This window comes from Bos indicus x Bos taurus, chromosome 1, assembly GCF_003369695.1.
Source record: "Bos indicus x Bos taurus breed Angus x Brahman F1 hybrid chromosome 1, Bos_hybrid_MaternalHap_v2.0, whole genome shotgun sequence".
NCBI classification, from domain to species: Eukaryota; Metazoa; Chordata; class Mammalia; order Artiodactyla; family Bovidae; genus Bos; species Bos indicus x Bos taurus.
In genome coordinates this window covers 115,562,704-115,626,187 of record NC_040076.1, presented here as the reverse complement: position 1 = coordinate 115,626,187, position 63,484 = coordinate 115,562,704, and the positions used below count along the sequence as shown (strand labels likewise).

The window sequence follows — 63,484 nt, the reverse complement described above, 5'->3', positions numbered from 1 at the left end:
AATGCAGAGTTTCAAAGAATAGCAAGGAGAGATAAGAAAGCCTTCCTCAGTGATCAGTGCAAAGAAATAGAGGAAAACAACAGAATGGGAAAGACTAGAGATCTCTTCAAGAGCATTAGAGATACCAAGGGAATATTTCAGCCAAGATGGGCTCAATAAAGGACAGAAATGGTATGGACCCAACAGAAGCAGATGATATTAAGAAGAGGTGGCAAGAATATACAGGAAAACTACACAAAAAACATCTTCACAAACAAGATAATCATGATGGTGTGATCACTCACCAGGAGCCAGACATTTTTGAATGTGAAATCAAGTGGGCCTTAGGAAGCATCACTACAAACAAGGCTAGTGGAGGTGACGGATTACAGTTGAGCTATTTCAAATCCTAAAAGATGATGCTGTGAAAGTGCTCCACTCAATATGCCAGCAAATTTGGAAAACTCATCAGTGGCCACAGGACTGGAAAAGGTCAGTTTTCATTCCAATCCCTAAGACAGGCAATGCCAAAGAATGTTCAGATTACCACACAATTGCACTTAACTCAGATTCTAGTAAAGTAATGCTCAAAATTCTCCAAACCAGGCTTCAACAATATGTGAACCGTGAACTTCCAGGTGTTCAAGCTTGTTTTACAAAAGGCAGAGGAACCAGAGATCAATTTGCCAATATCCGCTGGATCATCAAAAAAACAAGAGTTTCAGAAAAACATATATTTCTGCTTTATTGACTATGCCAAAGCCTTTGACTGTGTGGATCACAATAAACTGTAGAAAATTCTGCAAGAGATGGGAATACCAGACCACCTGACCTGCCTCCGGAGAAATCTATATGCAGGTCAGGAAGCAATAGTTAGAACTGGACATGGAAAACAGACTGGTTCCAAATAGGAAAAGGAGTACGTCAAGGCTGTATATTGTCACCCTGTTCATTTAATTTATATGCAGATTACATCATGAGAAATCCTGGGCTGGAAGAAGCACAAGCTGGAATCAAGATTGCTGGGAGAACTATTGATAACCTCAGATACGGAGATGCTGTTGCTAAGTTGCTTCAGTTGTGTCCAACTCTGTGCAACCCCATAGAAGGCAGCCCACCAGGCTCCCCTGTCTCTGGGATTCTCCAGGCAAGAACACTGGAGTGTGTTGCCATTTCCTTCTCCAATGCCTGAAAGTGAAAGTGAAGTTGTTCTGTCATGTCCGACTCCTAGCAACCCCATGGACTGCATCCTACCAGGCTCCTCTGTCCATGGGATTTTCCAGGCAAGAGTACTGGAGTGGGGTGCCATTGCCTTCTCCCAGATATGCAGATGACACCATTCTTATGGCAGAAAGTGAAGAAGAACTAAAGAGCCTCTTGATGAAAGTAAAAGAGGAGAGTGAAAAAGTTGGCTTAAAGCTCAACATTCAGAAAACTAAGATCATGGCATCCGGTCCCATCACTTCATGGCAAATAGATGGGGAAACAAAGGGAAGAATGACAGACTAATTTTGGGGGCTCCAAAATCACTGCAGATGGTGACTGCAGCCATCAAATTAAAAGACACTTACTCCTTGGAAGGAAAGTTATGACCAACCTAGACAGCATATTGAAAAGCAGAAACATTACTTTACCAAGAAAGGTCCATGTATTCAAAGCTATGATTTTCCCAGTAGTCATGTATGGATGCGAGATTTGGACTGTAAAGAAAGCTGAGTGCCAAAGAATTGATGTTTTTGAGCTCTGATGTTGGAGAAGACTCTTGACTGCAAGGAGATAAAACCAGTCCATCCTAAAGGAGATCAGTCCTGGTTGTTCTTTGGAAGGACTGATGCTGAAGCTGAAACTCCAATACTCTGGCCACCTGATGCGAAGAGCTGACTCATTTGAAAAGACCCTGATGCTGGGAAAGATTGAAGGTAGGAGGAGAAGGGGACGACAGAGGATGAGATGGTTGGATGGCATCATTGACTCAATGGACATGAGTTTGAGTAAACTCCGGGAGTTGTTGATGGATATGGAGGCCTGGCATGCTGCAGTCCCTGGGGTCACAAAGAGTCAGATATAACTGAGCGACTGAACTGAATTGAACAGAGGAACATACATATCAATAATTATGTCAAATGTAAGAGGATTAAATGCTCCAAGAAAATGGATAGACTGCCTGAATGGATATAAAAACAAGATATTTATACATATAGGCGATCCACTTCACACCTAGGGACACATATAGACTAAAAGTGAGGAGACATGGTAAAACATATTTCATGCCTTTGGAAATCAAAAGAAAGCTGGAGTAGCAATACTCATTTCAGACAAAATAGACTTTTAGATAAAGACTATTACAAGAGACAAGGAAGTATACTACATAATGATCAAGAGATCAATCCAAGCAGAAGACGTAACAATTGTAAATATACATACGTCTAACATGGGAACATCTCAATATGTAGGGAAAATGCTAACAGTCATTAAAGAAAAATCTACAATAACATAATAATATTGGAGACTTGAACACCTCACTTATATAAATGAACATGTCATCCAAACAGAAAATAAGGAAACCACAAAACTTAAATGACACATTGACCATATACTTAATTCATATTTGTAGACCATTCCATTCAAAAGCAGCAGAATACACTTTCTTCTCAAGTGCGGGCAGAACATTCTGTAGGATAGATCACATCTTGGGCCAAAAATAAAGCCTTAGTAAATTTAAGAAAACTGAAATCATTTCAAGCATCTTTTCTGACTGCATTCCTAGGAGATTAGAAATCAATTACAGGGAAAAAAACTATAAAAAACACAAACACATGGATGCTAAACAATATGTTTATAAGTAACCAATGAATCACTGAACAAGTCTAAGAGGACATTAAAAACATATCTAGAGATAAATGCCAACAAAAGCATGATGATCCAAAATCTATGTGACGCAGTAAAAGCAGTTCTAATAAGGAAGTTTATAGCGATCAATCTTACCTCAAGAAGCAAAAAATCCCAAATAAACAACATAATCTTACACCTAAAGCAATTAGAGAGAAACAAACAAAACCCAAAGTTAGTGGAAAGAAATAAATCACAAAGATCAGAGCAGAAACAAATGAAATCAGACAGAGAAAATAATAGCAAAAATCAATGAAATGGAAAGCTGGTTCTTTGAGAAGATAAATAAAATTGATAAATCTTTAGCCAGGCCCATCAAGAAAAGAAGAGAGGACTCAGATAAAAAAATTAGAAATAAAAAAGGAGGAGTTACAATAGACATCACAGAAATACAAATGATCATAAAGGACTACTACAATACCAAAACAATGGACAGCCTGGAAGAAACAGAAAAATTCTTAGAAAGGTACAACCTTTCAAGACTGAAATAGGAACAAATAAAAAATATGAATAGAGCAATCACAAGTAATGAAATTGAAACTGTGATTAAAAATCATCCAACAAATAAATGTCCAGGACTAGATGGCTTCACGGGCAAATTCTGTTAAACATTTAGAGAAGAGCTAACACCTATCCTACTCAAACTCTTCCAGAAAATTGCAGAGGAAGGTAAACTTCCAAACTCATTCTATGAGGCCACCATCACCCTAATACCAAAACCTGACAAAGATGCCACAAAAAAAGAAGACTACAGGCCAATATCACTGATGAACATAGATGCAAAAATCCTTAACAAAGTTCTAGCAATCAGAATTCAAGAACACATTAAAAAGATCATACACCATGACCAAGTGGGCTTTATCCCAGGGATGCAAGGATTCTTCAATATCCGCAAATCAATCAATGTAATACACCACATTAACAAATTGAAAAATAAAAACCATATGATTATCTCAATAGATGCAGAGAAAGCCTTTTACAAAATTCAGCATCCATTTATGATAAAAACTCTCCAGAAAGCAGGAATAGAAGAAACATACCTCAACATAATAAAAGCTATATATGACAAACCCACAGCAAACATTATCCTCAATGGTGAAAAATTGAAAGCATTTCCTCTAAAACCAGGAACAAGACAAGGGTGCCCACTTTCACCATTACTATTCAACATAGTTTTGGAAGTTTTGGCCACAGCAATCAGAGCAGAAAAAGAAATAAAAGGAATCCAAATTGGAAAAGAAGAAGTAAAACTCTCACTATTTGCAGATGACATGATCCTCTACATAGAAAACCCTAGAGACTCCACCAGAAAATTACTAGAACTAATCAATGATTATAGTAAAGTTGTAGGATATAAAATCAATACACAGAAATCCCTTGCATTCCTATACACTAATAATGAGAAAACAGAAAGAGAAATTAAGGAAACAATTCCATTCACCATTGCAACGGAAAGAATAAAATACTTAGGAATATATCTACCTAAAGAAACTAAAGACCTATATATAGAAAACTATAAAACACTGGTGAAAGAAATCAAAGAGGACACTAATAGATGGAGAAATATACCATGTTCATGGATTGGAAGACTCAATATAGTGAAAATGAGTATACTACCCAAAGCAATTTATAGATTCAATGCAATCTCTATCAAGCTACCAACGGTATTCTTCACAGAGCTAGAACAAATAATTTCACAATTTGTATGGAAATACAAAAAACCTCAAATAGCCAAAGCTATCTTGAGAAAGAAGAATAGAACTGGAGGAATCAACCTACCTGACTTCAGGCTCTACTACAAAGCCACAGTCATCAAGACAGTATGGTATTGGCACAAAGACAGAAATATAGATCAATGGAACAAAATAGAAAGCCCAGAGATAAATCCACACACATATGGACACCTTATCTTTGACAAAGGAGGCAAGAATATACAATGGAGAAAAGACAATCTCTTTAACAAGTGGTGCTGGGAAAACTGGTCAACCACTTGTAAAAGAATGAAACTGGAACACTTTCTAACACCATACACAAAAATAAACTCAAAATGGATCAAAGATCTAAACATAAGACCAGAAACTATAAAACTCCTAGAGGAAAACATAGGCAAAACACTCTCCGACATACATCACAGCAGGATCCTCTATGACCCACCTCCCAGAATATTGGAAATAAAAGCAAAAATAAACAAATGGGACCTAATTAACCTTAAAAGCTTCTGCACAACAAAGGAAACTATAAGCAAGGTGAAAAGACAGCCTTCAGAACGGGAGAAAATAGTAGCAAATGAAGCAACTGACAAACAACTAATCTCAAAAATATACAAGCAACTCCTGTAGCTCAATTCCAGAAAAATAAATGACCCAATCAAAAAATGGGCCAAAGAACTAAATAGACATTTCTTCAAAGAAGACATACAGATGGCTAACAAACACATGAAAAGATGCTCAACATCACTCATTATCAGAGAAATGCAAATCAAAACCACAATGAGGTATCATTTCACGCCAGTCAGAATGGCTGCGATCCAAAAGTCTACAAGCAATAAATGCTGGACAGGGTGTGGAGAAAAGGGAACCCTCTTACACTGTTGGTGGGAATGCAAACTAGTACAGCCACTATGGAGAACAGTGTGGAGATTCCTTAAAAAACTGGAAATAGAACTGCCTTATGATCCAGCAATCCCACTGCTGGGCATACACACTGAGGAAACCAGAAGGGAAAGAGACTCGTGTACCCCAATGTTCATCGCAGCACTGTTTATAATAGCCAGGACATGGAAGCAACCTAGATGTCCATCAGCAGATGAATGGATAAGAAAGCAGTGGTACATATACACAATGGAGTATTACTCAGCCATTAAAAAGAATACATTTGAATCAGTTCTAATGAGGTGGATGAAACTGGAGCCTACTATACAGAGTGAAGTAAGCCGGAAAGAAAAACACCAATAGAGTATACTAAGGCATATATATGGAATTTAGAAAGATGGTAACGTTAACCCTGTATACGAGACAGCAAAAGAGACACTGATGTATAGAACAGTCTTATGGACTCTGTGGGAGAGGGAGAGGATGGGAAGATCTGGGAGAACGACATTGAAACATGTATAATATCATGTATGAATCGAGTCACCAATCCAGGTTCAATGCACGATACTGGATGCTTGGGGCTGGTGCACTGGGACGACCCAGAGGGATGGAATGGGGAGGGAGGACGGAGGAGGGTTCAGGATGGGGAACACATGTATACCTGTGGCGGATTCATTCAATATTTGGCAAAACCAATACAATATTGTAAAGTTTAAAAAAAAATGTTATATAGACAAAAAAAAAAGATATTAAAGGAAATGTTCTCTAGGCAGAAGTCAGTCTCAGGTGAATGCACAGATATATAGACAGAGAAAATATATTTATATTGTATATAAATACAAATATATTTATATTTTAAATATAAATATATTTGTAAAAATATATTTATATTGTATATAAGCAATATTATAAAATGCAATTTTTATTGTGCATGTAAACAAGTTATGTTTTATCTATAATGTTTAATTTGCATAATGCTTTAATGTCATTTTGGGTTTGTCTTAATCCATCGTGGTTGCTGTAACAGAATACAATAAACCAAGTAGCTTAAACAACAAATACTTATTTCTCACATATGTGGAGGCAGGGAAGATCAAGGCATAAACAGATTTTCTGTCTGGAGAAGGACTGTTTCTTGGTTTATAGACAGTCAGTCATCTTCCTGATGTGTCCCTTCAAGGCAGAAGGGAAGGAGTTGTCTGAGGTCTGTTTGATAAGGGTACTATTCCATTGATGAGAGCTCTGCCCTCATGACCTAACCATCTTTCTAACAGAAATACCTTGGTCATTAGGTGCTCAACATATGTATTTTGGGGGAACACAAAAATTCAGTGGGTAGCAGTGTTTGTAGAAATATTTGTTTGTGCATATTAGTAAGAGGTTGAGATACATGCTCACTATGTAAATTCTATTTGGTGTTATTGGGAAGAAGGCAAAAGTTTATACTTCTTTCAGTTCAGTTCAGTTCAATTCAGTTGCTCAGTCGTGTCTGACTCTTTGCGACCCAATGAATCGCAGCACGCCAGGCCTCCCTGTCCATCACCATCTCCTGGAGTTCACACAAACTCATGTCCATTGAGTCGGTGATGCCATCCAGCCATCTCATCCTCTGTCATCCTCTTCTTCTCCTGCCCCCAATCCTTCCCAGCATCAGAGTCTTTTCCAATGAGTCAACTCTTCATGTGAAGTGGCCAAAGTATTGGAGTTTCAGCCTTAGCATCAGCCCTTCCAATGAACACCCAGGACTGATCTCCTTTAGAATGGAATGGTTGGATCTCCTTGCAGTCCAAGGGACCCTCAAGAGTCTTCTCCAACACCACAGTTCAAAAGCATCAATTCTTCAGTGCTCAGCTTTCTTCACAGTTCAACTCTCACATCCATACATGACCACAGGAAAAACCATAGCCTTGACTAGATGCACCTTTGTGGACAAAGTAATGTCTCTGCTTTTCAATATGCTATCTAGGTTGGACATAACTTTCCTTCCAAGGAGTAAGCGTCTTTTAATTTCATGGCTGCAATCACCATCTGCAGTGATTTGGAAGCCCCCAAAAATAAAGTCTAACACTGTTTCCACTGTTTCCCCATCTATTTCTCATGAAGTGATGGAACCAGGTGCCATGGTTTTCATTTTCTGAATGTTGAGCTTTAAGACAACTTTTTCACTCTCCTCTTTCACTTTCATCAAGAGGCTTTTGAGTTCCTCTTCACTTTCTACCATAAGGGTGGTGTCATCTGCATATCTGAGGTTATTGATATTTCTTCCAGCAATCTTGATTCCAGCTTGTGCTTCTTCCAGCCCAGCGTTTCTCATGATGTACTCTGCATAGAAGTTAAATAAGCAGGGTGACAATATACAGCTGTGACGTACTCCTTCTCCTATTTGGAACCAGTCTGTTGTTCCATGTCCAGTTCTAACTGTTGCTTCCTGACCTGCATATAGGTTTCTCAAGAGGAAGGTCAGGTGATCTGGTATTCCCATCTCTTTCAGAATTTTCCACAGTTTATTGTGATACACACAGTCAAAGGCTTTGGCATAGTCAATAAAACAGAAATAGATGTTTTTCTGGAACTCTCTTGCTTTTTCAATCATCCAGCAGATGTTGGCAATTTGATCTTTGGTTCCTCTGCCTTTTCTAAAACCAGCTTGAACATCAGGAAGTTCACGGTTCACATATTGCTGAAGCCTGGCCTGGAGAATTTTGAGCATTACTTTACTAGCGTGTGAGATAAGTGCAATTGTGCGGTACCTTAAGCATTCTTTGGCACTGCCTTTCTTTGGGATTGGATGGTGTAAAGAAAGGGAAATTGATCAACTCCATGTGTTAGGGATCACAAAAAACAACACAGAAGGGAATGAGCTGAAAATTAAAAGCACAAGGGAGTGAGATCAGAAAGCAATTGAGGGGGCTCTTTTGAGGAAGAGACATGTGACAAAATCTCCAGAAATCTTATATGATCTGCTGTTACAGGGCAGCATTTGAGGTTGACCTGGATTCTAGGGTATGAGGAAAGACATTATGGAGAGGCTTGGAAACATACAATGCCCTACTTAGGAACTTGGATTTTATGTTGTAAGAAATGAGAAAATGTCATCAATTTAAAGGTATTTGTGATTGTCTGACTTGAATGGAAATGAGATGTGGGAAGGGTAACCAAAACTCCACAGATATTAGTCGACTGATAGTGATACTGTGTGGTGAAAAATGGTGGGGAAACTAAAATAAGCACATTTTACCCTGAAATGTATACCCTCACAAACCAAAAGCTGTGCCAGCAGATTTAGGGAAGACTAGAACATAGACACAAGCTGGAATCAAGATTGCTGGGAGAAATATCAATAACCTCAGATATGCAGATGACACCACCCTTTTATGGAAGAAAGTGAAGAGGAACTAAAAAGCCTCTTGATGAAAGTGAAAGTGGAGAGTGAAAAAGTTGGCTTAAAGCTCAACATTCAGAAAATGAAGATCATGGCATCTGGTCCCATCACTTCATGGGAAATAGATGGGGAAACAGTGGAAACAGTGTCAGACTTGATTTTTTTGGGCTCCAAGATCACTGCAGGTGGGGACTGTAGCCATGAAATTAAAAGACGCTTACTCCTTGGAAGGAAAGTTATGACCAACCTAGATAGCATATTCAAAAGCACAGACATTACTTTGCCAACAAAGGTTCATCTAGTCGAGGCTATGGTTTTTCCTGTGGTCATGTATGGATGTGAGAGTTGGACTGTGAAGAAGGCTGAGCACCAAAGAATTGATGCTTTTGAATTGTGGTGTTTGAGAAGACTCTTGAGAGTCCCTTGGACTGCAAGGATATCCAACCAGTCCATTCTGAAGGAGATCAGCCCTGGGATATCTTTGGAAGGAATGATGCTAACGCTGAAACTCTAGTACTTTGACCACGTCATGTGAAGAGTTGACTCATTGGAAAAGATTCTGATGCTGGGAGGGATTGGGGGCAGGAGGAGAAGGGGACAACAGAGGATGAGATGGCTGGATGGCATCACTGACTCGATGGATTTGAGTTTGGGTCAACTCCGGAAGTTGGTGATGGACAGGGAGGCCTGGCGTGCTGCGATTCACGGGGTCACAAAGAGTTAGACACGACTGAGCGACTGAACTGAACTGAGAACATAGGTGAATATAAACAAACATTTTAATAATTAAGCTTATGATAAGTTTTGGAATTAAACTGATATATCCTTATATCAGACCCCTGACTAAACTGAATTTTATCATAAAATTACTTCCCTTAAGTAACAATTCCTGTTTGATGAGTTCTTGTGTGTTTATTGATCTGTGACTGTTCATCTATTTAGTTTGTCCTGACATATTGGACAGGAAAATCTTGTTTCTTGCATCACTAAAGAACTAAGGATCATTCCAGGTGATCTGCTTTACAGACAAGTCTCCCTCAGGCTCTCAGGTGGCAAGAAGCATGAATGCAATATTCACACTTGATGTTTCCTGCCATCCTAGGCTGATTTCTCAGTATAATTTTAGATACTTACCACTAAACCTTATGGACAAAATCACTATGTAATCCTTTAAAAACAGGATTTTTCTTTGATACCTGTACTGAACCTGGTGGTACTCAGTCTAATAAAAAGTTTCAGCTCGGTGGATAATGAAACTTGAACGAGACCCTACACTTTTATCTTTTGTCCCAAAGTCTGGTCCATTACAACAAGCAGGATTTGTTAACAGGATTAGTAGTCCATGCTAATAATGTGAGACTGGATTCTGACAGACTACCAGGCAACTTTTTTTTAAACGTCCTCTTATAAAATGTTGCAACCAGCCAATCACAGAATTACACTTCATGGTTGTCTCATAACTATCATTTAGACTCTGATTTGCATCTTAAATACGTTGGGCTGATGATGCAATCACAGGGTGAGGAAATACTGTGAGAGTTTTTAACTGCATGCAAATAAGAAATGAATTAGGTATCTGTGTCAGAGTCTGTCTATTGCAAAACAGGTTTCTACTGGTGCTATAATATTTAAAAGAAAATTAGCCTCTTGTTCTTAAGATGATCACATTACCTGAAAACGTTCTCAGTCTACATTTGTTCTGCTACTTATGATTCAGTATTCATGGAAAAAAATTTAATCTTGGCACTGTGAAGAGACTGGAAAAAGGAATATTATTGATAGCTTATGGTGAACGATGTTGGATTTGCAATCTCTGAAAAAGAAGATTTAGCTTCAGGACTAGAGAACAGACTTGAACACTCAGCGGTCTCGTGTGGCAGAAGCTTTATCACAGTGAGAAGGGATGGAGAAAGCTTCTAACACAGACATCAGAAGAGGACAGACAATGCCCCATTCACTAGTCTTTAGCAAGAGAGCTATACACTTTTTAAATTTAGTTATTACAATAAATCATAAGAATGGCTCAAGATTGTAAAAATTTTACCAGACCCACTCCCAAATTTACATTTTAAGATAACAGGATTCAGTTCAGTTCAGTTCAGTTAGCTCATTCGTGTCCAACTCTTTGTGACCCCAAGGACTGCAGCACGCCAGACCTCCTTGTCCATCACCAACTCCCGGAGTTTACTCACTCATGTCTATTGAGTCAGTGATGCCATCCAACCATCTCATCCTCTGTCGTCCCCTTCTCCTCTCACCTTTAATCTTTCCCAGCATCAGGGTCTTTTCAAATGAGTCAACTCTTAGCATCTGGTGGCCAAAGTATTGGAGTTTCAGTTTCAGCATCAGACCTTCCAGTGAACATTCAGTACTGATTTCCTTTAGGATGACTGGTTGGATCTCCTTGCAGTCCAAGAGACTCTCAAGAGTCTTCTCCAACACCACAGTTCAAAAGCATCAATTCTTTGGTACTCAATTTCTTTATAGTCCAACTCTCACATCCATACATGACCACTGGAAAAACCATAGCCTTGACTAGATGGACTTTTGTTGGCAAAGTAATGTCTCTGCTTTTTAATATGCTGTCAGGTTGATCATAACTTTTCTTCTAAGGAGTAAGCATCTTCTTATTTTATGACTGCAGTCACCATCTGCAGTGATTTTGGAGCCCAAAAAAATAGTCTGCCACTGTTCTACTATTTCCCCATCTATTTGCCATGAAGTGATGGGACTGGATGCCATGATCTTCGTTTTCTGAATGTTGAGCTTTAAGCCAACTTTTTCACTCTCCTCTTTTACTTTCATCAAGAGGCTCTTTAATTCTTCACTTTCTCCCATAAAGGTGGTGTCATCTGCATATCTAAGGTTATTGATATTTCTCCCGGCAATCTTGATTCCAGCTTGTGTTTCTTCCAGTCCAGCCTTTCTCATGATGTACTCTGCATATAAGTTAAATAAACAGGGTGACAATATACAGCCTTGACGTACTCCTTTTCCTATTTGGAACCAGTTTGTTGTTCCATGTCCAGTTCTAACTGTTGCTTCCTGATCTGCATACAGATTTCTCAAGAGGCAGGTCAGGTGGTCTGGTATTCCCATCTCTTTCAGAATTTTCCACAGTTAATTGTGATCCACACAGTCAAAGGCTTTGGCACAGTCAATAAAGTAGAAGTTTTTCTGGAACTCTCTTGCTTTTAGATGATCCAGCAGATGTTGGCAATTTGATCTCTGATTCCTTTGTCTTTTCTAAATCCAGCTTGAACATTTGGAAGTTCATGGTCACGTACTGTTGAAGTCTGGCTTGGAGAATTTTAAGCATTACTTTGCTAGCATGTGAGATGCGTTGACTCATTGGAAAAACCCTGATGCTGGGAGGGATTCGGGGCATGAGGAGAAGGGGACGACAGAGGATGAGATGGCTGGATGGCATCACCAACTCAATGCACATGAGTTTGGGTGACTCCGGGAGTTGGTGATGGACAGGGAGGCCTGGCATGCTGCGATTCATGGGGTCGCAAATAGTTGGACATGACTGAGCAGCTGAACTGAACTGAGATGAGTGTAACTGTGCAGTTTTGAACATTCTCTGGCATTGCCTTTCTTTGGGTTTGGAATGAAAATTTACCTTTTCCAGTCCTGTGGCCACTGCTGAGTTTTCCAAGTTTGCTGACATATTGAGTGCAGCACTTTCACAGTATCATCTTTCAGGATTTGAAATAGCTTAACTGGAATTCCATCACTTCCCTTAGCTTTGTTCATAGTGATGCTTCCTTCCTAAGGCCCATTTGACTTCGCATTCCAGGATGTCTGACTCTAGGTGGGTTGTGAAGATTATCTGGGTTGTGAAGATTTTTTTTGTATAGTTCTGTGTATTCTTGCTTTTACTTTGAAGTTTTGTTCATATGCTCAGAACACCTTACAAAAGTTTGAAATTTGATTATGATTTGAGACTTCTCTGAATTTCTAGGATTTGTGGTAAGTACATCGCAAATGTCACCGTTTTGCCAAAGTATTGTGACCAGGTGCTGACAAACTGGAGTTGGGGTTAACTGGGAAGAGAGGAGTGTGTGTGTGTGTGCCTACTGGAGGGAGAGCTGATGGCTTGTGTGCCAAGCATGACAAAATGAACATGTCCATCTAAGTCCATACACTGACTTCCAAGAACCTCTCTCAAAATGTAGTTGCTTTTCATTACATTCTGTCTTAAATGTCAAGGTTATTGGACCATTTCATAATGTATTGGACCATTTCATAATCAAAGAATTTGGAGATTTGGAGGAACCATATTATTCAGTGTTGTGGTTTTAGAGAGTCAATACATCTATCCCTTTCTTTATCCCCTGAAATATTAACCAGTTGAAATATTAACACAAAATTCAAATATATTGAAGTTAATACATAACCATTATTTCTAAAGAAAGCTTTGGAGAATGTGCATTGAGGTATACACGTCACTCAAGTTAAGACTAACCCATATGAAACTTGCTACCTTGATGAGTAGAGCAGAAGAAAACACAACAAGCCATGGAAGGTTTTGGGGAGGATCATTGTGTACAGACAGCAGATGGCATGAGAAAATTAGAGGGGGTTGAAGTTTAACCCAGCTTCTCTCTCACAGAACACCAATTAACAAAATCATCTTTTGACTCCTGGAAGACATTACTGCAGAGTGTGTCATGGTGATTCAGGTCCCTCTGCATAGAAACAGGAAAAGGAAATAAATGTTTCTATGTGACACTGACAAGTCACATTTCTTTCCAAGGTCATACTTATAATCATTTCTCTTGCTTTTTAATTACAGGGAGTACTTTGACACTTATTTCTTTATTTCAGAGCATAAGACTTTTGACTTCTGAACAGATGGACGGCAAGCAAGCTTGGTTGTGGGAGTGGAGTGAGAGAATGATTTTTTTTTTTTTTTTGTCACTGTGATTTTTGCCTTTATCCAGTAGAGATGTGATTTCCAAATCAAATCAGTTATGCCTCAAATAGATTTTTTTTAATTAATGTATTTTATTCATCCCCATTGCAACATAGATCTTCAAGAGGATCTAGTATGTCATTACTTTTCTGTGATTGTGAGAATTTCTGAGTGACATCCCAGGGTGAGCATTTTTAGAAAAGACTATTGCTCTAGACACATAAAATTTAGGTTATATAAGGTTTTAATTATGCCCCAAGTAATCCAGCTAGATAGGAAGAAATTAATAAACTATTACACACTGGGGATAGTATGCTGTATTAAGACTAATAATAAAATGTTTTAACTTACAGTAATTCTTGTTTGGAAGTAATAGAGGAGGCAAAATTTGGGAATAGCTGAGAATTTTAAGCCACTCTTTGGAAAAGTGATTTTGCATTCTGTATTTTGCAAGGGCATACCAGAATATCTTAGGACAGGTCCGTATTTTCTTACTCATGCTGGAAATAGTCTGGATATCCGGATATCCAGATATCATAGTCTGGATATCTGAAGCCAACATTCCCAGGAGGAATTCTTCCCCCTCTTCCCTTTTCCCCTTTTTATAGTAACAAAATTATCCTTAGAGACTTCCAATCCAACAGTTCTGAGATGACATAGTGGTATCATTGTGACATTTGTAGTTGGTGGCAGTGGTTTTTCAGTTGGAAGCTATGAAAGTTTAGAGAGAAAACAGATTAAAAATGGGTCATCTAAGCAGTGATTTCTGTCCTTGTTGTTATGGTTACATATAGAACAAGGAAGAACTTCTATTTTCAGGGATACTTCTAACTTATAATATTAGGATATTCTTTCTACCTCCATAGCTTTTGGAGTAATCTAAATCATTGATTTTAAATCTGTTTTAATACAGTGATATTTTTGTGCTTTGCTTATATTGTCTATCAGATCCTTATGATTTTTGTTGTTTTTAGCTCTAAAAGCTTAAATGTACTGTATTTAAACTAGAAACCAACATCTTTTGGTACATACCTATGTTTAAATTATACTTTGTTTAGGATTTTCTAAATATAAATTATAATAAACATATAAGAATTATCTCACCAATATTTAATGTTAAGTACAAATACTTACTAATTTTAGCATTCTGAAGAATGAAAAGAAAAAGTTAGCCCTGAGAACAGGTTAACAGAAGTACTCTCCTGTTTTTACTGGTCCACACATGTTGGGGGAAAATCCATTTGTATCCATTAAAGGGATGGTAAGATAGTTTACCTTGCAAATGAATTGATCAATACCAGAAACAAGCAAGCTCTCTAGCATATCTAAATACTATTTATATTTCAAAAAAATTATTTAGAATCAATTCCTGTGCATTATTCATAATGAGGTATGTGCATTGCCAGTCTGTATAATTTTTATCTAATTGCTTTGAAAAAATTGAACATTTGCCTAGAGTATGCTCTTAGATCTACTGCCTTCAAAAATTCATATGCTTTTTTATTTTTAATGCTTAGATTGCTAGTTACATTGAGAATATGACATGAGCTATAGGGCATTTCCAATCCAAAATATACTTGCACTAAATTCATGTTTATGTTCTCGAGAGTTTTAATACTCTCCATACTTCTCCTGGGCAATGCCATCCATGGACCTCAGATACAAGGTTGAAAACTTTAACATCAATTTTGAGTCATTCATATAAGAAGTTAGTAGAGAACTCAGTTTTGGTATTTGGAAGATTAAACAAGAGAACATGGTGTTAAATTGCATCCATTTGGTGTTTGAAAGCTACATTCACAGATAGAGCCATAAACCATACTTTAAAAAATTGTTTAAATAAAATTGTTTTGTTTTAAAGCTATAGATTAGCCAGCCCCTCAACACCACTTTCCTGCTCCATTTCAAGACAGCATTACTGCAGTCAAGTTTTTTCTTCAGGATAAAATTCTTACAAAATATGGAGTGGATCCTATCCAAATTGGTATTTTAGGAGACAGTTCTGGGGGCACCTTAGCAGTGGCAGTGACTCAACAGGTACACCCTTGTCTTTTATTGGGAAGTGGAGTTCAAAGCTCATTTTTTTCCCCCATGCAGACACCCTGTTCCTCCAGCAGTATTCACTGAAAAGACTATCCTTTCTCATTAGATTACAGTGATGCTTGAGTCTAAAATAAAGACCATAACATGACTATTTCTGACTTTTCTCTTCTGTTCCATTGATCTATATATTTTACCCTTATGCTAATACCATGCTGACTTCAGCTTTGTTCTTATCTTCACAATTGTTTCTTGTGTTCCATGTCTTTTCCATCAAAATAATAGGATATTTTGTCAACTTCTAAGAAAGAACCACTAATAGGATTTTGATTGGTATTGCATTAAACCTAAAAATTTAGGGGAGGAATGATATCTTACCATTATTGAGACTTTCAAGTAATGCATAAGGTCCTCTTCAACTTCCTAAATAATATATTATTTTTTCAATGCTGAAGTCTTGCAAATCTTTTCTTGAATTCATCCCTGACTTATTTTGGAACTTAATCTAAAATAAAATTTTTCAAATGTTCATTGAGAGTGTACAAGAATACATTTCATTTTTACTTTGACCTTCCCAATCATATCCTTGAAAGTTTCACTCATATATTCTTCTTCTTTTTTTTTTACATTTCCTAGGATTTTCTCAGAGAAGGCAATGGCACCCCACTCCAGTACTCTTGCCTGGAAAATCCCATGGATGGAGGAGCCTGGTGGGCTGAAGTCCATGGGGTCGCTAAGAGTCAGACACAACTGAGTGACTTCATTTTCACTTTTCAGTTTCATGCATTGAAAGAGGAAATGGCAACACACTCCAGTATTCTTGCCTGGAGGGAGAATCCCAGGGACCGGGGAGCATGGTGGGCTGCCGTCTATGGGGTCACACAGAGTCGGACACTCCTGAAGCGACTTAGCAGCAGCAGCAGCAGGATTTTTTACAAAAACAATCATAACTTCTGTAACCAGAGACAGAAACTCTCTGGAGAGAGTTTTAATTCCTCTTTTCCAGTCTTTATGCTTTGCTTTTCCCTCTTATTAGTGTACTGGCTAGGGCTTCCAGGAATATTGATTACAATTATCTTGCTCTGGATCTTAGGAGAACATTGTTCAATGCTTCACTAAAAAAAAACTGAAGAGTTTTCATAGCTGGCTTTTGTTACATTGAAAGTCCCTTCTATTCCCAGTTTGCTGATAGTTTTTTGCATAAATGGTTACTGAATTTGCCAAATGTTTATAATGCAACTATTGAAATCACAGTGTGACTTTTCTTCTTTATTCTTTCAACATGTTGGATTATGTCAGTTGACTTTCAGATTTTTTTTTATCTTTCTTTTTTTTTTTTGTTCCATTCTGTTTTTTGTTTAATTTTTATTTATTTATTTTAAATTTTATTTTATTTTTAAACTTTACAATATTGTGTTAGTCATCTTTCAATTTTATTTATTTATTTTTTTTACTTTACAATATTGTATTGGTTTTGCCATACATCAACATGCATCCACCACGGGTGTACACGTGTTCCCCATCATGACCCCCCCTCCCACCTCCCTCCCCTTACCATCCCTCTGGGTCATCCCAGTGCACCAGTGCACCAGCCCCAAGCTTCCTGTACCCTGCATCGAACCTGGACTGGCAATTCGTTTCTTATATGATATTATACATGTTTTAATGTCATTCTCCTAAATCATCCTAAATTATGCTTGCATTCCAAGCACGAGCCTCACAGGTTATGGTGAATTAAAATGTTCATGTATTGTTGGTTTTCACTTGCTAGAATTAAAAATCTGTGGGTTTTGAGGAATTTATTTCTACTTATTAAAAATTCTGTGTCAGGTTTTGATATAAGTGTTATATTAGCCCCATTAAATCATTGGGGAAGAAATCCAACTCCTTTAAAAGAAAAAGTTTTTCTTCTTCAGTTTGAAAATAAAATACTCAGGGTTGGAAGGAAGATTATATATACATACATATGTTTATATTTTATATACACATAGACACATGCAAATATATGTACACACATGTTTATATTTTATATATACACAGACACATGCAAATATATATATATATATGTACATATCCATAAACATAAGCCTATATGTGTAAGCCAATATGTAACATCACATACACACACCGCAAACCCCTAGATGTGGAGCCAGATTGGTAAGGATGATAGCAAAGCTTCTTCTTTGGCTGTGCACCCCACGCTTCCTTTCAACCAAAGATGCTTCACTTTAATCCCCTTCATGTATACAGTTCTATATAAATTGCCTTACGGGGAAAAAAGACAATTTCATTGCCCAAAAGAAAGTTTGCAAACCATTAAACCTGTTGATTCTTGAGATCTCTTCCAATCTGAACTGATTTGTATTTGAAAAAAGGATCTTGCTGAGGTGGAGTGTGAAGTGTGGTAGAGAATGAAAGTTGAGGACTGTATCTTCTTTGAGATTATTATTCCAATTGCTATACCAAGTCATATAGCAATTTGACCTTGAATCTTACCTAAAACTAGTTTTATGGCTGTAGAGATTTTGAAAACTGTCCAGCAATTACCCAATAATCATCAGGCAACATCTTGCCACACTTACAATTTCTGCTTCTACATTATAATATTTGCTTGGTTTTGTAAGTGAAGGGAGCTTTAGAAATGACAATTAGATGTACTCCTGGAGACTTACAAAGATGTGAAGACCTGCCTTATAGCTTTCTGGCAGGGCAATCCTAAATACTAACAAAGCCACTTTCGAGGCAATGCTCACTAATGCAATTCTCAGTAAAGTTTGTAGTGCAGTGAATTAAAATTTGAAATTATTGTAGTCTTATTAATTAATTATTCAAGAAGATAGTATCTCTTTAACTTTCTATCTGTCCAAAGAGATTGCTACAGCTGAAAATAGTGCATCAGAACTCAGTATGGTTAAATAACATAAAAAGATCATTTCCTTTACCCTTTCCTGTTTATTTTTATGACTATACTTCAAGTTACTCATCTTCATGGTTTGCTAAGCTTTCTATAAGAGATATTTTAATCAAAAAGTTTTACTTGTTCTAGGATTATTCTTGATCTGGGTCATCAGAATGAACTCCTACTTTGTAATATATTATAAATCTTTTTTTTTTTTTCAAAATGTCATGATCCTGTGTTTAATAATACGTTACATATTTATGGCCTGAAAAACTCAGTTTCAATAAGAATACACCACTGAGAGATCAATATTGTTGTATACCCTGAGAAGACCTCAAGAAGGAATATTAGATTTGTCTTTCTTATAGGTATACAAAAAGATGACTCATTGTTTCATATAAAATTACAATATAAAAAGATGTTTGCCTGGGTTAGGAGGGCAAATAGAGTCTTACATAACTTTATTTTGTGGAACTTTTCCATTTTGCAATTATATTACCATAATTAAAAGACAATGACTACTACTATAATTTCAAGATTTTTTTTTTTACATAATGTGTTCTAAAATCATTAATGTTGCTGGCCTGTCACAATGATCTGGATGGTCAATATAGTCAAGGAAACTCTTCTGAACATAGTCACTTATTCTTTAAGAGGAACAAATATTTTTAAATGTAATCACAGCATTTAAATCCAATTAAATAGCCATTTAATCCATTTTTAATCTATGCATTATTTTTTATTTATTTAGGATCATAAATATCTTTTTAATTTTAGAAAATAATATAAATTAATTTGATATTTTGAGGTAATCATTAAGTTCCCTCTGATCAACTTTTAAAAACTATGTACTTCAATATAGGTAATTTTAAAAGGAAACTGTGATATAAGATATCTGTATTTATTAAAGTTTATAGTTTGTCTTTTCTAAATATACTATTCCTACTAATTTGGATCATTTGTCATAAGGTGGTAATCTGACTTATAATAATATTTTTATGGCAACATATGATCTTATATATTTGACACATCTTTAAAAATATTTTTAAGATTTTCTTTACAAAAAAGTCTTAATAGTAAATATTAATCAGAAACTGTAATTAATGAGGACACTCTATTGACTGACTTGTAGCAACCTTGTTACCGCCATTTTTGTTCGAACATGTAGTTCGAACATCTCAGTGTTGCACAGATTACCTGAAATCCATTGAAAGCAGAAACATTTGTCCTCTTCCATGAATACTGTATCACCATTGCTCTGGGAGCTACTATTCATCTGTGCTAATCAAATCCAGATGAATTGCATAAGCCACTGGATGGTATCTGTCATCAATTGTTAACCTTGAACTGAGTAACTCTCTACTCAAGACAGACAGATTCCTCAATTCTTCTCTTTTGGGTGAATTAGCAGAATCTCCTTCTCTCCCTAAATTCATCAAGTGGAACATATGTCCAGGGAAAGCAACTTTTCTTGGGATATCCATCCTGGTCTCAGGAAAAACTTTATCTTAATAAGAGTGACAGATTAAATAAAAGATTGGCTAACTTCCTCAGGTCTATAAAACCAAAACACCTATATCAATACAGCAAGTTAAGTTTGACATTTAAAAGGCTTGGAAATTATTATCTTTTAACATTTGAAAGCTGTTTAACTGTGACGGCAAAATTGCCTTACTCTAAAGTAACAGATGGGACTTCCCAGGAGGCGCTACTGGTAAAGAACCCACCTGCCATTGCAGGAGACGTTGGTTTGAACCCTGCATTGGAAAGATCCCCTGGAGAAGGGCATGGCAACCCACTCCAGTATTCTTGCCTGGAGAATCGCATGGACAAAGGAGCCTGGTGAGCAACAGTCCATAGGGTCAACTTGGCAGGTAAGAAAATTGTTTTGCTCCATACTGACACCAGATATTTAACCATCATAATTTTCTTTGTCTCAAATTTGGATTGTTTTCTTCCTCATCCGTGGAAACAATATTCACAATTATGATAGAATTGATTTGTCACTAACATGTGTTTGCCTCGTAAGAGTTGAATCAACTATAGCTGTTTCAATGCCACAGAATTTTAGATTCCCATTCTTGTATGATTATGTTGAGGGTGATTTTAATGAGGATTCAGTTCAGTTCAGTCACTCAATCATGTCCAACTCTTTGCGATCCCATAAACCACAGCATGTCAGGCCTCCCTGTCCATCACCAACTGCTGAAGTCTACCCAAACCCATGTCCATTGAGTTGGTGATGCCATCCAACCATCTCATCCTTTATCGTACCCTTCTCCTGCCCTCAATCTTTCCCAGCATCAGGGTCTTTTCAAATGAGTCAGCTCTTTGCACCAGGTGGCCAAAGTATTGGAATTTCAGCTTCAGCATCAGTCCTTCCAGTGAACACCCAGTACTGATCTCCTTTAGGATGGACTGGTTGGATCTCCTTGCAGTACAAGAGACTCTCAAGAGTCTTCTCCAGCACCACAGTTCAAAAGCATCAATTCTTTGGTGCTCAGCTTTCTTTATAGTCCAACTCTCACATCCATATATGACTACTGGAAAAACCATAGTCTTGACTAGATGGACTTTTGTGGACAAAGTAGTGTCTCTGCTTTTTAATATGTTATCTAAGTTGGGCATAACTTTCCTTCCAAGGAGTAAGCGTCTTTTAATTTCATGGCTGCAATCACCATCTGCAGTGATTTGGAAGCCCCCCAAAATAAAGTCTAACACTGTTTCCACTGTTTCCCCATCTATTTGCCATGAAGTGGTAGGACCAGATGCCATGATCTTAGTTTTCTGAATGTTGAACTTTAAGCCAACCTTTTCACTCTCCTCTTTCACTTTCATCAAGAGGCTCTTTAGTTCTTCTTCACTTTCTGCCATAAGGGTGGTGTCATCTGCATATCTGAGGTTATTGATATTTCTCCTGGAAATCTTGATTTCAGCTTGTGCTTCCTCCAGCCCAGCATTTCTCATGATGTACTCTGCATAGAAGTTAAATAAGCAGGGTGACAGTATACAGCCTTGATGTACTCCTTTTCCTATTTGGAACCAGTCTGTTGTTCCATGTCCAGTTCTAATTGTTGCTTCTTGACCTGCATACAGATTTCTCAAGAAGCAGGTCAGGTGGTCTGGTATTCCCATCTCTTTCAGAATTTTCCACAGTTTATTGTGATCCACACAGTCAAAGGCTTTGGCATAGTCAATAAAGCAGAAATAGGTGTTTTTCTGCAACTCTCTTGCCTTTTCGATGATCCAGCAGATGCTGGCAATTTGATCTCTGGTTCCTCTGCCTTTTCTAAAACCAGCTAGAACATCTGGAAGTTCATGGTTTACATATTATTTTCCTTAAATAGCCAGTTTTTTTTTAACATGGAAGTTTAAGGGTAAGAGATTTTTATTAGCCAGATAAAGAATAAAATAATAATATGTAAAGAATTTCTATCTCTCTGTCTCTTTCCTTGGTCTCTCTCTCTCATCCAAGACACCTCCTACTTTAAATTTGTTTTTGACTCACATGTTTATCTTTGTTTATTGCCTATCAATTAAAATATATTTTCCTAAATAAATAATGGGCTGCTGCTGCTGCCAAGTCGCGTCAGTCATGTCCAACTCTGTGCGACCCCATAGACGGAAGCCCACCAGGCTCCCCTGTCTCTGGGATCCTCCAGGCAAGAACACTGGAGTGGGTTGCCATTTCCTTCTCCAATGCATGAAAGTGAAAGGTGAAAGTGAAGTCGCTCAGTCGTGTCCAACTCTTAGCGGCCCCATGGACTGTAGCCTAGCAGGCTCCTCCGTCCATGGGATTTTGCATGCAAGAGTACTGGAGTGGGGTGCCATCGCCTTCTCTGAAATAATGGGCAGTGGCTACCAGATATGTACTTCTTTTAAATCTTGTCTTATCCCTGACACCAACAGAGAAATCAACCAACCAACCATCAGACACAATTCCTCTGTTATGTTTACATGTTTCCCGTTACTTTTACCATGTCTGCTGGATTATTTGCTTCCCACCTCCCACATCTCCAGGGATCTTTTTCTAAAAATTGTTTTCTTTCTTTCCAGTATCTTCAAAATCTCTAACTTTGTTCTTTTACTTTAGTATATAATCAATCATATCTAAGCTTTCTCATCTTAAACCTGAAAACAAAAAGCCAAAGCTAATGAGCTTTTTGTAACCACTTATCCAACATTCCATCCTATCTGTAACCTTTATTTTATATCCAACTTCACTTGAAATCTAATTATACTCTTTTTCTACATATTCATATACCGTCCTCAGATCATCTCTTTGTGTTTTTTCCTGGCCATTCCTTTTAACTTGCTGTGGCTAAGTTTGTCAATCATCTTTGTTTTCTAAATCTAAGGGCATTTTTTTGTTGTTCTTTTTATATAACTTCTTCTTATCATTTAAAACCCTTGCCAGCTTGCCGGCTTTTTAGAAAACTCTTCCAATGAGGTCTATGATAGCACTCTCTCTTTTTCTCCTCTTACTTCTCCTCCATTCAGTTTTACATGAAACAAACTCCTCTTTAAATCTAGTATTTCCAGGTCTCAACACTCAGTCGTTATTTTATCCCCTTCTCTGTCTGGTCTCCTGGCTTCATCTATGCCTTCCACTGAGATCACTGTTATGAACTCAGAACCCACATACACAAATAGATTTCTCCACCTGGATGTGCCATAAGTTCCAGAAAGTCCTCCAGCCAAGCCTCCTCTATGTTACCTCTGTATTTCCTGAAGGAGTTTATATAAATTTATAGTATCTAGCTGCTGTTGTTCAGTTGCTAAGTCATGTCTGACTCTCTTGCAACCCTATGAACTGTAGCTTGACAGGCTCCTCTGTCCATAGAATTCTCCAGGCAAGAATACTGGAGTGGATTGTCATTTCTCTCTCCAGGGGATCTTCAGAACCAGGGATCAAACCTGCATCTCTACAGTTACAGTATAAGGTTTGTCTTATGATTTGTTGCTTGTGTATATACCCAATTAGACTCTAAGTGTTTTGAAAACTGGGATAATAATCTTTTAAAAAATCTTTATATTTCCAAAGTCTGGCAACATACCTGTCTTCTCTCTCCACTCTTCAGATATCCTAGGGTTTGAACTCCTCCTCTCTTCAACTTTTTGTACCTGATTAGCTACTTTATTTGAGCTGTCCCATTGTGTAATAGAAAACAATCTCACAAGTAGTCCTTAATGTCTTAGTAGAAAAAAAATTAGAGCTCTTGTCACAGAGTACCTGGTAGAGCTCGCAGTGTTATACTGCAACATCCCACAAGCTATCTGTTTTACATATGGTGATGTTTATGCTTCAATGCTAAGCTCTCAATTCACCTCACTATCTCTTAATTGCCGAAGAGAGTGTGGGTGGATTCTCTTTGTCTCTCCCTGCACAGGTTGTCATTGTTTGTTCCTTTCCTTGGCTTTTGATCCAAACAAATGAAAGAAGTCCATACATGTTATATCAGAGGAAATGAGGAAAGTATAGTGAGTGATGAGGTTAGAAAGACTGGTGGGGCAAATCATGAAAGGCCCTTGTGAGATATGTTTCCTTGATTCCAGGGGACAATGAAGTTATTGAAAAGATTCAATCACATTCTTATTTAAAAATGACTGTTGTTGGGACATCCCAGCAGTCCAGTGGTTAACACTTCACCTTCTAATGCAGGTTCCAAAAACCAAGAACATAAAACAGACCAGTATTGTAATAAATTCAATAAAGACTTTAAAAATGGTCCACATCAAAAAAAATAAATAAATAAAAAATTCTGTTAAAAAATGGAGAGTAAATTGGAAAGTGGGAAAGGAAGGAATAGGGAAAGAATTTCAGTACTTTGAGCAGCAAAAAGAGTGCCGTGGATTAAGATAGTGGCAGTGGGGATGGAGAAAAGTGGATGAATTAGTGAAATAAAAAGAAGTGGAATTGACAGATCTGGGGAACTATAGTATTGGATTTGGGGAATAATGAATAAAGATGAGGCAAGGAGGTAGATTTGAGAAGTTTAAGATATAAACAAGAGGAAATTCAATATAAAACAGTAACCAGAATGTCTTGCTTGGAATAAATACACATTGCTGCTGCTGCTACTGGTAATTCGCTTCAGTCGTATCTGACTCTGTGCGACCCCATAGAAGGCAGCCCACCAGGCTCCCCCATCCTTGGGATTCTCCAGGCAAGAACACTGGAGTGGGTTGCCGTTTCCTTCTCCAATGCATGAAAGTGAAAAGTGAAAAGTGAAAGTGAAGTTGCTCAGTCATGTCCGACTCTTAGTGACCCCATGGACTGCAGCCCACCAGTCTCCTCCATCATGGGATTTTCCAGGCAAGAGTACTGGAGTGGGGTGCCATTGCCTTCTCCAAATACACATTAAATACTAGTAATCATGACTTCTCAAAGAGTAGATAGCTTTAATCCAAAGTGAACTTCTGGGAGCTTGGTGTGTGTTTAAAAGTGGAGGTGGGGCTGGTCAAAAATGTGTATTCTAGAGAAATAAGGGAAATAACAATAGGAGAGAACTGGGTAACAAACCAGATTAAGCAAGTGATTGAAATGGTAAAAAGAAGCAGTGTATGACGACACTGATCCATCATATAATAATACTTACATGGGTTTGGGGGAGCATATGTTTTTCAGAAGCCTTCTGTGGTTTGAGCTATGGTTTATATAGGAGTTATTAAGATGTTTGTCCAGTTCAGATAGTACCTCTGTATCTTCAATCAAAAATGGAGCTAAGCCGTCATTTCCTATGGTTTGCCTGTTGAAAGATCAACAAATATTTTCTGAAGCATTCCAAAGATAAGCTGTTGGGTTCCTTCAACATTTATTTCAATGACAATAAGAAATATAATCAGTATTTATTGTTTTCTGTATGCCAGAAACTGTACTATAAATGCTTTATCTCGCCCTGGCAAAAGCCATATGCTGCACTTACTATTATTACATCAATTTCAAAGATCAAGAAACTGAGGGTTTACAAGGTTAAATAACTTGTCCAGGACTCAAACTCAGATATGAACATCTTAACCATGGAGTAGCACTGATTTCAAGCTCCTCTTTCCCAACTGACTGGGTATTGCACCTGGGCATGGGTCACTGTGAATCTGGCACTTTTACATCATATGCTAGGTTGCAATGTCCTACTTTTAGAACATAATGGGAGGCAGGATTTTTGAGGGGGTAATAAGAAACAGGAAAGGATGGGATGAATCCATAAAGAGGAGAGTAAGTTGGATTCTTTAAAGGGCCCTGTCTTAGTCTGTTTGAGCTTCTGTATATAATACCAGTGTCTAGGTGGCTTATAAATAACAGAACCTTATTTCTCACAGTTCTGGAAGTTGAACTGGGGCCCTTTCCCAGCTCACAGGCTTTTCATTGCATCCTCACACGATGGAAGGGGAGAGCTAGCCATTTAAGACCTCTTTTATAAGGGTATTAATACCATTCACCAGGATTTCACCTCATGACCAAATCAATTCTCAAATGTGTTCTTACTAAGACCCTCACCTTGGTCATTAGATTTTTAATATATGAATAATGGAAGCACATTTAGATAACATTTAGACTATAGCAGGCCTGGTATGGGGTTTCTCCAGCTTCCAGTGTGCTTGTAACATGTGTCCTAGAATGAGACCAAAAGGCCTCTCATATTGGAATTCCTTCATGGTCATCCATAGTACATCCAGATACTCACTGACTATCTGTGTTTTGTAAAGTTGGGTGTGGTATTGGGGGGTGGAGTTAGGTCAGTGGAGAGGAAATTAGTTGGTGGGGTGGGGAGAGGAGGGAGATCACATTATCATAAAGCTAGGTATTCAAGGTTGAAATATAACAGATTTGCTGAGCTGTGTGAGTACAAAGACATTGCTAGCAATGTAGGAACACCATAAATAAGTTAACATTTTGCACACATCTATTCTCTATGAGGATGAGATGGCTGAATGGCATTACCAACTCAAGGACATGAGTTTGAGCAAGGTCCGGAAGCTGGTGATGGACAGGGAAGCCTGGCATGCTGCGGTCCATGGGGTTGCAAAGAGTCGGGCACCACTGAGCGACTGAATTGAACTGATTTTTCTATGAATGACAGGCAGTGGGTAAGCTTCTGCAGATGTGTAGGGCTTTGGATAGATAACACACTCCCAAATCAGGAGTCTAAGTTTGGAAGGGACCCTGGTGAACCAGTGAGTATAATGAGGGATTCAGTGCAAGGACTGAAGTATAGTCCACTGGCAGGAGGAAACTACCACTCTCCAGGAGGGTATCATGCTCTAGATATTCGATCTCAGGACATTTGGCAGGTAGAAGAGGACTTAATAATGCTTCAGGCAGCCTGGGGTAGGCTTTATATCAGGCATAGGTGTTCGTGACACAGACAACTGCTATGAGTGGGCTTCAAAGAAGCTGAGTTGGTGGACTGATACAGGCCTCTCTGGGCACGGTAGAAAGTCATGGAACATCATCTCTTCTCTGACTCTGTGACCAAACAATCCTCAGCCATGACTCCCAACTCCTGGGGATTGGTTGTGAACAAAAAAATTGATGTAGGAGTGTACATGTAACTCCAAGCTTTTAACCATAATATAGATGCCTTTCATGAACTGGTCCCAAATTTTGCTCTCAAATATGGAGATCAAGGAGATCAATCTTTACCATGATGTTAATAAACTACTCTCACAATGACAATAATATTAGTGGCAAGGCCTATAACTTGAAAAATTAGAGATTCAAATTAGGTAATTTAATAAATAAGGTACAGAGTGAATAATTTATATAGGAGAATTTTTCTTTAAGTAGCCTGAATTTAGGATTAATGGTGTTTAAATATATAAGGTTTAATAGCATCATATCCCTTGTGTTCTTATTGAAAAAGATAAAGAATGGGCTTTGTTGAACATCTTCCATAATCATTTAATTACTGAGTTACCCAACGGTCTTTATTTTACTGAAAAAGTAATACAAAGTGAAATGGACAATTTAAATACAGTTACTGATGTCCAATTCTCAAGAATATTTCTATGAGCTGGGTATGTTTTTCAACTTTCTTGACTTTGTACTTTCATTCTTATTTCTCCAAAGAATGACATCCTGAAATGAATGTCTTACTTATTTTTTTTGCATTCAGGTACATATGAGTTGACCACAAAATGAGGAATACATATCCATTTATATGATATTCATGTCCATTTTTTAGTGTGTTCCATTCAGGGCTTTTTCAGCATTAATATTTATGTTTCAAGATTAATGGTTATTTGTACCTTTGCATTCTGATTAACTGGTTGTCTTTGAGTCGAGATGACTTTAGAAGAAAATAACTAAGCTATAGATCAATAATTCAGAGTTATTTTGGCGACCTATTTGTTATATGCCTGTTACTTCTTTTTATATCCTGTGACTTCTGGTCCCAAGAATAGTGTCCTCTTAACAAAATTATAAAAAGAAGAGCAATATTTATTCACTCATTTTCTATTATTTTTTCAAACTGTATTGAGCATTTTACTATCTTAGACCCAATGGGAAATAAAATAATAACAAGTATTGAGCCAGTATGTCAAGGCTGTATATTGTCACACTGCTTATTTAACTTCTATGCAGAGTACATCATGAGAAATGCTGGGCTGGAGGAAGCACAAGCTGGAATCAAGATTGCCAGGAGAAATATCAATAACCTCAGATATGCAGATGACACCACCCTTATGGCAGAAAGTGAAGAAGAACTAAAGAGCCTGTTGATGAAAGTGAAAGAGGAGAGTGAAAAAGTTGGCTTAAAGCTCAACATTCAGAAAACTAAGATCATGGCACCCGGTCCCATCACTTCATGGCAAATAGATGGGGAAACAGTGGCTGACCTAATTTTTATGGGCTTCAAAATCACTGTAGATGGTGATTGCAGCCATGAAATTAAAAGACGCTTACTCCCTGGAAGGAAAGTTATGACCAAACTAGTTCAGTTCAGTTCAGTCATTCAGTCATTTCCGACTCCTTGTGACCCCATGAACCACAGCATGCCAGGCCTCCCTGTCCATCACCAACTGCCGTGGTCTACCCAAACCCATGTCCATTGAGTCAGTGATGCCATCCAACCATCTCATCCTTGTTGTCCTCTTCTCCTCCTGCCCTCAACCTTTCCCAGCATCAGAGTCTTTTCAAATGAGTCAGCTCTTTGTATCAGCTGGCCAAAGTATTGGAGTTTCAGCTTCAGCATCAGTCCTTCCAATGAACACCCAGGACTGATCTCCTTTAGGATGGACTGATTGGATCTCCTTGCAGTCCAAGGAACTCTCAAGAGTCTTCTCCAACACCACAGTTCAAAAGCATCAATTCTTCAGTGCTCAGCTTTCTTTATAGTCCAACTCTCACATCCATACATGACCACAGGAAAAACCATAGCCTTGACTAGATGCACCTTTGTGGACAAAGTAATGTCTCTGCTTTATAATATGCTTCTAGGTTGGTCATAACTTTCCTTCCAAGGAGTAAGTGTCTTTTAATTTTATGGCTGCAATCACCATCTGCAGTGATTGTGGAGCCCCCAAAAATAAAGTCAGCCACTGTTTACACTGTTTCCCCATCTATCACATATATATGGTTATAAGTATATAGAAAATGTGTAGAAAATATCTGAAAAGTTTACAGCAGACTGATAACACAGATATTGAGAATATGGCAGAATTTCCAAATGTGAAGGATCTAATTAGAAGGTGCTCTCCCAATATCTTGAAAATATTGTAAAGTTAAAAAAGAAAAGAAAAGAAAATGGTTGACTTTGAAAGGAGCTTTGAAGGACAGGAGAGAGATGGGAAAAAGGTTTAAATGGCAAGAGGGGGCACAATAGGGATGTAGGGGTGGCAAACAGTGGCACATGCATAGGAAAGTGATTTATTTCATGCAACAGTACAGAAAGGAAGGTTAGAGCTAGATAAGAGAGTTGGTAGATTCCTTTTTGCCTCATCCCTGGGCATGTGGTCCCTGTCTCTTAAGTGTGGGACACTGAGGGTGAGTTGTAGATAGTGGACCTTTGCTCATTAGATCATCTACCTGAGGGTACTTGGGAGAGCTTTGGATCTAGAGGAGTTTCTGTCAGGGGGCTTTATCTTGGCTCATTTTTATTATATACTTGTGAAATGTCTAGCACCCTGAGCATGCATTGTGGAGGTGCATTTCCCTTTCTGATGGTCCTCTTGAATTTCACTGTATTCCCTCCACTAGGTTCAGCTAGCCACTGTGGTGAGAGGTTGACCAAGAGATATGTCCTTCATTCCTGAGCTTTTACCTGGAGCAGTAGCAGGTTTTTTCATTTGTCCAGATGCCACTGTCTCAGATGCGACACTTCGGCTGAGACAGTTGTTCCTTGGACATTATCCTGAGGTTCTCTATGATAGTCTTTAGGGTCACAAATGAGACCTCAGGATACCCACTACCTCGGGAAAGGAAAATCCTTGTCAATTATTCCACATCTTTCCCTTGCATGTAAAACTGTGTGAATATCATCAAGATGTTTTTCATAATTTTATTCCTTTGTTTCACAAACACATTACTATTTTTTCACAAGCTAAGTTACCTATCGACTGGCTTACCTGTTCATTTTTTGTCTTGGTACTTCTACATTTGTATATTTCTTAAAAATGTATGGCATGATGTTGGGAACTTTTTTTATTAGCCAAATAACATTATGTTAAATTTTAAGAATATTTTATAATATTTTAATTTTTAACATTTATTTTAAATATATAAACATTTATCTTTAATTTTTAAATGAAATAAGATTATTTTAATAGTTACATTGATTTCTTCTATTCACTTAGGTTACTTTCAGCCAAGAATTTTTACAAACTTATATATACTGTCAATTTTCCATAGGAATATCTTACTTAGGTAATTTCTATTGGTGATTTTTGACAAAAACACCATAAATGTATGTACCTTCCTTTCTCCTCTCTATCTCTCCTTCTCATTCTTTATTTCCCCCATTTCCCTCTGTGTTGAACTCACTTATGTACTAACTCAACTGATCCTAAGACGTCAATTTGCTAACACAAATCTAAGCAATAGTTTGTGCTGTTACTGTGGTAATGGAGCCAGGTTGCTGATACTTTTGTCAGCATCTCAGACTGAGGAGCTCACTGAGGCTGCAGCTCCAGTTTCCCCCATTTCTCTTGGGTATAGACCAATAGTGCCTCACCTTCTGCCATATGACTTTAGAAAAATTTATATTGAGAGTAATTGGCATATAACAGTATATCAGTTACATGTGTACAATATAAAAATTATATACATATGTATATATAAAACAAAAAGATGACCACAATAAATCTAGTTAATATCCATCACCACACATATTTAGAACTTTCTTCTTGTGATGAGGCTTTTCGAGACTTACTATCTTATCAATGTTTAAATAGACAACATAGTATTATTAGCTATAGTCACCATGTTATACATTACATACGAGACATTTATTTTATAACTGGAAGTTTGTATCTCTATCAGTCTCACCCACAACATGAAAATTTTTAAAACTTTACTGTTGAAATAAGTTTGACACTTTTTTTCATATCACTGAAAGACATAAGTATTGTGAAAATAATTTTAACATCCATCAATTTACATAGACTTGTTTATCTCAAGATTGCATAAATTATTAAAATTAAATTTCCTCCTCCTGGTGTTTCAGAAGTCTTTGCATTACAAGATACTATCTTTTTTTTTTCAGGTGCAAAATGATCTTGAAATAAAACATAAAATCAAGATACAAGCTTTGCTTTACCCTTTCTTACAGTTCATTGATTCTTATTTACCATCTCACTGAGAAAGTGAACATGGTTTAGTTCTGACAAGAGACATACCCATAAAACTTGTGAGTGTGTATTTAACCAAGGATGAAGCATTTCCCCAGGCAATGAGAAGAAACCAACATATGCCTCTGGAATCAAGACATTTGTTCAAGTTTGTTAACTGGAGTACTCTCTTACCCAAGAAGTAGGAGGGCCATATTTATACTAAACCAATTCTTGGAAAATCTAGTTATTCATCACCAGCACTTATGTATATCAGATTATCACCCTTGTTGGCCAATGAGTCCCAGTTACAGAATTTGCCATCAACCTATATTCTGACCTATGAATATGATGTCCTGAGAGATGATGGACTTATATATGTTTCAAGACTTCAAAATGTTGGAGTTCAAGTTGCTCATGACCATATTCAGGATGCAATCCATGGAGCTTTATCATTTATGACATCACTGTATTTAAATCTAGGTCTCAGAATAAGGGATAATGTATGTTAGTTGGCTGGATAAGAATTTATAAATACATTTATATAAAACATGTGTGGTCTTCACTTATTGGGTTGTAATTTTTGATATTTTATAACTGTAGTGCAAAGAATAATATCATTTGTGTTGTCTAATTCTAGATTTGAATCTTACAACATTACCTGTATGTCCTTGAATAGATTATCAATTTTTCTGACTGACAGAACTTGCATATAAAAAAAGTATATAATCACATCCATTTTCCCTTTGTGTGTGTGTGTGTGTGTGTGTGTGACTCAGTAATGTGTGAGTGTTAGTCGCTCAGTAGTGTTCAACTCTTTGCAAGCCAGTGGACTGTTTTACATCCTTGGACAGCCCACCAAACTCCTCTGTCCATGTAATTCTGCAGGCAAGAATATTGGAGTGGGTTGCCATTCACTTCTCCAATTTTCCCTTCACTTATACTTTATTGTAAGTATGTTGGTTCTAAAGGGACAAGTGCTTATTAAATTTTAGAAATAAGATGGTTACTAGCAAGTTAGAGAAGACAGTTTCCAGACAGGCACAAAAATTGCAGTAGCAATTGGGAAGAGGAAAAAAAATTGCAAGGTAATTGTATCAGTTTCCTGTGGCTATTGTACAAAATTATTGTAAGTTTGGTGGATTAAAACAATAGAAATTTACTCTCTCAAGGTTCTAGACAGCTAAAGTCCAAAATTAGTATCATATGACCAAAATCCAGGTTATGACAAGAGCCATACTACCTTTGAGGCTCTATCAGGCCTCCTTGACTCTTTCATCTATGGCTGCCAGTGTTCCTTGCTGAAGTCAAGTCACTTTAATCTCAAAGGTCAGCATCTTCAAACTTCTCTCTTCTCCATCTTTATATGGCCTTCTCCTCAGCCCTCCTCTCAGAAAAATACATGTTTTTGCATTTAGAGTCCACCCCAATAACCCAGAATAATCTTCCTAGCTCAAGATCCTTAGTTACATTTACAAATACTCTGTTTTGTTTTTTTTCCCCCCCATACCTGGAAACATTCGTAGGGATTAGGATTTGCATATTTTTTAGGAAGCCTTTTTTTCCCGACATTTTCAGCCAATTTGTAGTTTTCAAACGGCAACAGATCAACATTATAATTTATTATAACAATCAAGTCTAAATATGCACTCACCAATATAGCCCATCTGAAAGTGAAGTGAAAAAGGTTTTTCAAAAAAACCCAAAAACCCATCAAATGTATCATCTCAAAATAGCCAAATAATAAATCATATCTGCAAGCATTTTGTTGAGTGGAATCATAAAACAGAATACTTATTGTTGTAAAAACAAATCTATAGTACAATGATATGAAATATGAATCTTGGGTATTATGCTTAATCAGTTGAATCAAGAAGTTGAAAATGTAGTAAGAAATTGTGTGTGTGTTGTTGGAGAGTGGCAAGAAAATCTAAACCCAGCTGACCCAAGAAGAACTGAGATATCTAACTTCTTCAGTTGAGAACAGACATTGTGGCAAACCTACATATTTCAGATGGCAAATTAAATATGACAGTCCACAAACCACACACATTTTTCAAATCTGAAAGAAATTAACTATAAGCAAAGAGCCATTTTTCTTCAGCTCAATTTCAGCACTTAAAGGATGAGAAATAACCCCATGACTGTCACAAATGAAAACAAAAGTCATTGGAATCAGTTATTTTTCTGCATTGTCATTTATACACTCTACATAGAAACTTGACAATATAACAACTTATACTTTCACAGTTTTGATTTAATTTCCTTTAAACTCTTTTAATATATATTTTAAAAGTTTTTGTAAAAGTATTTCTTTTTTAGTAATAATGAATCTCCTTCCCATTGTCATCATGTAGAATATTGGCTACTAGTTCTTATTAGAAAAAAAAAAAAACCCTCTTGGAAATCTCTTCATTATGAAAGCATATTCTGCAACAATAACTGATGTGTAAGCAAACCATAAAAACTGCAGCTTGCCAGAAAAAAATACTTTGTTGGTTGTTCCACAGTCGGAATATTTTTTACAGTAATTCCTGACAGAAGATTCTTTCAATCTTATGAGTGTTAGTGTGAGTCTCACTAGCATATAGCTTTACATCCTTGGACAGGAAGGGTAGCCCACAGCTAGAGAAAAGCTCATGGAGTTTAGGTTTTGATTCCTGAAAAACCTTATACTCCACTGAGCAGGAAATCACTTTTTTTATTCCTTTCCTTCCTTTTTTTTTTTCCTACTTAAAACCGTGGATAGATGTATGCTAAGGTAGCCCAGTCAATCCTCATTTATTTACTTTGTGAATTTGGTCTCAGAACATTTCTGGAAGAGACCTTTGAAAAAAGCCTGGATAGACTTCCACTGCAATCTCTAACAGTGGGCATCTGGCTTCCTCTTAAGTTTGGAAACATCTAAGGAGAAGACTTTTGAGAGTCCCTTGGACTGCAAGGAGATCCAACCAGTCCATTCTGAAGGAGATCAGCCCTAGGATTTCTTTGGAAGGAATGATGCTAAAGCTGAAACTCCAGTACTTTGGCCACCTCATGCGAAGAGTTGACTCACTGGAAAAGACTCTGATGCTGGGAGGGATTGGGGGCAGGAGGAGAAGGGGACGACCAAGGATGAGATGGCTGGATGGCATCACCGACTCGATGGACTGAGTCTGGGTGAACTCCGGGAGTTGGTGATGGACAGGGAGGCCTGGTGTGCTGCGATTCATAGGGTCGCAAAGAGTCGGACACGACTGAGTGATTGAACTGAGCTGAACTGAAGCAAAAGTAATCTTTTGTAATTGCTTTATTGGCAGTATAAGGGAAGACCTGATTGGATCCCATACCACAATATCTAAAATTTCCAAGCTTTTTATTCTTTTCTCTAGCTATGTTTTCCCAAGCCTCTGTCCTAGTCTCTGGTAGTTCCTTGCTTTGAGGCAGCACAAATCCAATCATCACATGCTAGTCTCCCTGTATACATTTGTCTATTCAAATTTTCTTCTTTTCATAAGAATACAAATCATATAGGATGGGGGCCCACCCTAATAAACTCACTTTAACTTGACAATATCCCCATGGTGGGCTCTGGACTCCAGAGGCCCAGGTGGTTGGGCCTGGTCTTAGCCCTGCCTCCACAGCACTGTGCTGCCTGCGCAGGACCTTCGTGGGTCTCTTTGAGCAGCGCGGCACCATCCAGAGTGCATGCCACAACTCCCACGTGATGAGGTCATCATGGTTCCCCTGGCCTGTGCCACTGCTGGGGAGCCTGGTGAGGCGTCGTTTTTTTCAGCCTACTACGGTAATTATAAGGCCAGAGCATTTTGCTACATTCCAGTCTATTTATGAATGCGTGCATGTGTGCTAAGGTGCTTTAGACGTGTCCGAATCTATGCGACCCCCGACTGCAGCCTGCTCCTCTATCCATGGGGTTTCTCCAGGTAATAATACTGGAATGGGTTGTGGGTTGCCATTTCCTCCTCCAGGAAATCTTCCCGGACCCAGGTATTGTCCCCCACCCCCACATCCACACCCCAACCCTCACCGCTAGTGCCACCTGGGAAGCCCATTTATGAATGAGAAGCATTCAAATCAACTGCTGTCAGTGTGATATTATCTTCAGCTTTTATGTGAACTCAATGAGGAAATCCTATGGACAGAGGAGCCTGACGGGCTGCAGTTCATGGGGTCACAAAAGACTTGGACATAACTTAGAGACTAAATAACAACAAAAATGAGGAAATTTACTTGCATGGTATGACAGTCCTTTTTGCTTTGTTTGCCTCTTGGGGAATCATCCTGTTCACTAATCTTCCTGCAGCTGGTAGTTCATAAAGCAGTCTTCCGACTCAAGTCCTGAACTATTGCCTCACTTCAAAAACGTATTGGTGGATGTTTGTTGTCCTTCCTGTTATCACAAGGTATGGCATGTGGGGCAGGGTCAAATGTATATGATTTTATATTCTACCAACTTTGGGCTGTTTATCATTCCACCCTTTTCCATTAATGTGAACGAGTATGTGCTCAGTCATGTCCGACTGTTTATGACCCCCATGGACTTTATCCCTCCAGAATCCTCTGTCCATAGAATTCTTCAGGCAAGAATACTGGAGTGGGTTGCCGTTTCCTTCTCCAGGGGATCTTCCTGACCCAGGGATAGAATCCGGGTCTCCTGCATTGGCAAGCTACCACTGAGCCACTTGGGAAGCATTAATGTGAATTCTTGGACATTATGTCTTTCATAAAATATGTGTGCAAAATATTTCCACAGAGGCTAAGAGGAATGTTTAAGAAAAGTGCTGGTGTCATAGTAATTCTGTAAATTTATATATATTTGGATGTGTGCGTGGAGCCGGCGGGAGGCACTCCGCCCGTGGCAAAGGTCATGAGGAAGTAGGCTCGACATACGCAAAGGCGGGATTGAGCCTCAGGAGTCCCCCTGGAAATCCTTGAGCATTTACCCCCATAACCAGAGCCTGCCTACTTTACTACTTTATGCTCTCACCTACACCTCTGACTTTACGAGGGGCTGTCCCTCACCACCTCTTTCAGAGAAGGAGTTAACTTAGAGCTCCAGTTAATAAAAACTCCTGGGCGTGACAAGAGTGTTTTAACCTACAAACTCCTCTGAAGGTTCTCTAGTCTGCCTGACAGGCTTGTCCGGCCGCATGTGATTGCTCATAGCCTCCCAACCGTGACAGGCACGAGATGCTTTAAACCTTCTAAAACAGGTTCTTTAGAGAAGTTAGAAAACTATTAGTATAAGTATAGTGGGCTGATTAGAAATTGTATTGGTGAAGGGTTTTTCATTTGTTGAGCCAATGTTCGCTGCTAAGTCTCCACATCCCCTGCCCTTACACGCATTAATGAACATATAGAAGAAATAAGTATTAACCTTTGATATAAATCATGTTAGACCTTAGGCTAAGTAAATTCTTTCCTTAACTAAAACCCACTACACCCTCACCCTATAGGAATGTAACTTTATTTGGGTGGAGTCTTTTTTAAGAATAATCACCCCTGGAGAAATAAGTGTCCTGGTTTACTGATCGCTGTCACAAGGAGAGGGTCATAAATTGTCAGCAGGCCCCCTGGCCAGAAGATGATGTCACACCCCTAAGACCTCTGTATACATTTGTATGAAGCACCTGACTTTAATAAAAGTCAGGACTGCTGTCCCCACGTGACTTTTGTATAACACCTCAGTGTAAAAAACAGACCCTGGAAAATAAAGAATTGGGATCAGTTCCTTGAAAGACTGATCTCCCCATGTCTCTCTCTCAAACTCTGGCTGAGTCTCCATCTGGAGCGCAGAGCCCGCCATGCTTACTAATTATGCCTGGGCTTCTAAGATCCGACCGGGGAGGCCTCAGTGTCCCCTCTCCTTCAGGAGAATGGAAGGATGCCTGCGGCCTACGTAAGTGGTGCAAGCTTCTTGTCTTGAAGTTTTATTGGTTTACCGCATAAACCAAGCTACTTAGCCTCTTTTCTCCACTGAATTTTCCTGCTAAGCTATCCTCATTCTATTACTCTTTATATCTCTAATTAATATTTAAAAAAGTCGCTGACGCCATCCCAGCTTCGAATACCCTGGATCAGCCGGGGCTGGACCTTGGCAGATGTGTGTGTGTATAACATTTTGGTTCCTTAAAAAGCTAAAAATAGAGCTACTGTATGATCCCACAATCCCACTCTTGGGCATATATCTGGAGAAAACCATGGTTCAATAGGATACATGTGCCTATTGTCACAGTACTATTTACAATAGCCAGGACATGGAAGTAACCTAGGTGGCCATTGACAAAGGAATAGGTAAAGAAGTGGTACATGTTTACAATGAAATATCACTTAGCCTTTAAAAAGGATGAAATAATACCACTTGAAGCAACAGGGATGGATTTGGAGACTATCATACTAAGTGAAGTAAGTTAGAAAAAGACAAATGTCACATGATATTGCTTACATGAGGAATGTTTAAAAAAATTATACAAATGAACTTATTTGTATCAAAACATTTAAAATATATAACCAACCAAATAGAAACACTTAAAATAGATACCCTACTATAAAAAAAAAATAGTAATTTTTGATGACTGACTCAATGGACGTGAGTTTGAGTGAACTCCAGGAGATGGTGATGGACAGGGAGCCCTGGTGTGCTGTGATTCATGGGGTTGCAAAGAGTCAGACATGACTGAGCCACTAAACTGAACTGAACTGGTGACAAATAATGGGACTTCTCTGGTGGCTCAGATGGTACAGAATCTACCTGCAATTCAGGAGACCTGTGTTTGATCCTTGGGTTGGGAAGAGCCCCTGGAAAAGGGAATGGCTATCCACACCAGTATTTTTGCCTAGAGATTTCCATGGGCAGAGGAGCCTGGCAGGCTACAGTCCATGATGTCACAGAGAGTCAGATAAGACTGAAGACTAACATATACACCCTCTTACACACACATGACAAATAACTACCACCTTGGTACATAGTATAAGAAAAATAACAACTTTCTAACAATTTTAGTAATGAAAAGAACATGGGAAATATTAATTATAAGTGACTACTATATGCCTAAAAGGGCAAAATATTTACAACATTGAAGGTGTGGGCAAAATAGGTACAAAAGAAAATGGACCCTCCCTCAATTTGTAAAGATGAAGAAATATAGGAAATTCATAATACAGAATTAGAGAAGATACAATGACTAGATGGATTTATAGTAGCATGGATTTTATCTAGTTAGTTAATTTCAGTAGTTTTGAAATTATTCCAAGTGATATAAAGACAATAAAAATCTCCTAGTTCATTTTAAGAAGCAAGAGAATGATACATCAAAAGAATGATATCATTTGACCAAGTAGATTTTCTTTTAGGCATGCCATAATGACTCAATACTAGCATATGTATCAACACAACTTATTCTATAAAAAAATTAAGACAGGAACCAAATAAGATAATCAGATTTTAAGAAGGCATCATAAAAGTTAATAACTGGTCCTTAATTTATATAAATCTAAGGAAAATAATAAATGAAAATTTGTTAATCAAATAAAGGCTTAATTACCAACTGTAGCAGAAATGATGATCACAATTAATAAATCACTGAAACACTTTCAGTTGAAATTATAAATAAGAAGTAATGCCTATTATCACTAATGAGTTTAAATCTTCGATAAAATAACTCCTGAGGTCATACTGAAATTTTCAATTCAAAGCCTGGGCTTTGGGACATTTATCAATGCTTTCCTTTACATCTCTATCTCCTTTTCTTCACACTGAGATTCCTAGTTCTTGTGTACACTGGAAATGACATAGTTATAATATAGTATAATTGTTCATCTGCTTTATCCCACATTCCTTAGAAATCATTTCCAGAATAATATACTGCCACTAAAGTATGGTTATTGAAAATATTTAAATCTTTTTGTGTGTATTCTCCTTTTTTGCTCCCCATTTTTTAAAGTAAACTTTTTACTATGAAATAATTTTAGATTTTCAGAAAATTTGCAAAGATAGCACAGAGAAAGCCTATATACCTCTCCCCCATGTTCTCGTTGTTGATTTTATAAAACCATGATACATTTTTAAAAACTAAGAAACCAACATTAGTATTTTACTATTAACTAAACTTCAGATTTTATTCAGCTTTCACTGTTTTTTCCAATAATGTCCTTTTTCCATTCCAAGATCTAATCCAGGATACCATATTGTGTTTAATTGTCATGGTTCCTTGGTCTCCTCTGGTCTTTCATAGTGTTCAAAACCTCAGGAACGTCTTGTAATCTGGAACCTGCCCCTTAAATGGAGGGCAGGGAGAGATCAAAGAAATAGGCTCACCACTCCAGATTGGTAGGTAGCAGGTTTAATAAGCAAGGAAACTTAATTTTTGAGCCTTGTTTTGGGCTTCAAGACAAGTAGATTTCTGCATCTGTCAGCCAGAATCTTAAAAGGCTTTAAGACTATATCCTTGTGGAAGCTTCTGGGAACACAGAAGGCAACTGGAAAGAGTATTCCAAGGACAGTGATGGGATGAGAAGCCTCCTGGTCAATAGTCAGGACCCAGCTTGCAGGTGAAACCAGTTGTTGCATCTTCTTGATAACCTCCTCCAACAGATAGTTTTTTAGTCTTTGTTTTTCATGACCTTGACAGTTTTGAGGAGTCCTAGTTAAGTATTTTATAGAATGTCCTTCAATTTGAATTTACCTTTTGTTCTCATAATCAGTCTGCATGAAGGGCTTGGGAAAGAAATACTACAGGTGAAATGTCCTCACGCATCAGGGGATACAGTACTATCAACATAACTCATAAGTGATGATGTTAATTTTATTCATTTAGTCAAAGTAGTTTTTTCAAATGTCTCCATGGTAAAGTTATGTTTTCCTCCATTTTTCCATACTCAATTCTTAAAAAGCAAATCATTAAGTTCAGCCACACTCAAGAAGTAGGAAGAATTAAACTCTGCCTCCTGCAGGGTAAGATCTACATCATTTATTTGGAATTCTTCTGTGGGGAAAATTCGTATCTTCTTTCACATTTGTTTATTTAATCATTTACTTGTGACAGTAGGGGCTCATAAGTATTTGTTTTGTATTTGGGGTTATAGGCTGCTGCTGCTACTACCTAGTCGCTTCAGTCATGTCCCACTCTGTGTGACCCCAAAGACGGCAGCCCACCAGGCTCCCCCGTCCCTGGGATTCTCCAGGCAGGAACACTGGAGTGGGTTGCCATTTCCTTCTCCACTGAAAGTGAAAAGTGAAAGTAAAGTCGCTCAGTCGTGTCCGACTGGCAGCGACCCCACGGACTGCAGCCTACCAGGCTCTTCCGTCCATGGGATTTTCCAGGGAAGAGTACTGGAGTGGGGTGCCATTGCCTTCTCCGATACTTCTCCAGACATATCTCTCCTGCACTGACAGATGAGTTCTTTACCCAGAAGTCCAATAGATAATTGTAGAAGCTAAGATACCACTTGTGTCATAGGTAATGTAGGTAATATAGGTACATAGGTAATATAGGACATCTGTCCTATATTTATTAGGATATCTCTCTGACATTACCTATGACACAAGTGGTATCTTAGCTTCTACAATTATCTATTGGACTTCTGGGTAAAGAACTCATCTGTCAGTGCAGGAGAGATATGTCTGGAGAAGTATCGGAGAAGGCAATGGCACCCCACTCCAGTACTCTTCCCTGGAAAATCCCATGGACGGAGGAGCCTGGTGGGCTGCCGTCTCTGGGGTTGCACAGAGTTGGACACAACTGAAGCGACTAGGCAGCAGCAGCAGCAGCTGGAGAAGTATATGGATGGTATTAAATCATCTCATGACTTGTTTCCTCTTTGTCATATTTGCTCATTTTTCATCATTTTTCTTGTACTTTTGGATTAATTCAGTATTTATAATTTAATCATTTTCTTCATTATCGAGTTTTAAAATACATGTCTTGGTTTTATTATTTCGTAGTAGCAATGTTCATCTTTATGTTATCATGTATAATTTCAAATAATATACTTACTACATGTAAATGTCAAAAATTTACAACAGTATACTGCCTTTTCTTTCAACCCATTTTTTGGTTACTGTTACCATATATTTCATTCTATATGTGTTATCAACCCAACATTGTATTAATATTTTTGTTTTAAATAGTTTATCTTTTGAAGCATTTTTAAAATGAAGAAGATACATCTTTTCTATTGACCCTAATGATTATTTTTGGAACTTTTCATTCTTATCTATGGCCTTTTTTATGTAATTTTTTTTTTTCTTTTAATGTCTGGTTCATTTGAAGAACTTCCTTTTTCATCATTGTTTTTCAGTAATGTCACTGTGACATGACTTGCTGTAGTTTATATTTTTATTAATCTGGGGGGATTTGGTGAGCTTATTGGGTCCTTGAGTTTATAGCTTTCTTCAGATTTGGAAAATTTGACTTTTTTAACTTCAAATAAATTATCTTTCCCCCTCCAATAATTTATCCTCTACCTCTTTCTAGAACTCCAATTACACATATTAAGTTGCTTTAGAGTTTCCCAGAGGTCACTGAGATTTCATTTGTCCATTCCTCTGCCCCTGTGTACTTCATTTTGAATACTTTCTATTGCTATTCAAGTTCACTTATCTTTATACCGTTTGAAATCTGTTTTGATAAATACTCTAACTTTGTCCTTCTTTAAATTGTCTTGGCTATTCTATGTTCTTTGTATTTAAAAAGAAATTAGAATCTATTTGCCAACCCTCCCCCAAATTTTTTGAGATTTTTAAAATCAGATTTCATCGAGTCTGTGGATTAATTTTAGGAGAATTAATAAGTAAAAAATAGTGCATTTTCAAATCCATGAATGTATATCTCTCAATTGATTTAAATATTTTCTAATTTATTTTGACAGTGTTTTGTAGTTTCCAGTGTTATGGACTAGAGACAGAAATTACTAGGCAGTCAGTATAGAACTCTGAGACCACTGTCTTGTTCTCAATAAACATCTCACTCCATTAGCCTAAAGCTATACCCTGTGTTCCAAGCTCCTGGAATGTGTCCTTGGTCTGATAAATAGTCATTACTTAGATCCAGGATGTGTGTGCTCAGTCACTCAGTCTTGTCCAACTCTTTGTAGCTCCATGGACTGTAGCCTAAGATCATGGCATCTGGTCCCATCCCTTCATGGCAAGTAGATGGGAAACAGCAGAAACAGTGGCAGACTTTATTTTGAGGGGGCTCCAAAATCACTGCAAATGTGACCACAGCCATGAAATTAAAAGATGCTTGCTCCTTGGGTGAAAATCTGTGGCCAAACTAGACAGCATATTAAAAAGCAGATACAGGTGGTCCTAAGACGATGGAGGAATAGGATGGGGAGACCATTTATCCCACAAAAATTCATCAAAAAATCATTTGAATGCTGAGCAACTTCCACAAAACAACTTCTGAATGCTGGCAGAGGACACCAGGCACCCAGAAAGGCAGCCCATTCTCTTTGAAAGGAAGTAGGACAAAATATAAAAGACAAAAAGAGAGACAAAAGTCCGGCTTTTGCAGTCACTGCAGTCAAGATCATGTGAAATCCACCTGGATTCTAGTCATTCAGAGAAGCGACTCCATTCCATTTTTATAACGGAGTGTGAATTTTCAATTGTGTGGACAGAAGGAAGACCGGCTCTAGCACGAAAGCATCTCCTGTGTCTGATTAGACAGGTGGTCTGCGGCATGTCCAGATTGAGTCTGTGGCTTGCTCAGTCCCAGCTTTCCTGTGGAGAGATGGCTCAAGTGTGGGGAAATGGAAGAGAGCCATGTGTAGAGGTGATGTTGCTATTTTTACTGAGCCCTGCTGGCAGATGCCTTCTGCCTCGGCGAAGGGCTCCAGGAATGGCTGTAGTACCTCAGCAGCCCGCTAGGAGGCACCCTTCCCCTCCTGGCACTCATGCCAGATTCCAGATGGTCGCTTGTGAAACTGACCTAACTCCCTGCCCAGCTAAGCTGTGACCAGTCATGGTTGCCTCTGTCAAATTTATAGCATTTTCTACATATTAATGGGTGTTGATTCCCTAGTGAAAAAAATAATATTGAGTTATTTTTAGTTTAACTTAATAAATCAGTTTCTACTTACATTTTACCTTCAGCCAAAAAAAAGGGAGACAAAAGAGTTAGGGATGGAGACCCATCCTGGGGAGGGAGTCGTGAAGGAGGAGAAGTTTCCAAACATTAGGAACCCCTCTCACCAGCAGGTTTATGGGGAGTTTTGGAATCTCAGAGGGCAACAAAACTGGGAGGGGGAAAAAAAAAAAAAGACACCCCACAGAATATGTGCCTTAACCACAACTCCCTGGAGAGAAATAGCTCAGACACTTGCGACCATTACCAGTGAGTGGGGGAGGCACAGGTTGCATGCTTATGGTAAGGATTGGGCCTGAATGCCCTGAGGACAATCTGAAGGAGCTAATGTGAAATAGCAACGCAAACTGTGGGATAGCCAGAGAGAGATGGGGGGAAAAAGCGAGAGAGAGAGAACTTTCCCCTGAAAAGCTCTATCCTAAGGCACAACCTGGCTGGCTCAGAGAACAAAGGATTGAGCGAACACCAAAGGAGAGCTAGCTGGCTGTGGACCGGCCCTTCCCCGCATCGGAGGCAGAGAGGCAGGAGGGCGACACTGGAGCTGGAAGGCAAGAGGTAATCTCGGCCCCAGAGACAGCATCCTCCACCAAACTGTGAGCAGGCTCCAGTTGCTAACCAAGTCTTCCTGGGATCCTGGTCGGTTGACATCTGCCAGGAGGGTTGCAGCCTGAGATCAGCTCCCCAGAGGAGGCAAATGGCACACCTGAGACAGCACTCTTGTGGTGCACCCAGGAAACCGAGTGGCTGGGACTGGGGAGGGGATTAAGACTCACTGCCTACCTGGGAGAGTGAGCTCGCCAAGCACCTGGTTGCCTGAGGTCCTCAGACCTGGGAAGGGCACAACACGCAGGTCCAACCGAGTCTGTGCCTTTGTGGAGTACTCAAGACCCTGAAACTGAGCATCTTAGACATGGAAAGTGCATGCAACCCAGGGCCCACTTTGGATAGTTCCCCTTCAGAGCAACCTGGAGCCTGAGCAGTGTAGACTGGGAAAGCACACACGTGAGCTGGGGCAAACCCAGTGTGGTCCATATACTGTGAGCACTCCCTACACACACCAGTGATATTTGTTTGCAATGTTCCTCTGCCCCCTTGTGTCAGGGTGGAAATTAGACACTGAAGAGACTTGCAGGCAGAAGAAGCCAAAATAAACAAAGAAGAGGGATCCACTCTGGAAGTGACAGGTTCAACAGATTAAAACCCTGTAGTTACCATTAACTAAGCATTGGAAGGGGCCTATAGACCTTGAGAAAAAGTACAAGCTGGAACAAGGAACTATCTGACTGAACTGACCCCACAGTGCCCTCAACAGCTCCAGAGAAATTCCCAGATACGTTTTTACTATTATCATTTTTTAAAATTTTTAAGTTCTTTATTACTCCTTAAATTTTCATTTTTATAACCTACTATTACTTTGTAAAAAAGACACTTTTTAAAGCAAATTTCACATATATATCTTATAATTTTTGTGATTGATTTTGTTTTGTATTTTTAATATTGTATTTTTTACAGTCTAATCTCTACTGTAGATTTTTAACCTTTGCTTTTTTGTATTTGTTATCAATTTTGTACCTTTAAGAATCTAATCTTCAGTACCCATTTTTACATAGGGGTGTGATTACTGGCTTGATTGCTCTCTCCCCTTTGACTCTCCCTTTTCTCCCCTAGGTCACCTCTATCTCCTCCCTCCCCCTTATCTTCTCTGCTTAACTCTATGAATCTCTCTGGGTGTTCTGGGCTGTGGAGAACAGTTAAGGAAGTAATTACTGGCTAGATTGGTTTCTCCCCTTTTCACTGACCCTTCTCCTCCTGGTCACCTCTATCTCCCTCCTCCCTCTTCTCTTCTCCATGTAACTCTGTGAACCTCTGGGTGTTCATCACTGTGGAGAATCTTTTTACCATTAACCTAGATGTTTTATCATTGGTGCTATATGTATGGAGATGTCTTGAGGCTACTATAAGAATAAGACTGAAAGCCAGAGGCAGGAGGCTTAAATCCAAAACTTGAGAACCCCAGAAAACTCCTGACTCCAGGGAACATTAATTGACAAGAACTCATCCAAAAGCCTCCATGACTACCCTGAAACCAAGCTCTACCCAAGAGTCAACAAGTTCCAGAGAAAGACATACCATGCTAATTCTCTAGCAATGCAGGAACATAGCCCTGAGCATTAAATACAGGCTGTCCAAAGTGAAACCAAACCCACAGACACCTCAAAACTCACTACTGGACACTTCATTGCACTCCAGAGAGAAGAGATCCAGACCCACTCACCAGAACACTGACACAAGCTTCCCTAACCAAGAAACCTTGACAAGCCACTAGTCCAACCCCACCGACATGGAGCAACCTCCACAATAAAGAGGAACCACAAACTTCTAGCACACAGAAAGGCCACCCCAAACAGAGCAATTGAAACAAAATGAAAAGGCAAAGAAATATTCAGCAGGTAAAGGAACATGATAAATGCCCACCAAACCAAACAAAAGAGGAGGAGATAGGAAGTCTACCTGAAAAAGAATTCAGAATAATGTTAGTAAAGATGATTTAAAATCTTGAAAACAAAATGGAGCTACAGATAAATAGACTAGAGACAAGGATTGAGAAGATGCAAGATATGTTTAACAAGGACCTAGAAAAAATAAAAAAGAGTCAATATATAATGAATAATGCAATAACTGAGATCAAAAGCACACTGGAATGAATCAACAGTAGAATAACAGAGGCAGAAGATAGGATAAGTGAGGTGGAAGATAGAATGGTGGAAATAAATGAAGCAGAGAGGAAAAAAGAAAAAAAAAATTAAAAGAAATGAGGACAACTTCAGAGACCTCTGGGAAAATGTTAAATGCCCCAACATTTGAATCATAGGAGTCCCAGAAGAAGACAAAAAGAAAGGCCATAAGAAAATTCTTGAGGAAATAATAGTTGAAAACTTCCCTAAAATGGGGAAGGAAATGGCCACCCAATCCAAGAAACCCCAAAGGTCCCAGATAGGATAAATCCAAGGCAAAACACCATAAGACACATATTAATCAAGCTAACGAAGCTCAAGCACAAAGAGCAAATATTAAAAGCAGCAAGAGAAAAGCAACAAATAACACACAAGGGGATTCCCATAAGAATAACAGCTGATCTTTCAATAGAAACTCTTCAGGCCAGAAGGGAATGGCAGGACATACTTAAGATAAAGAAAGAGAAAAACCTACAACCCCTATTACTGTTCCCAGCAAGGATCTCATTTGAATATAAAGGAGAAATCAAAAGCTTAACAGGAAAGCAAAAGCTGAGAGAATTCAGCACCACCAAACAAGCTCTCCAACAAATGCTAAAGGATCTTCTCTAGACAGGGAACACAGAAAGGGTTTATAAACTCAAACCCAATACAACAAAGTAAATGGCAACAGGGTCATACTTATCAATAATTACCATAAATGTAAATGGGTTGAATGCCCCAACCAAAAGACAAAGAGTGGCTGAATGGATACAAAAACAAGACCCCTGTATATGCTGTGTACAAGAGACCCACCTCAAAATGAGGGACACATACAGACTGAAAGTGAAGGGCTGGAAAATGATATTTCACACAAATGGAGACCAAAAGAAAGCAGGAGCAGCAATACTCATATAAGATAAAATAGACTTTGAAATAAAGGTCATGAAAAGAGACAAAGGAGGACACTACATAATGATCAAAGGATCAATCCAAGAAGAAGATATAACAATTATAAATATATATGCACCCAATATAGGAGCACCACAATATGTAAGGCAAATGCTGACAAGTATGAGAGGGGAAATTAACAGTAACACAATAATAGTGGGATTAGTATAATACCCCACTCACACCTATGGATAGATAAACTAAACAGAAAATTAACAAGGAAACACAAACTTTAAATGATGCAACGGACCAGTTAGACCTAATTAATATCTATAGGACATTTTATCCCCAAACAATGAATTTCACCTTTCTCTCAAGTGCACACGGAACATTCTCCAGGATAGATCACATCCTGGGGCATAAATCCAGCCTTGGTAAATTAAAAAAAATTGAAATAATTTCAGGCATCTTTTCTGATCAAAATGCAGTAAGGTTAGATGTCAACTACAGGGAAAAAAACTATTAAAAATACAAACATATGGAGGCTAAACAACACTTTTCTGAATAGCCAACAAATCACAGAAGAAATAAAAAAATAAATAAAAATAGGCATAGAAACAAATGAAAATGAAAACACAACAACCCAAAACCTATGGGATTCAGTAAAAGCAGTGCTAAAGGGCAGGTTCATAGCAATACAAGCTTACCTCAAGAAACAAGAGAAAAATCAAATAAACAACCTAACTTTACACCCAAAGAAACTAGAAAAAGAAAAAATGAAGAACCCCAGGGTTAGTAGAAGGAAATAAATCATAAAAATTATGGCAGAAATAAATGAAAAAGAAACAAAGGAGACCACAGCAAAAATCAACAAAAGTAAAAGCTGGTTCTATGAGAAGATAAATAAAATAGACAAACCATTAGCCAGACTCATCAAGAAAAAAGGGGAGAAGGACCAAATCAACAAAATCAGAAATGAAAATGGGGAAATTACAACAGACAACACAGAAATACAGAGAATCATGAGAGTACTATCAGCAACCATATGCCAATAAAATGGACAACTTGGAAGAAATGGACAAATTCTTAGAAAAGTATAACTTTCCAAAACCGAATCAGGAAGAAGTAGAAAATCTTAAGTGACCCACCACAAGCACAGAAATTGAAACCGTAATAAAAAATCTTCCAACAACAACAACAAAAAACCCAGGACCAGATGCTTTCACAGGTGAATTCTACCAAAAATTTAGAGAAGAGCTCACATCTATCCTACTCAAACTCTTCCAGAAAATTGCAGAGGAAGGTAAACTCTCAAACTCATTCTATTAGGCCACCATCACCTTAATACCAAAACCAGACAAAGGTGCCACACAAAAAAAGAAAACTACAGGTCAGACTTTATTTTGGGGGGCTCCAAAATCACCAAAGATGGTGATTGCAGCCATGAAATTAAAAGACGCTTACTCCTTGGAAAGAAAATTATGACCAACTTAGATAGCATATTAAAAAGCAGAAATATTACTTTGCCAACAAAGGTCCGTCTAGTCAAGGCTATGGTTTTTCCAGTGGTCATGTGTGGATGTGAGAGTTCCACTGTGAAGAAAACAGCACCGAAGGATGGATGCTTTTGAACTGTGGTATTGGAGAAGACTCTTGAGAGTCCCTTGGACTGCAAGGAAGTCCAACTAGTACATCCTAAGGGAGATCAGTCCTGAGTATTCATTGGAAGGACTGATGCTAAAGCTGAAACTCCAATACTTTGGCCACCTCATGAGAAGAGTTGACTCATTGGAAAAGACCCTGATGCTGGGAGGGATTGGGGGCAGGAGGAGAAGGGGACGACAGAGAATAAGATGGCTAGATGGCATCACCAACTCGATGGACGTGAATTTCAGTGAACTCTGGGTGGTGGTGATGGACAGGGAGGCCTGGCATGCTGTGATTCATGGGGTCACAAAGAGTTGGGCAAGACTGAGCGACTGAACTGAACTGAACAGGCCAATATCACTGATGAACATGTAAAAATCCTCAACAAAATTCTAGCAAACAAAATCCAACAACATATTAAAAAGATCTTACAGCATGATAAGTGGGCTTTATCCCAGGGATGCAAGGATTCTTCAACATTCACAAATCAATCAATGTGGTACACCACATTAACAAATTGAAGGATAAAAACTATGTGATTATCTCAATAAATGCAGAGAAAGCCTTTGACAAAATTCAACACCCATTTATGATAAGCAAATCAATCAATGTGGTACACCACATTAACAAATTGAAGGATAAAAACTATGTGATTATCTCAATAAATGCAGAGAAAGCCTTTGACAAAATTCAACACCCATTTATGATAAAAACCTTACAGAAAGCAGGCATAGAAGGAACATACCTCAACATAATAAAAGCCATATATGATAAACACACAGCAAACATTATCCTCAATGTTAAAAATTGAAAGCATTTCCCCTAAAGTCAGGAACAAGACAAGGGTGCCCACTCTCACCACTACTATTCAACATAGTTTTGGAACTTTTAGCCACAGCAATCAGAGCAGAAAAAGAAATAAAAGGAATCCAGATTGGAAAAGAAAAAGTAAAACTCTAACTGTTTGCAGATGACATGATCCTCTACAAAGAAAACCCTATAGACTCCAACAGAAAATTACTAGAGCTAATTAATGAATACAGTAAATTTTCAGGGTATAAAATTAACGCACAAAAATCCCTTGCATTCCTATACACTAATAAGGAGAAAACAGAAACAGAAATTAAGGAAACAATTCCATTCACCATTGCTACAAAAAGAATAAAATAGGAATAAATCTACCCAAAGAAACAAAAGACCTATATATAGAAAACTACAAAACACTGATGAAAGAATTCAAAGATGACACAAATAGATGGAGAAATATATCATGTTCATGGATCAGAAGAATCATTATAGTGAAAATGAGTATACTACCAAAGCAATCTATAGATTCAATGCAAACTCTATCAAACTACCAATGGTATTTTTCACAGAGCTAGAAAAATAATTTCACAATTTGTATGGAAATACAAAAAAACCTCGAAGAGCCAAAGCAATCTTGAGAAAGAAGAATGGAACTGGAGGAATCAACTTGCCTGACTTCAGGCTCTACTACAAAGCCACGGTCATCAAGACAGTATGGTACTGACACAAAGACAGAAATATAGATCAATGGAACAAAATAGAAAGCCCAGAGATAAATTCACGCACCTATGGACACCTTATCTTTGACAAAGAAGGCAAAAATATACAATGGAGAAAAGACAATCTCTTTAACAAGTGGTTCTGGGAAAACTAGTCAACCACTTGTAAGAGAATGAAACTAGAACACTTGCTAACACTGTACACAAAAATAAACTCAAAATGGATTAAAGATCTAAACATAAGACCAGAAACTATAAAACTCCTAGAGGAAAACATAGGCAAAACACTCTCTGACATAAATCACAGCAGGTTCCTCTATGATCCACCTCCTAGAGTATTGGAAACAAAAGCAAAAATAAACAAATGGAGTCTAATTAAACTTAAAAGCTTTTGCACAATGAAGGAAACTATATAAGTTGAAAAGATAGCCTTCAGAATGGGAGCAAATAATATCAAATGAAGCAACTGACAAAGAATTAATCTCAAAATATACAAGCAGCTCATGCAGCTCAATTCCAGAAAAATAAACAACCCAATCAAAAAATGGGCCAAAGAATTAAACAGACATTTCTCCAAAGAAGACATACAGATGGGTAGCAAAAAAATGAAAAGATGCTCAACATCACTCATTATTGGAAAGATGCAAATCAAAACCATAAATGAGGTCCCATCTCACACTGGTCAGAATGGCTGCTATCAAAAAGTCTAAAAACAATAAATGCTGGAGAGGGTGTGCAGAAAAAAGAACCCTCTTACACTGTTGGTTGGAATGCAAACTAGTACAGCTACTATGGAGAACAGTGTGGAGATTCCTTAAAAAACTGGAAATAGAACTGCCATATGACCCAGCAATCCCACTGTTGGGCATACACACTGAGAAAACCAGAATTGAAAGAGACACATGTACCCCAATGTTCATTACAGTACTGTTTACAAAAGCTAGGACATGGAAGCAACCTAGATGTCCAGTGGCAGACAAATGGATAAGAAAGCTGTGATACATATACACAATGGAATATTATGCAGTTATTTAAAAGAACATATTTGAATCTATTCTAACGAGGTGGATGAAACTGAAGCCTATTATACAGAATGAAGTAAGTCAAAAAGAAAAACACCAATACAGTATATTAACGCATATATATGGAATTTAGAAAGATGGTAATGATAACCCTATATGCAAGACAGCAAAAGAGACACAGATGTAAATAACAGAATTTTGGACTCCTTGGGAGAAGGTGAGAGAATGAATTCAGGGATGAATTGAGAGAATAACATTGAAACATGTATATTACCACATGTATATTACCAGATCACCAGTCCAGGTTCAATGCATGAGACAGAGTGCTCAGGGCCGATGCACTGTGATGACTCTGAGGGATGGAATGGGGAGGGAGGTGGGACGGGGTTCAGGAAGTGGGACACATGTACACCCATGGCTGATTCATGTCAATGTATGGCAAAACACTACAGTATTGTAAAGTAATTAGCCTCCAATTAAAATAAAAAAAAATTTTTTAAAGCAGAGACATTACTTTGCCAACAAAGGTCTGTCTAGTGAAGGCTATGGTTTTTCCAGTAGTCATGTATGGATGTGAGAGTCAGACTACAAAGAAAACTGAGTGCTGAAGAACTTATGCTTTTGAACTGTGGTGTTGGAGAAGACTCTTGAGAGTCCCTTGGACTGCATGGAGATCCAACCAGTCTGTCCTAAAGGAGATCAGTCTTGAGTGTTCGTTGGAAGGACTGATGTTGAAGATGAAACTTCAATACTTTGGTCACCTGATGCAAGGAACTCACTCATTTGAAAAGACCCTGATGCTGGGAAAGATTGAAGGCTGGGGCAGAAGGGAAAGACAGAGGATGAGGTGGTTGGATAGCATCATTGACTCAATGGAGATTAGTTTGGGTAAACTCCAGCAGTTGGTGATGGACAGGAAGGCCTGGCATGCTGCAGTCCCTGGGGTCGCAAAGAGTGGAACACAACTGAGCAACTTAAAGGAACAGAGTCGAATGGATTGTAGCCCACATAGAGGACAGGCTCTTCTGTCCATGGAATTCTCCAGGCTAGAATACTGGAGTGGGTTGCCATTTTCTCCTCCAGGGGAATCTTCCTAAACAAGGGATAGAACTATTTTCTCTTACCTCTCCTGCACTGGTGAGCAGGTTCTTTATCTGTGCTTCAGATACAGGAAAGGCAGTAATTAACTGCCTTCCATATGCCTGAGGGAAAAATAACTGGTGGTCATTAATCTTAAACTCATACATCTGGTCCATTGTAAAATGGCCAGAGGGCATGAAAATGGCAGACTTAATCTGAGGATCAAGAGAAGCCATACACATATTAAGTTAAACATCTTGATCTTTCAACTGATTGGTTAAAAATGACATATTTTAAGGAAAAGAGCCAACCAAAAATGTACAGATTAATACTGGTAAAGATATAAAACATGTAGTCTGCTTTTTTGGGATGTCTTTACACCCTCTTAGTGTCTATTGCTGACAGTTTTGTACCTGGAAGGGACCCCGTGGTGTCAGTCTTCTTGGAGGTCACCCTTAAACCTACCGTAGAGTTTGTAGACCCCAGGGCTGGTTTCAGTTCAGTTTGGTACAGTCACTCCATTGTGTCTGACGCTTTGTGACCCCATGGACTGCAGCACGCCAGGCCTCCCTGTCCATCACCAACTCCCAGAGTTTACTCAAACTCATATCCATTGAGTAGGTGATGCCATCCAACCATCTTATCTCCTGTCATCCCCCTCTCCTCCCATCTTCAATCTTTCTCAGCATAAGGCTCTTTTCAAATGAGTCAGTTCTTTGCATCAGGTATCCAGAGTATTGGAGTTTCAGCTTCAACATCAGTCCTTTCAATGAATATTCAGGACAGATTTCCTTTAGGATGGACTGGTTGGATTTCCTTGCAGTCCAAGGGACTCTCAAGAGTCTTCTCCAACACCACAGTTTAAAAGCATCAATTCTTCAGCACTCAGCTTTGTTTATAGTCCAACTTTCACATCCATACATGACTACTGGAAAAACCGTAGCTTTCACTAGATGGACCTTTGCTGGCAAAGTAATGTCTCTGCTTTTTAATATGCTGTCTAGGTTGGTCATAACTTTTCTTCCAAGGAGCAAGGGTCTTGTAATATCATGGCTGCAGTCACCATCTGCAGTGATTTTGGAGCCCCCAAAATAAAGTCTGACACTGTTTCCACTGTTTCCCTATCTATTAGCCATGAAGTGATTGGACTGGATGCCATGATCTTAGTTTTTTGAATGTTGAACTTTAAGCCAACATTTTCACTCTCCTCTTTCACTTTCATCAAGAGGCTCTTCAGTTCTTCCTCACTTTCTGTCATAAGGGTGGTGTCATCTGCATATCTGAGGTTATTGATATTTCTCCTGGCAATCTTGATTTCATCTTGTGCTTCCTCCAGCCCAGCGTTTCTCATGATGTACTCTTCATAGAAGTTAAATAAGCAGGGTGACAATATACAGCCTTGACATATTCCTTTCCCTTTTGAAACCAGTCTGTTGTTCCATGTCCAGTTCTAACTCCTGCTTCCTGACCTGCATACAGATTTCCCAAGAGTCAGGTCAGGTGGTCTGGTATTCCCATCTCTTTAAGAATTTTCCAGTTTGTTGTGATCCACACTGTCAAGGTCTTTGGTATTGTCAATAATGCTAAGTCACTTCAGTCGTGTCCAACTCTGTGCGACCCCATAGACGGCAGCCCACCAGGTTCCCCCGTCCCTGGGATTCTCCAGGCAAGAACACTGGAGTGGGTTGCCATTTCCTTCTCCAATGCATGAAAGTGAAAGTGAAGTCGCTCAGTCGTGTCCGACTCTTAGCGACCCCATGGATTGCAGCCTAACAGGCTCCTCCATCAATAAAGCAGAAGTCAATATTTTTCTGGAACTCTCTTGCTTTTTTGATGATCCAAAGGATTTGGAAAGTTGATCTCTGGTTCTTCTACCCCTTCTAAATCCATCTTGAACATCTGGAAGTTCATGTTCTGTTGAAGCCTGGTTTGGAGAATTTTGAGCATTACTTTACTAACCTGCGAGATGAGTGGCATTGGAGCAGCGACTGAGGGGTGCTGAAGCAGCTGTGAGGAGATACACATGTCCAAGGTCAAATAAAAAGCCCCAGTAAGATGGTAGGAGGGGCAAAATCGTGTTTAGAATCAAACCCTATACCTCCCAGAGTGGCTCAGAGGGCTCAAACAAACCTTGAGTGCACCAGGACCCAGAGACCCCACAGAGACTGAGACAGAACTGTGTTTGAGTATATCCTGTGGAGGTATGGGTCAGCAGTGAACTGCCACAGGGTCAGGGGCTCTGGGTGCAGCAGACTTGGGTATGGCATAAGGCCTCTTGGAGGAGGTTGCTATTAACCCCACCATAGAGCTGCCAGAACTTACACAGGAATGGGGAAACAGACTCTTGGTGGGCACAAACAGAACATTGTGTGCACCAGGACCCAGGATAAAGGAGCAGTGGCCCCACAAGAGACTGACCCAGACTTGCCTGTGAATGTTCAGGAGTCTTCAGGGGAGGCGTGGATTGGTGGTAGCCTGCTGCAGGGTTGGGGCACTGAGTGTAGCAGTGCATGCGTGGTACCTTTTGAAGGAGGTCATCATTATCTTCATTACCTCCACCATAGTTTGGCCCCAGGTAAATAACAGGGAGTGAACACAGATCCATTCTTTAACAGAAAATTGGATTAAATATTTAATGAGAATGACCCTGCTCATTTGAACAAGACTCAGTTTCACCCTCAGTCAGTCTCTCTCATCAGGAAGCTTCCATAGGCCTCTTATCCTTCTCCATGAGAGGGCAGACAGACTGAAAACCACAGTGACAATAAACTAACCAATCTGATCATTTGGACCACAGCCTTCTCTAACTCAGTGAAACTATGAGCCATGCTGTGTAGGGCCACTCAAGCTGGACAGGTCATGGAGGATAGTTCTGACAAAACGGGGTTGACTGTAGAAGGGAATGGCAAACCACTTCAGTACTCTTGCCTTGAGAACCCCATGAACAGTATGAAAAGACACAAAGGTAGGACACTGAAAGATGAACTCCCCAGGTCAGTAGGTGTTCAATATGCTACTGGAGTTCAGTGGAAAAATAGCTCCAGGAAGACTGAAGAGATGGAGCCAAAGCAAAAATAACACCCAGTTCTGGATATGACTGGTGATGGAAGTAAAGTCCAAAGCTGTAAAGAGCAAAACTACATCAGATCAGATCAGATCAGTCGCTCAGTCGTGTCCGACTCTTTGCAACCCATGAATCGCAGCACGCCAGGCCTCCCTGTCCATCACCAACTCCCGGAGTTCACTGAGACTCACGTCCATCGAGTCAGTGATGCCATCCAGCCATCTCATCCTCTGTCGTCCCCTTCTCCTCCTGCCCCCAATCCCTCCCAGCATCAGAGTCTTTTCCAATGAGTCAACCCTTCGCATGAGGTGGCCAAAGTACTGGAGTTTCAGCTTTAGCATCATTCCTTCCAAAGAAATCCCAGGGCTGATCTCCTTCAGAATGGACTGGTTGGATCTCCTTGCAGTCCAAGGGACTCTCAAGAGTCTTCTCCAACACCACAGTTCAAAAGCATCAATTCTTTGGCGCTCAGCCTTCTTCACAGTCCAACTCTCACATCCATACATGACCAGTGGAAAAACCATAGCCTTGACTAGACGGACCTTTGTTGGCGAAGTAATGTCCCTGCTTTTCAATATGCTATCTAGGTTGGTCCTAACTTTCTTTCCAAGGAGTAAGCGTCTTTTAATTTCAGGGCTGAAGTCACCATCTGCAGTGATTTTGGAGCCCAGAAAAATAAAGTCTGACACTGTTTCCCCATCTATTTTCCATGAAGTGATGGGACCGGATGCCATGATCTTTGTTTTCTGAATGTTGAGCTTTAAGCCAACTTTTTCACTCTCCACTTTCACTTTCATCAAGAGGCTTTTTAGTTCCTCTTCACTTTCTACCATAAGGGTGATGTCATCTGCATATCTGAGGTTATTGATATTTCTCCCTGCAATCTTGATTCGAGCTTGTGTTTCTTCCAGTCCAGCGTTTCTCATGATGTACTCTGCATAGAAGTTAAATAAGCAGGGTGACAATATACAGCCTTGACGTACTCCTTTTCCTATTTGGAACCAGTCTGTTGTTCCATGTCCAGTTCTAAGTGTTGCTTCCTGACCTGCATACAAATTTCTCAAGAGGCAGATCAGGTGGTCTGGTATTCCCATCTCTTTCAGAATTTTCCACAGTTTCTTGTGATCAAAGGCTTTGGCATAGTCAATAAAGCAGAAATAGATGTTTTCCTGGGACTCTCTTGCTTTTTCCATGATCCAGCAGATGTTGGCAATTTGATCTCTGATTCCTCTGCCTTTTCTAAAACCAGCTTGAACATCAGGAAGTTCATGGGCACATATTGCTGAAGCCTGGCCTGGAGAATTTTGAGCATTACAAAACTGCATAGGAACCTGGAATGTTAGGCCCATGAATCAAGGCAAATTGGAAGTGGTCAAACAGGAGATGGCAATAGTGAACGTTGACATTTTAGGAATCAGTGAACTAAAATGGACCAGAATGGGTGAATTTAACTCAGATGACCATTATATCTACTACTGTGGGCAAGAATCCCTTAGAAGAAATGGAGTAGCCATCATAGTCAAAAAAAGAGTCCAAAATGCAGTACTTGGATGCAATCTCAAAAACTACAGAGAGATCTTTATTCATTCCTAAGGTAAACCGTTCAATATCATAGTAATCCAAGTCTATGCCCCAACCAGTAATGCTAAAGAAGCTGAAGTTGAACTGTTCTATGAAGACCTACAAGACCTTCTAAAACTAACACCCAAATAAGATGTCCTTTTCGTTATAGGGGACTGGAATGCAAAAGTAGGAAGTCATGAAATACCTGGAATAATGGCAAATTTGGCCTTGGGGTACAGAATAAAACAGGGCAAAGGCTAATAGAATTTTGCCAAGATAACGCACTGGTCACAGCAAACACCTTCTTCCAATAACACAAGAGAATACTCTACAGGTGGACATCACCAGATGGTCAGTACAGAAATCAGATTGATTATATTCTTTGCAGCCAAAGATGGACAAGCTCTGTACAGTCAGCAAAAACAAGACCAGGAGCTAACTGTTGCTAGATCATGAACTCATTTTCAAATTCAGACTTAAATTGAAGAAAGTGGGGGAAAACCACTAGACCATTCAGGTTTGACCTAAATCAAATTCCTTACGACTATACAGTGGAAGTGACAAACCGATTCAAGGGATTAGATCTGACAGACAGAGTGCCTGAAGAACTATGGTTGGAGGTTCATGACATTGTACGGAGACAGGGATCAACACCATCCCCATGGAAAAGAAATGAAAAAAGGCAAAATGGTTGTCTGAGAATGCCTTACAAACAGCTATGAAAAGAAGAGAAATGAAAGGGAAAGGAGAAAAGGAAAGATATACCCATTTGAATGCAGAGTTCCAACGAATAGCAAGGAAAGATAAGAAAGCCTTCCTCAGTGATCAGTGCAAAGAAATAGAGGAAAACAATAGAATGGAAAGTCTAGAGATCTCTTAAAGGAAATTAGAGATACCAAGGGAACATTTCATGCAAAGGTGGGCACAATAAAGGACAGAAATGGTATGGATCTAACCGAAGCAGAAGATGAGATGGCAGGAATACACAGAAGAACTATACAAAAAAGATCTCATGACCCAGATAATCACAATGGTATGATCACTCACCTACAGCCAGACATCCTCAAATGTATAGTCAATGGGCCTTAGGAAGTATCTCTATGAACAAAGCTAGTGGAGGTGATAGAATTCCAGTTGAACTATTTCGAATTTTAAAAGATGATGCTGTGAAAGTGCTGCACTCAATATGTTAGCAAATTTGGAGAACTCAGCAGTAGCCACAGGACTGGGAAAGGTCAGTTTTCATTCCAATTCCTAAGAAAGGCAATGCCAAAGAACACTCAAACTACTGCACAATTTTACTCATCTCACACGCTAGTAAAGCTCAACATATAATATAACTTTACATGTTTAAAAATCTTTTATATGCAATTAAAACTTTTTGGAAGAAGTGTTAGAAAATAATCAGGCATTCAACCAAAAGAGCATTAAACTGTTTTTAATTGAGGAAAGAATCAAAATGTTCTCACCTTTATAGAAAAATTTATTTATTTATTAAAAAAAAAAAAGAGTACTGAATGCCTGGGGTAGGCAAATAACCATGAAAGAAACTGTTAAAATAACTCATTGTTAGGATGACTGACATCCCTGGTTTTCCAGATGCTGAGAACTTTCTCAGGATGCAAGACTTCTAGTGGTAAATCCTGAGACAGTTTAGATGAGAGAGACACATACACAGGAGAGAAAGAGAGACAAAGAAGAACAATAAAATATGAAAGCTTTAATAGAAATATGTCTGTGGGCATTGGGTGTATAGAACAAGGTCTAGTTTATTTAATGCTGTTATTTAGGGATGGTCCATAAAATCACCAACCAGATTGCCTCCTTTGTACTCTGTAATGCTCTTCGGCTTTCCTTTGGGGCTTTACAGTGAGAAGTACAGGGATACAATGTTAATAGTTGTCATGTTCTTGAATGTCTGCAATGATAAACTGTATGTTTTACATCAGGCTATCCTAAGTCTTTCTGTGGGAAAAATAATTAATTTTGTTGGTAGCCTCTTTGATGCCCAGTATTTAGTAAAAGCTAGTTGAAAATTAGACTGTTGGGAATCAGAAAAACAAGTTAGTGATTAACTTAATCATTTGCTCCTAAACCAGAAAATACTCTATTTTTTCCCAAACACTTATGAAAAGCCCTGAGTTATTTGTGGAATCATTTAAATGTTAGCAACTAGTAGACTCATAGAAAATAAACTTCTATATTTTAGCTAGTATTTAAATTTCAAAGGCATTTTCAAGGACATATTGGAACTTTATACACAGTTGCAAGAGTGGCAGATGTGGACATTACTCTGACCCAGTGAGAGCTAAAATATTGCAAAAATGTCCAGGTTCACAAATGGGTTGATTTGTTGGTATTTTCCTAGGGTTGTCACATATGTTATTCTGATATAGCAAATTTCCTGTCATTATTGGGCTCCTGTTCAAGAGATTCAGTCAAAGTGTGTGCTGCTTTATTTCATTGGATCCTTTATTTCATTGTTGTTACTAATTTGTAGGAGTTCCTTATGCAATTTGGATACTAACCCCCTTATAGATACATGGTTAGTAACAATCTTTTTTCCATTTGATAAGCTGTTCTTTTATTCTGTTGTTTATTTCCTTTGCTATGTAGAAGATTTTTATTTTGATGTAGGCCCTTGTGTATTTTTGTTTTTGCTGCTTGGCTTTTGATGTCAAATCTCAAAAGAATCATTGAGAAAAACAATGTCATGGAGCTTTTCTCCTATGTGTTGTTTTTTTTTTTTTTTTTAAGGAGTTTTACAGTTCCAGGTCTTATGGTTAAGTTTTTAATCCATTTTGGGTTGATATTTGTGTATGTTGTAAGATACTTATTTCCATACATATGTCGAATTTCACCCTTTCATATGAGGAAATCGAATTTTTATCAGCACCATTTGTTGAAGAGACTTTTCTTTCTTTCTTTGTTTTTTAATGCCAAAATTTGCTCTTTTTAAAAAATTTATTTATTTTAATTGGAGGCTAATTACTTTACAATATTGTAGTGGTTTTTGCCATACATTGACACGAATCAGCCATAAGTGTACATGTGTCCCCCATCCTGAACTCCCATCCACTTCCCTCCCCATCCCATCCCTCAGGGTTGTTCCAGTGCACTGGCTTTGTGTGCCCTATTTCATGCATTGAACTTGGACTAGTGATCTATTTCACATATGGTAATATACAGGTTTCAATGCTATCCTTTTAAATCATCCCACCCTTGCCTTCTCCCAGAGTCCAAAAGTCTGTTTTTCATAACTGTGTCTCTTTTGCTATCTTGCATGTTGGGTTGTCGTTACCATCTTTCTAAATTCCATATATATGCATTAATATACTGTACTGGTGTTTCTCTTTCTGATTTATGTCACTCTGTATAATAGGCTCCAGTTTCATCCATCTCATTAGAACAGATTCAAATGTGTTCTTTTTAATGGCTGCGTAATATTCCATGGTGGGTATGCACCACAATTTTCTTATCCATTGTCTGCCAGTGGACATCTAGGTTGCTTTCATGTCCTAACCATTGTAACCAGTGCTGCAATGCATGTCCGGGTACACGTGTCTCTTTCAATTCTGGTTTTCTCAGTGTGTATTCCCAACAGTGGGATTGCTGGGTCGTATGGCAGTTCAATTTCCAGGTTTTTAAGGAATCTCCACAGTGTTCTCCATAGTGGCTGTATTAGTTTGCTTTCCAATCAACAGTGCTCCCTTTTCTCCACACCCTCTCCAGCATTTATTGTTTGTAGACTTGATAGCAGCCATTCTGACTGGGGTGAGATGGTACCTCATTGTGGTTTTGATTTGCATTTCTGATAATGAGTGATGTTGGACATCTTTTCATGTGTTTGTTAGCCATCTGTATGTCTTCTTTGGAAAAATGTCTGTTTAATTCTTTGGCCCATTTTTTGTTTGGGTCGTTTATTTTTCTGGAATCGAGCTGCATGAGCTGATTGTATATTTTTGATCTTAATTCTTTGTCAATTGCTTCATTTGGTATTATTTTCTCCCATTCTGAAGACTATCTTTTCACCTTATAGTTTATAGTTTCTTTTGTTGTGCAAAATCTTTTAAGTTTAATTAGGTCCCATTTGTTATTTTTGCTTTTATTTCCAATACTCTGGGAGGTGGGTCATAGAGGATTATGCTGTGATTTATGTCAGAGAGTGTTTTGCCTATGTTTCCCCCTAGGAGTTTTATAGTTTCTGGCATTCTTGTCAAAGATTAGTTGACTGTACATACATGAGTTAATTTTTGGACTCTGTATTCTGTTCCATCGGCTTATATGTTTATTTTTAGGTAAGTATGGTGTTGATTTAGTTATAGTAGCTTTACAGTATATTTTGAAATCAGGAAGTCTGTTGCTTTCAGCCATTTTTTTTTTTTTCTCAAGATTTCTTTGGCTAGTCTGGATCTTTTATTTTCCATGTGAATTTTAATATTTTTTTCTATATCTATAAGAAATGCCATGGGATTTTGATGGGAATATCATTGAATCTATAGATCACTTTGGGTAGTATGGACATTTGAACAATATTAAGTCTTTCAATCCATGAACAAAGGCTATCATCCCATTTATTTGAGTCTTCCTTAATTTACTTCAGGAAAGTATTGCAGTTTTCAGTGCTGATTTTTTTTTCTTTCTTGATTAAGTTTATTGCTAAATATTTTATTCTTTTTGATACTATTGTAGATGGAATTGTTTTCTTAATTTTCTTTTCAAATAGTTAAAATTTTTCGTCTTTTTTATCTTATTGAAGTACAGTTGATTTACAGCATTTGGTTAATTTCTGATGTATAGCAAAGTTATTAAGTTATATGTATATATACATTTTTTTCTCATTTTATTTTCCATTAGGTAGTTCATTGTTAGTATGCAAAAAGATAACTTATTTTTATACAGTGATTTTGTATCCTGCAACCATACTGAATTTGTTTAAGAGTTTTTTGGCAGAGTCTTTATCATTTGCTTAGAAGGTAACTATAGATATATGAAAAAATACCCAACATTACTAATCAAAGAAATGCAAATCAAAACCACAGTGAGATGTCACCTCACACATACTAGGATGACAAAACACAAGTGTTGGTGAGGATGAGTAAAAATTGGAACCAATGTACACTGTTAGTGAGAATGCAAAGTAGTGCAGCTTCTGTCAAAATAGTATGGAAATTCTAGAAAAAAAGTTAAAATAGAACTGCTTTATAACCCGGCATTCCACTCTTGGGTATATATTAAAATTCTTGAAGCCAGAATCTCAAAAAGATATCTGCACTTTTGTGTTCATTATAGTATTGTTCACAGTAGTCAAGATATAGGGACAACACAAATGTGCATCTACAGATAGATGGATAAAGAAAATAATGATACATATATAAATGGAATGTTATTCAGCCTTAAAAAAGGAGGAAATCTTACTGTTTGCAGTAATATGAGTGGCTCTGAGAGACATTATCTTAACTAATAAATCGGTGTTCAGTTCAGTTCAGTTCAGTCACTCAGTCGTATCCGACTCTTTGCGACCCCATGGACTGCAGCATGTCAGGCCTCCCTGTCCATCACCAACTCCCAGAGTTTACTCAAACTCAAGTCCATTGTATCAGTGATGCCATCCAACCATCTCATCCTCTGTCATCCCCTTCTCCTCCTGCCTTCACTCTTTCTCAGCATCAGGGTCTTTTCAAATGAGTCAGTTCTTCGTATCAAGTGGCCACAGTATTGGAGTTTCAGCTTTAGCATCAGTCCTTCAATGGATATTCAGGAAAGATATCCTTTAGGATTGACTGATTTGATCTTCCTGCAGTCCAAGGGAGAAGTCAAGAGTCTTCTCCAACACCACAGTTCAAAAGCATCAATTCTTCGATGCTCAGCTTTCTTTATTGTCTAACTTTCACATCCATACATGACTTTTGGAAAAAAAACCATAGCTTTGACTAGACAGACCTTTGTTGGCAAAGTAATGTCTCTGCTTTCTAATATGCTGTCTAGGTTAGTAATAACTTTTCTTCCAAGGAGCAAGCGTCTTTTAATTTCATGGCTGCCATCACAATCTGCAGTGATTTTGGAGCCCCCTAAAATAAAGTCTGTCACTGTTTCCCTATCTATTTGTCATGAAGTGATGGGACCAGATGCCATAATCTTAGTTTTCTGAATGTTGAGTTATAAGCCAACTTTTTCACTCTCCAGGACAAATACTGCATGAGTTCACTTATATGAATAAGCAGAAAATTGTCAATATTATAAAAATAGAGTATAGAATGATAGTTTTTAGAAATGGGGGCAGGGGAATTGAGAGGTATTGTTCAGTGGGTATAAAATTGCAGTTGTACAAGACAGATTAAATTCTAGAGATCTGTTGTGCAACAGTGTCTATAGTTTAAAATATGGTGTTGTGCACTTGATAGTTGTTTAAAGGGTAA

At 38.4% G+C, this 63,484-nt stretch overlaps 1 pseudogene; it reads left to right on the top strand.

Annotated features, from left to right (window-relative positions):
* The first annotated feature begins 10,626 nt into the window (after positions 1 to 10,626).
* Positions 10,627 to 32,003, top strand: LOC113898093 (annotated as a pseudogene).
* Positions 32,004 to 63,484: the final 31,481 nt, after the last annotated feature.